Genomic DNA, 72,089 nt, shown 5'->3' with positions numbered 1-72,089 from the left:
CTCTAATCAGACCGACATGCCAGTGGTATGGTGGCTGCCCCAAACCTTAGAAAAGATCCAATCAGCAGGCAGGTGACGACTGCACTTAATTTCAAAACAGACGTACGTGCCAACAGGTTGGAAACCAGCCCATAAGCCGCAGCAGCCTCACACACTGGCAGGAGGGCTGGTGGTGCGGAATTTGACCCTCACAGTCGCTGACCTTTCGACTGATAACAAACGTTGGCACGGAGATCAGAAATGTCAAAACCATCACCTCCTCGTGCAGAGTAACTTATGACTCCTGACATGTGCAGACGGAAAGCAATGAACCCCCACTGCAGTCTGACACAGTCACCATGCCATTTAATTCATAAGGCTTGTCAGATTTTAGTTCCCCTTTTTATGAACCCCAATTTAATTTGCCAGCACAGTTGCAAAGGGTTTTGAAATCTGTAAGAAGTAAAGCTTACCCTTTGGTGATCTGCAATTCAAAGCATATTTTTGTATCTTTTGATCTGTATTTAACTCAAAGTGACACAGACATGACAAGCCACGCACATGCTTGAAGTACTGGTTTGAAAATGTCAATGAATGGAAGTTGACAGCAGAACAGTGACACCACAGGGATCTAGGTTGACATTCAGAGTCGGCTGGGCAATTGGGACCGTGGTTCTTATCTTCATACACTCGCTCGACATGGATTCCTCATCCAATGAATATGTGCCACAAATCAGATGAAACAAATGACCCTCCTCATCTGCACTAAAGTTAAAAAGAGTTCCCCCAGCGTTCTGACCAGACTTCAATGCCAAAGCTCTTCCCCAATACCCCTTAATTCCCTTGGTGCTCAAAAACCTATCAATATCGATTTTGATTATACTCAGTCACTGAGTGTCCATATCCCTCAGTGGTGGAGAGTTGCAAAGGTTCCCAACCCACTGAGTGAAGGTATTTCTCCTCAACTCTGACCTAAATTTTACCTCATTTTAGGAAGGATGTGGAAGCTTTGGAAAAGGTGCAAAGGAGATTTACCAGGATGTTGCCTGGAATGGAGAGTAGGTCATACGAGGAAAGGTTGAGGGTGCTAGGCCTTTTCTCATTAGAACGGAGAAGGATGAGGGGCGACTTGATAGAGGTTTATAAGATGATCAGGAGAATAGATAGAGTAGACAGTCAGAGACTTTTTCCCCGGGTGGAACACACCATTACAAGGGGACATAAATTTAAGATAAATGGTGGAAGATATAGAGGGGATGTCAGAGGTAGGTTCTTTACCCAGAGAGTAGTGGGGGCATGGAATGCACTGCCTGTGGTAGTAGTTGAGTCGGAAAAGTTAGGGACCTTCAAGCGGCTATTGGATAGGTACTTGGATTAGGGTAGAATAATGGAGTGTAGGTTAACTTCTTAAGGGCAGCACGGTAGCATTGTGGATAGCACAATTGCTTCACAGCTCCAGGGTCCCAAGTTCGATTTCGACTTGGGTCACTGTCTGTGTGGAGTCTGCACATCCTCCCCGTGACTGCGTGGGTTTCCTCCGGGTACTCTGGTTTCCTCCCACAGTCCAAAGATGTGCAGGTTGGGTGGATTGGCCATGAAAAATTGTCCAAAATTCTATGATTAACCTAGGACAAAAGTTCGGCGCAACATCGTGGGCCGAAGGGCCTGTTCTGTGCTGTATTTCTCTATCTCTATCTCTAAATCGCCGACTCCTGATCCTGTCAGCCAGGGAAAACAGTCTCTCAGCATCTATCCTATCCACCCACACAATACCTTCCAAGACTCAGATCTTCTAGTCTCCTGATCGGTGAAGACCACACGTATGGCCCAAGCTACGTGTTAGGAGACTTTCGACGCAAGGATCCCGAGTGCGTTTTCCAGGAAGCGTGAACTTCCAATTGTAGTGCAAAGAATTAATATGAATATGCAAATTAGACCATTCGTATCACCTTGGGAAGAGATGTAAAATCACATGACTATCCAGAGTAAGTTCTCTTTTGCGGCCTCGTGGCAAGGATGAGGTCTCATGCTCGATATTGAATAAAGTCGATGCTAAATCCTATGTCAGTAGACCGCAATAATAGTTATTAACAACGCCTCAAACACAAGAACAATGAACCGATGGGTATTTCCCCCTACTTCCCGGACCCTCCACTAACATCTCCAACTTTGAGTTCAAGTTGGAAATGTTGGATGGTTACATCTTAATTATCTGGACAGTTACCCAGGAAAAGGTAGACAGAAAAGTCCTAAGCTAACACCTTTGTAACTACACAACTGGCCTCCACTATTGTTCGCATTGACCTTGGAATCATTCACACTAAGCTGTCCAATCCTCTAATTTGCTCCCCCCACTGACTACACCCCTGTTCCCCTGACTCCTCTGAAAACAACTGTGACCCTCCCCCAACCTGACCCGACTACCTCTCCCGACCCAACTGCTCCCTGACCTGACCTGATTAGCCCCCAATTTCTGACAATCCCTCCCGACCCTAACTGACAAATCCCGATCCCACCTACTCACTCAGTCCACCAGCCACCTTTCCCACCTGGTCGCCCTGCTCACCTGCCACCCTGTCCACTTGCCACCCTACCCACTTACCAACCCATCCACTTACCACATCACTCACCTACCTTACTACCAACTAACCCACTTACTGACTTGTTTCACCAACTTAAACATGCTACCACCTTGCCCATTGACCTGGTCATAGAACATACAGTGCAGAAGGAGGCCATTCGGCCCATCGGGTCTGCACCGACCCACTTAAGCCCTCACCTCCACCCTATCCCCAAAACTCAATAACCCCTCCTAACCTTTTTGGACACTAAGTACAATTTAGCATGACAAATCCAGCTAACCTGCACGCCTTTGTATTCTGGGAGGAAACCGGAGCACCCGGAGGAAATCCACACACACTGGGGGGGGAACATGCAGACTCCACACAGACAGTGACCGAGCAGGGAATCGAACCTGGGACCCTGCTGCTGTGCAGCAACTGTGCTAACCACTGTGCATTCACTTACATTAATACTAGATGTTTAAATTAATCTAATGGCAGCTGGTGCCCTAATAAAAGGTTGTGATTTGTCTCCCCCCCCCCCCCCAACAACCCACCTAATCGCTACAAATCCAGTGAAAGCATGAAGTACGTCATGGGACCATCTGCTCCAAATTTCTGTAGAAGGCAAATTTGGAAGATCCGATCAGAAACATTGAGCAGAGTCAAGATCACAGAATGGTATGAATGGAATGGCAATCTGACGAAGATCAGGCCCACATTTCAATTGTCACACCTCTCATTCTACTAAACACGAAAGTGCATGTAAGTTTATTCTACTCAAATTCTCCTTTTGGAACAGTGTCCTCATCGCAGGAATTAATCTGGTGAACAATTATTGTATGCTTTCAAAGGTGGGTATATCCTTTCTTAGATAAAGGGACACACTATTTCAAGTGTGGTTTCACCTAAGCCCTCCCTAATTGTCTAATTGCTGCAAAACTTCCTTATGCTTATCCTTAAACCCCTTGCAATAAAGATTAACATGCTCTATGCCTTCTTAAATGCTTGCTTTACTTATATGTGAACTTTCTATGCTTGTGAACATGGATACCCAAATCATTTGGTGTGTGAACATTTACCAGGCTCTCAATTAAAAAAAAACACCAATTTTTTAAATTCCTCCTATCAAGGTGAATGATTCCAACATTCCCATATTATAATCCATCTACCATCTTCTTGCCCACTCACTTGAACGTGCCAATATCGTTTTGAAACATCTTTGTGTCCTCCTCACAGTTTACTTTCTCATCCAGCTTTGTATTGTAGCAATATTGGATATATTTACACCTGGTCCCATCACCTAAGTCATTAATATAGATTTTAAATAGCTGGGGCCCAAGCATTGATCCTTGTGGCTCTCCACTAGTTGCCACCTGCCAATTTGACAATGTCATGTTTATTCTTGCTCTTGGCTTTCTGTGTGTAAACAAATCCTCAATACGTGCCCTGATTTTAAGGCAGCACAGCGTGCAGTGGTTAGCACTGCTGCCTCAGGGCACTGAGGTCCCAGGTTCGATCCCTGCTCTGGGTCACTGTCCGTGTGGAGTTTGCTCATTCTCCCAGTGTTTGCTTGAGTCTCACCACTACAACCCGAAGATGTGTAGGGTAGGTGGATTGGCCACGCTAAATTGCCCATTAATTGGAAAAAATGAATTGGGGACTCTAAATTTATTTTAAAAAAATACATGCCCTCAAATTGTGTAACAACCTCTTGTCTGGCACGTTATCAAATGCATTTTGAAAGTCCAGACATATCGCATTCTGATCGCGCAAATCCACGTGCAACAGCCTCAGCAGCCGGCTTTTAATAATGCCGGCTGAGAGCGGCCTTCAAAATAAACAGATTTTAAAAATTCAGCCGCACTGCGCATGCGCACTGATGATCAGGCACGCATGCGCAGTGCGGCTGCATTTTTAAAAATATGGTCACAGCCTTTATTTTTCAAGTTCGGGATCCAAATGGACCAAAGGGACAAAGGGACCATTGGGGCCAAAGGGACCCAAAACCATTTCCTCCATTTTTGTCAGCAACAAGCAAGGTAAGGGAAAATGGTGGGTCGCGCAGGTTGGCCGGCGTGGGCCGCAAAGGTCGGCCAGCGTGGGTCGCAAAGGTCGGCCGGCGTGGGTGCCGAAGGTCGGCCGGCGTGGGTGGCGAAGTTAGGCCGGGTTGGGTCCTGAAGGTTGGCCGGTTGGTAAAAATGTGTCCCCGGAAAAAAAGTTTGAAAAACACTGGTATAGGGGGTAGACTGGAAAGCAGAGGCCACAAGCAGATCAGCCATGATCTTATCAAATAGTGGAGCAGGATCGAGGGGCTGAATGGCCTACTCCTGCCCCTAATTTATATGTTCATACATATGAATGTTCATCTGTTGCCTAACACTGATATTAGACTAGTTGGTCTATAATGCTGGATTCTCTCTCTCTCTCTCCTGTCTTGAATAGTGGGATTACATTTTCTGTCTTCTAATCCAATCAGAATTGTTTCAAATCTGGGGAATTGTGTCGATCAAAACCAAAGTATTTACTATCCCTGCAACCACCTCTTTTTTTAAACCTTAGGACTTAGGCTATCAGATCCAGAGGGTTTATTGGCTTTTAGTCCCATTCGTTTCTCCAGTATTTTTTGTTTACTAATATTAATTACTTTAAGTTAGTCTCTCACATATTAGACCCATGTTTTCTCATTATTTCTACTGTGCAGACGGATACAAAATATTTGTTTCACATCGTTGACATTTCCTTATTCTCCATTATAATTTCTCCTATCTCTGCCTCGAGGGATTTTCATTAATCTCTCCCTTTTTTACAGACCGGTAGAAGCTGGTTTGCTCTCATAATCTATTTTCTCCCTCTTTATCAATTGCTTGCACACATCCAGGTCAGAGTTTAATAAATTGAGTTTGATAAATTGACCCTAAGCACAGTTTTTGGAACTTATTTGCATAAAATCATAGAAAAAAACGTGCATCATTTTATTGTTTCGGTCCCAGTTGGTGTTGTAACTGGACGGGAAAATCCCAGAATGAAAACCTGGCTCAAAAGACTGTAACTTTTACTTTTTTAAATATAAAACATGGAGGAATAGAGGCACAGGACCACAATTAGTTTAACAACAAGAAAAAAAAATTAAACATTATGATCCAATACTTCTTTACTCCTCCTAAGTTTAACAATAGGCACAGATTTAAAGGTTTCATGGTTACAAAACATATCTTAAGCCATAATGTTCTCATTGACACAAATTCCCTTTTAAGCACTCAAGATGACTGTGGGCAAATACACTCGCCACTCTGAAGCCCAAGTGAATGTTTGTGGATGAGTTCTCAGAATCTCATCACATGATTGCCACGTGAAAGTTTCCGAGCTCCACTCCCAAAAATGCGCTTTCAAATCTTTTCTCATAAGTATGCTTTCCCTTAGCATACCAGACCATGGCCGGGATTCTCCAACCCCATGTCGGGTTGGAGAATCGCCAGTGTGGGAGGGGAGCGAGAATCGCACCACACCGCCCCGACGCCGACTCGCTGATTTTCGGGCGCTGATTTTCGGGCGCCCGTAGGATCGCTGCCTTGAGAGTTGAAAGCGCCCCCCCCTGCCGATTCTCTGGGCCTCAACGGGCCGAGTACCCAACGAGTTCAGCCAAGTCCCGCCGGCGTGGGTTACGTATGGTCCCACCCGGCGGGACCTGGAAGTTTTGCCTGCAGGGGCCGTGCTGGTGCAGGTGATCTGACCCCGGGGGTGGCCTTCACGGTGGCCTGGCCTGCGATCGGGGCCTACCCGGGGCCGGCGTGGAGACGGGAACCGATGCACATGCACGAACTCGCACTGGCCATGGCACGCATGCACGAACTCGCACCGGCCATGGCACGCATGCACGAACTCGCACCGGCCATGGCACGCATGCACGAACTCGCACCGGCCATGGCACGCATGCACGAACTCGCACCGGCCATGGCACGCATGCACGAACTCGCACCGGCCATGGCACGCATGCACGAACTCGCGCCGACCGTGGCACGCATGCACGAACTCGCACCGGCCATGGCACGCATGCACGAACTCGCACCGGCCATGGCACGCATGCACGAACTCGCGCCGACCGTGGCACGCATGCACGAACTCGCACCGGCCATGGCACGCATGCAAGAACTCGCACCGGCCATGGCACGCATGCACGAACCCGCGCCGACCGTGGCACACTGGCTTTTGGGTGCCGGAGCTGCAGAGACCACTCCGGCGCTGTACTAGCCCCCTGGGAAGGGGTGGATAGCTGCCAGGTAAGGCCCGTCGATGCCGGAATGGCTTGCGCTACTTTTCACCCCGGCGTCAGAACATGGCCGCAGGATTGGAGAATCCCGGCCCATGTTTTCCAAATAACACTTTTTTAAAAAAAAATTTAGAGTACCCAATTATTTTTTCCAATTAAGGGGCAATTTAGAGTGGCCAATCTACCTACCCTGCACATCTTTGGGTTGTGGGGGTGAAACCCACGCAGACACGGGGAGAATGTGCAAACTCCACACGGACAGTGACCCGGGGCCGGGATTCGAACCCGGGTCCTCAGCGCCGTAGACAGCAATGCTAACCACTGTGCCACTGTGCTGCCCCCACTCTTCACTTTTAACAGCAAATTCAGTCCGGGATTTTACACCAACCCCTTTAGAATTCATTACACTTGATTACCATACAAATTGCTCAAGTTGCTTTAACTTTCAATTCCCAGAACATATTAAAATTGCATCCGATGTTTATTTTACATTTGTTGGCTGCGGTTCCACTTTAAATCTGGCTACTGCAATTGTGACTTTAACTCAGAACACTTTGTTTACTCTTCCTTGAATTCTTCTGAACAATACCCTGGTCTCTGTTTACTTAACTCCACACTTTTTAGACACTCTCTTAATTTCTCTAGTTTTCTTAACTAGCTGGACTTTAAATTTGCAGCATTTGTTTTCTTAATCTGTATTCCATAGTATGGCTTTTCGTCTAGCAAGGCTGAGAGAGATGTTCCCTCTTTAGCTTTCAAAAACCAGCTGCTTCGAGCAGAGCTGTGAGAGATGCCTTCTCTCTCGCTGCCTCCCTCCAATTGCAATCAAATTAGCTGAACTAAAACGTAAAAGGTTCTCTAACTTACAAGGCCCCAGGTGCTAAACAGCACCCACCTGCTTAGGCCTTTTATTTATTCTACACATCACAGCCCTCTCACATGGCGCGTGGTCCCCAAAGGTAGGTACCGAAGGTTGGTCAACGCGGGTCCCGGAGCTTGGTCAGTTGGCAAAAATGGGTCCCAGGAAAAAAAGTTAGAAAAGCAGTGGCCTTGGTGAGTTCCTGCAGTACATCATGTAATTAGTACACACAGCTGTCACTGTTTGTCGGTTGTGGAGGGAATGAATGTTTGTAGATGGGGTGCCAATCAAGTGGGCTTTGTTCTGGATGGTGCCGAGCTTCTTGCCGGGCAAGAGGAATGTGTCCCATTGCACTTCCGACTTGTACCTTGTAGCAAGAGGACAGGATTTGGGGGAATCAGGAGATAATTTACTTGGTGCAGGGTCCTAGCCTCTGACTTGTTCTTATAGCCACGATAGTTATGTGGCCACTCCCATTCAGTTTCTAGTCAATGGTAGCCCCCCCAGGATGTTGTTATTGGGGGATTCAGTGATGGTAATGACATTGAATGTCAAGGGGTGATGGTTAGATTCTCTTTAGTTGCAGCAGGAGCGAACAGACCGGAGAGCTGATCAAGCATTTCCCTAAACACTAGTACCAAGCCTAGCAGGCCATCTACAAGGGAACAGGACCAGCTCTTCCTCTTCCTGACTGACATCTGGCACAAAAAAACAGCAGGCTGCAGCTGGATTTTCAATTTAAATAAAAATGGTTTTCCTAGATGGCGCCAGAGCGTTGCGACTCTCTGTGAGCTCTCCCCTACAGAGCCTCTTCTTACATCTTTATAACCGTTATTTATAGTATGTTCTATAATTATTCATCATTATATTATGCTTTATGTATTCATGTATGGAGCGATCTGCCAGGACTGTAAGCAGAACAATACATTTCACTGTACCTCGGTACACATGACAATAAATAAATCAAATTACAAAAAGCACAATAGAAACACAGTTAGAACTCAACCAATACCCACACAGATAAACAGTTTTGATCAGCATTAATCTAACTATAGGTTTTACCCTTCCATGCACAGAAACATTAAATTAAACACCATTAAAACTATACCTTATTTCTCATGTTTACCAGTACAAATCTAATTCCCGTGAAACTACCTTTGTTTTCCTAACGTTACTCTTGTCTGCATGGGTTTCATCCGGGTGGTCCGTTTCCTGCAAGATGTGCTTGTTAGGTGAATTGGACATTCTGAATTCTCCCTCTGTGTACCCAAACAGGCACCATAGTGTGGCGACTAGGGGATTTTCACAGTAACTCGATTGCAATGTTAATGTAAGCCTACTTGTGACACTAATAAAGATTATTATTATTTCCTTTTTAGCCTAGTTGTTCCCTTAGGGAAACACAAAATGCCACCTCAATCAATTAAATAGGTTATATTTTGAATTCATAGAATCCATACAGTGCAGAAGGAAGCCATTTGGTCCATCAAGTCTGCACTAACCCTCCAGAAGAGCACCCAATCTAGGCACATGCCCCCACCCTATCCCTGTAACCCAATAACCCCACCTAAATATTTGGACATCAAGGGGTAATTTAGTCATGGCCAACGCACCTAACCTGTACATCTCTGTCGGAGGACACCTGAGCACCCGGAGGAAACCCACGCAGACACAGGGAGAACGTACAAACTCCACACAGTCACCGAAGGCTGGAATTGATCACGGATCCCTGGCACTGTGAGGCAGCAGTGATAACCACTGTGTCGCCGTGATGCCCAATTAGTTAATAAGGTCAATTAAGGAAAAGGATGGGCTATCAATAATAAAAAAATAAAATTAATAAAATAATAATCTTTATTGTCACAAGTAGGCTTACATTAACACTGCAATGAAGTTACTGTCAGAAGCCCATAGTCGCCACATTCCGGCATCTGTTCGGGTACACAGAGGGGGAATTCAGAATGTCCAAATTACCTAACAGCACGTCTTTTGGCACTTGTGGGAGGAAACTGGAGTATCCAGAGGAAACCCATGCAGTCACAGGGAGAATGCCCTAAGCTGGGCAGCAGTGAGGTGAGGAGGATGCAAAGAGGCTGCAGGGTGACTTGGACAGGCTGGCTGAGTGCAATATAATGTGGATAAATGTGAGGTTATCCACTTTGGCGTCAATAACAGGAAGGCAGATTTTTATCTGAATGGTGACAGTTTAGGAAAAGGGGATGTGCAACGAGACCTGGGTATCATGGTGGAACCATCGCTGAAGGTTGGCATACAGGTACAGCAGGTGGTGAGGAAAGCTAATGGCATGCTAGCCTTCATAGCGAGAGAATTTGAGTATAGGAGTAGGGATGTCTTGCTGCAGTTACACAGGGCCTTTGTGAGGCCACACCTTGAGTATTGTGTGCAGCTTTGGTCTCCTAGTTTGAGGAAGAACATTCTTGTTATTGAAGGTGTCCAGCGAAGGTTCACCAGACTAACTCCCGAGTTGGCAAGACTGACATTGAAGAAATACTGGATCGGCGGGCTTGTATTCACTGGAGTTTAGAAGAATGAGAGGGGATCACATAGAAACATATCCTGGTGGTACTGGACAGGCTAGATAATTAGATTAAATTCTTGATGTTGGGGACATCCAGAACAAGGGGTCACAACCTAAGAATGAGGGGTAAGCCATTCAGGACTGAGATAAGGAAGAACGTCTTCTCTCAGAGAGTTGTGAACTTGTGGAATTCTCTACCACAGAAAGCTGTTGGGGCCAGTTTGTTCGATATATTCAGGAGGGAGCTGGATGTGGCCCTTGCGGCTAAAGGGATCGAGGGGCATGGAGAGAAAGTGGGAGTGGGATACTGAATCTGCATGATCAGCCATGATCATATTGAATGGTGCTGTAGGCCTGAAGGGCCAAATGGCCTACTCCTGCACCAGTTTCTATGTTTCTATGTTAAGAGGATTGGTTCATGATGAGAGACTGAGTAGACGGGGAATATACTCATTGGAATTTAGAAGAATGAGGGGGCATCTTATGGAAACATATAAAATTATGAAGGGAATAAATAAGAGAGAAGCAGGGAGGTTGTTTCCATGGCAGGTGAAACTAGGGGGCATAGGCTAAAAATAAGGGGGAGCAGATTTAGGACTGAGTTGAGGAGAAACTTCTTCACCCAAAGGGTTTTGAATCTATGGAATTTCAGTGAAGCAGCTGAGGCTACCTCATGAAATGTTTTCAAGGCAAAGATAGGTAGGTTTGTGAACAGTAAAGGAATTAAGGGTTACAGTGAGCGGGCGGGTAAGTGGAGCTGAGTCCACGAAAAGATCAGTCATGATCTTATTGAATGGCGGAGCATTCTCGAGGGGCCAGATGGCCTACTCCTGCTCCTAGTAATCTTATGTTTATATGCTCACTGCATCCTTTGGTATTCCACACTTTAAAATGGCTTTTTTCTTACATGGGCATCACTAGCAAAGTCAGCATTTATTGCCTATTACAAATTGCTAGAAGGGGTCAACTCCATGTTCTGGGAGTCTGGAGTCACTTGTAGACCAGACCAGGGAAGGGCAGCAGATTTTATTCCCTAAAGGAAATTAATGAATGAGATGGATCTTTATGAAAGCTATCGATCAAACAATACTAAGGCTAGCTTTCAATCCCAGGTGGAATTTAAATTCCACCAACAGGTTGGGATTTGAACCCTGGATTACTAATTGAATGATATTATCTCAAGCCCACTATTCCCCCCCCCCCCCCCGCCCCCGGGGACTTTATGCAGCCATGTGTTGGGATAGTTTTGAAATAAGATCTGTCTGGTGGGCAGCACTGTTGCTTCACAGCTCCAGGGTCCCGGGTTTGATTCCCACCTTGGGTCACTGTCTGTGTGGAGTCTGCACCCCCCCTCCGTGTCTGTGTGGGATTCCTCCGGGTTTTCCAATTTCCTCCCACAAGTCCCGAAAGACGTGCTGTTAGGTAATTTGGACATTCTGAATTCTCCCTCAGTGTACCCAAACAGGTGACGGAGTGTGGCGACTCGGGGCTTTTCACAGTAACTTCATTGCAGTGTTAATGTAAGCCTACTTGTGACAATAAAGATTATTATTATATTATTACATAGTGACACAAGGAAGGCTCAGTCCAGTGAATTTACTGGTAGTGAGGTTACTCGGTAGTCAGTGGGATCTGTACATCATTTCCCATTCCTTCAAGTGGAATACACGTTCAAAATTTCACCAATGAGAAATATTCGCGATTTATTTTTTCAAAGTTCTTTCCAGGCTGTGGGCATCTCTCATCAGCTGTTTATGAACTAAAATCAAGCAACAAAACCACTCGCAACTGTGCAAATATCCACCATGATACATAGGGAATCCAGGTGATTTCGTTTATTTTCAAATGATCAGTCTTTTCAGACTGGACGCTGACTAGAATTAGCAGCTGCCACTACTGATGGAAACAGTTTTGACTCTGTAATGGGTTGAGCTTTATATAAAATGCTTATATTTTTGAAGGCCTTTTGTCTATTAAAATGATCTCTTAAATACTGAGGAAACATGCTGGTAGTTGCAGCACAAATAATACATTTCTCTGTGAGATATTTCTCCCGCTAAGCCTAAAATACAGGCACACTGAGTTGAAGAAAATGCCATTCGCTAAAATGCAACAAAATAATTGTGTCCTGATGTGAAAATGGAGGTGCTGAGGAGAGAGGCTGCTTGTACTGAATCAAAAAGCAGTGATTGACAGCAACTTGTTTGTCAAGAGTCGGTTAATCCACGCTGAGGATCATGAATTATTGTTCAGAGGGTGGGTTGATAGTAAAGTGAGCACTCGTAATCCATACTCCTTGTACAAACCAGCCGGTTTAGCTCCAGGGGCTAGTTTAGCTCCAGAAGTCAGTTTAGCTCACTTGGCTAGACAGCTGGGCTGGGATTCTCCGACCCTCCGAGCCGCAATCTCGCTCGGCGCGGGGATGGAGAATGGGCATCAGACCCGCGATCTTCGGCGGGATTCTCCGACCCCCCCGCCGGGTCGGAGAATCACCGGGGGGGGCGGCATGAATCCTGCCCCCACCGACTGCTGAATTCTCCGGCACCGGGGTTTTGGCGGGGGCGGGAATCACGGCGCGGTCGGCGGCTGCTGGCAGTGGCCCCCCGCCGAGTCTCTGTCCGCAATGGGACGAGCGGCTGCCTGTTTTCGGCCGGTCCCGACGGCGTAAATCACAACAGGTCCTTACCGGCAGGACCTGGCTCCACGGGCGGCCTGCAGAGTCCTCGGGGGGGGGGGGGGGGGGGGGGGGGGTCGCGGGTGGTGCTCCCATGGTGGCCTGGCCCGTGATGGGGGCACACCGATCCGCGGGCGGGCCTGTGCCGTGGGGACACTCTTTCCCTCCACACCGGCCGCTGTCAACCTCCACCATGGCCGATAGGGAGAGGAACACAAAGTGCACATGCACTGAGATAACGTCAGCACACGCTATCGCCCCTGCGCATGCGCAAACTCATGTCGGCCGGCGAAGGCCCTTCGGCGCCGGTTGTCGTGGCGCCAAGCCCTTCCGCGCCAGCTGGAGCGCAGCCAAACTCTCCAGCGCTGGCCGAGCCCCTGAAGGTGTGGAGGATTCCGCACCTTCGGGGCAGCCTGACGCCGGAGTTGTTCACACGCACTATCTGGGGGTGGGGCCTATATTTTTGGGGCCGGTCCGTGGTATGGGTCTGCCGTGTTGCGCGGGGCCGCCGCTGCAGGCCGCTGCCATGAGCATGCGCGGTCCCCTGGCTGGAAGTGCAAGGCCCCGTATCGGCAGCCGGAGCTGCAAGGAGCACTCTGAGGCCCTGCTACCCCCTGCAAAACGGAGAATCACTCTGGACTTTCTCCAGGCAAGCCCAGTGATTTGCACCCTTTTTACCGCGGGCGTGAGGACACAGCCCCATTATCAGAGAATTCCGTCCCTGGTTTGGGATGCAGAGCAAGGCCAACAGCACAGGTTCAATTCCTGTATGAGCTGAGATTATTCATGAAGGCTTACCTTCTCAACCTTCCCCTTGCCTGAGGTGTGGTGATCCTCAGGTTAAATCACCACCAGTCATTTCTCCCTCCCTAAAAAGAGAAAGGAGCCTATGGTCATCTGGGACTATGACAACTTTACAAACCAACCCATCTTCAGAAACTCAGCCTATGCATATTACAGTTATTGAGAAACTACAAGCTGAAAGGGAGTTCTCAACCAGGATGTTGTGGTGAGATCCAGGACTGCCAAAAGGACCCTGAGAACAGTCCGGTGCGTCTTATTTATCAATTCCTCTTCGACCACCGCTGGCAAGGTATTATTTTGAAAGCATCTGGCAGAAAAAGACAGAGATATTGTGCTTAACAGAAGAATAAACCTCCTTTGCCTCAATACAACCTCCCGTGATAGCTGAGGAATGTCAAAGTTACAAATAAAACATTTTAAAAAGAGGAACGCACCGCATCTCCTGTTGCTGTGTGTGCACAAGTTGCCATTTTAATAGCGTTGCTAATGTGTTGTGCATTATCTAACCTGCTGTGGTGTGCTGGGATACTTCACTCCTTCAATTGGGAATCGGATTTGAACATAACAAAAGGTCTGAAATGGTGGGAGCCATGATCCTCGGCTCCTATGAGCCCAGATCTCCAGCTCCCTATCCCCTGTGATGGTTAACTGCCCTCCCACCCTCCCCCACCCAATCCCTGAGCTATGAATGGCTCCATCCTGTGGCTACAAGGAAAACCAGGCTTCATATGCCGTCCTCAATGACATCAGGATGTCAATGAACATTTATGGCAAATGAAGTACATCAAATGATGTACTTGTCACATATTCCACACAGCAGGGCTGACATTTCTGTCTCAGTCAACGTATCGCTTTGAGCAACTTTTGATTCATTGTCGGGTTCATCACCATGCAGTTCAGCTTCTTCTAATAACGATGAAGCGAACAAAATGCAGGAAAGCATTTTATTTCACCCGGCAGATCGGCTATTGTTCCCATGTCCCAAGGTTATCCTGCCAGGTGTATCAAGTTCAAATTTACAGAGGTCATGTTGTGGCTGGACAGTGCCTGGTCAGGCTACATCTGGAGTACTGGGCAAAGTTCTGGTTATCATAATTTAAGGCATTGTCTGGGGTTTGAAGCCGCTACAAATAACTATGAAGCTGGTCCTTCATGTCAAAGTAAAATACACCCAAGAAGGTGGGGAGACAGTGGAGTGGTGGTAATGTTGCAGAGTTGCTGAAGTAGAAAGCCTGCCTAGTGTGTTGGATGTGCAAGTTCATATCATCGGAAGGAATTGAGTTCATTAATAATCCTGCAATTGAAAACCAACTTCAACATAAATTGCATTGCAAAAACCCAGCTTTTCCACAAATGCCTTTCAGGGAAGGAAACCTGACCTGGTGTGGTCGACAGGTGTCTCCAAATCCACAGCAATGTGGTTGACTCTTAACTGTCCTCTGAAATAGCCTAGCAAGTCACTCAGTTCAAGGGAAATTAGGAACGGGCAACAAATGTTGACCTTGCCAGCAAGACCCACATCCAATGAATGAATAAAAAACACCTTTGTAGGATAAGGGTTTCCTACATTAGGAGATGCCTTAGAAATGAGCTACAAATAAGATTATAAGAACCAGGAGCAGGAGTCAGCAATTCAGCCCCTTGAGCCTGCTCTGCCATTCATTACGATCATGACTGATCTCCTCTGGGCAGCATGGTGGCGGAGGGAGTAGCACTGCTGCCTCACGGCGCTGAGGTCCCAGGTTCGATCCCGGCTCTGGGGCACTGTCCGTGTGGAGTTTGCACATTCTCCCCGTGTCTGCGTGGGTTTTTCCCCCACAACCTAAAGATGTGCAGGGTAGGTGGATTGGCCATGCTAAATTGCCCCTTAATTGGAAAAAATGAATTGGGTACTCTAAATTTATTTTAAAAAATGACTGATCTCCTCTCAGCCTCAAATCCACTTTCCTGCCCGTTCTCCACAACTGTTCAACCCATTACTAATTAAAAATCTATCTATCTCCTCCTTAAGTTTACTCAGTGTCCTGGATCCACCACACCCTGGGACTGCAAATTCCACCGATTCATGACCCTTTGAGAAAAGTAATTTCTGTTCATCTCTATTTTAAATTTTCTACTCCTTATCCTAAAACTATGACCTCTTGTTCGAGATTGCTCTGCAAGAGGAAACATCCGCTCTATGTCTACTTTGTCGATACCTATTATTATCATATATACTTCAATTAGATCTCCTTTCATTCTTCTAAACTCAAGAGACTCTAGGCCTAAACTACTCAATCTCTCTTCATACGGCAAACCCCTGGCATCTGGAATCAATCTGGTGAACCTCCTCTGAACTGTCTCTAATGCAACCACATCCCTTAAGTACGGGGACCAAAACTGTACACAGGACTACAGGTGCGGTCTCACCTAATAAAGTTGCAGCAACACTTCCTTACTTATATACTATAGACTTGGGCCTAGATAGGGTGCACTTTCGGAGGGTCGGTGCAAACTCGATGGGCCAAATGCCCTCCTTCTACACTAGGGATTCTATGATTCTATTCCTTTAGCCAAAAAGGTCAAAATTCCATTTGCCTTCCTTATTACTTGCTGTACCTGCACACTAGTTTTCTGTGATGCATGCATGAGGAAACCCAGATCCCTTTGCACTGAAGTACTTTGACATTTTTCTCCATTTGGGTAATAAATGGTGAACAATATTTTCTAATGCATTTGGGCCTCAGGATAAGAGTGAAATATTTTGGGGCTGGGTAAGTTAAGGACAGAAACAAAAATAATTTCTCCAGACAAAGGGAGATCAATTAGAATCCCCATAGTCTGCACCAACCCTTTGATTTAGCACTCGACCCATGTCCACCCCACCCTATCCCCATAACTCTGTAATCTGGCCTGCACATTCCTGGTTAATTTAAGGTGCTGTCTGTCATAATATACACATATGTATATGATGGTGCATAGACAGACACTGACTGACACACTGAAAGACCAATCAACACCACAGAACGCAGCAGCCAATCACCAGACAAGGCATGGTCACTATAAAGCCAGAGGGCACTAGTTTTTCCGCTCTCTCGGGATGCAGCCTCTGAGACAGCCCGAGCCCATGATCAGCAACACGAACATCTACCATGTGCTAGCAGTATAGTCTGGTCAGGTTAGCATCAGGTCTCCAGTCAACCGAACATAGTGTCAACCCACAGCGCAAGTATGTTTAACAGCTCATAGTTAAATAAAATAGAGTTGCATTTCTACAAGTGTCGGTAGCTTGTCTCTCTCACTGCTCTGGTAAACGCAGTCCTCACAGACTCAGCAAACCCAACACATCACTAACTGGAGTCTGTGACTGCACACTCTGGAAAATTATCCAGGATATGATCAGCATGAGCAAACAGAAGCCGCATTTTGGAAGGGCTATTTCAGGAAAAGGTAGAAGAAATAGACTCTTCTCCAGTGTCATCACCAATAGTTGCATCTTCCTGGGCCTGGAAACCTGGGGCGGGATTCTGCCAGCCCTGCGCCAGGTCGGAGAATCCCCGCAAATGGGCTACGCCTCCCCGATGCTGGCACGTGATTCTCCGCAGTGCGGAGAATCAGCACCATTGGAGCCGGCATGGTTGGCATGGGGCCAGTCATGGGCTGCTTGAGGCGGCCGGCCCTCCGATTCTCTGGCCTGGATGGGCCGAGCGGCCATAGGCAAAGAGCTGGGTCCCGCTGGCGCCGTTCTAACCTGCTCTGGACTGGTGTGACCTCGGTGTGTAAGGGTCGCGTGGCGGCCTGTGGGTGGGGGAGGGGGGGCACCGATGTGGCCTGGCCCACGATCGGGACCCACCAATCTGCAGGCCAGCCTCTGTGGTTGGGGGCCTCATTTCCTATGCGCCGGCCCCTGTAGCCCTGTGCCATGTTGCGTCGGGGCCAGCGTGAGGAAGGAGGCCATTGCGCATGCGTGCGTTAGCGCCGGTGCAACTGCGCATGCACGGATCCCGCGGCGCACAGTTCGCGCTGGGATCTGCAGCTGGAGCGGCGTGAACTACTCCAGTGCCGTGTTGGCCCCCTGCAGGGGCCAGAATTAGACGTGGGAGCAGCCCGTTTATGAAGGCGTTCTCCACGGGATTGGAGAATCATGTTTATCAGAACATTCCATTCCCAATCAATGTTAAAAATCTCAGCGTAATTCCAGACAAAGCCAGGACGAATCTGTGTGTGGGGAAAGTGTTCTGTCATCAAGACGAATAGGACTTCAATAGCATTTCAAATGTATCCATTCTATTCGGTCACTTTTCAGCCTGGGTCACATGGTTGTGAAAAGAAAGCTGGTCAGAGTCTAACAATCAGTTGAGGTCAAAATAATAAAGCAGCATTCACTCTGATTCATCCAATCTCTTCCAAAATAGCCAATTTAAAGGGGGAGATGATAAACTGCAAGAGAAAGAAGAAATTGAGATTTCAGTGATTGAATTGTCTTCGTAACTCTTGGCCGCTTGTGAGTTCACATTCGATCATGCCATTGTGCTCAGGACTTTGAATGTGGTAACTTGATGATTCCAGGCAATTATGAAGGAAACAAGAATGCGTATTGTCCCAATTTACAGCTTATCCGGGGGTTTTGTTCAAATGTCAGAGCACAATTCTCCAGCCTCATTGTGCTCTCGCTCAATGTGCTGCACTGGGAGCTCTGTGGGGCCGACCCTCACCAGTTCTGTGCCTCCGCGTGTGGTTCCCTGCTCCGAGGCTGAGGTATCCCTTCCCCCACGTCTCTACTGACTTTCCGGCTGGTTCTTTCCCATCCTGCTTGGCAGTGCAGTCGATGGGGGATTCGTTTGGGGGAATATAGATATATTTGGTGCCCGTTTGTTGGGGTTAAAAGGCCGTAATCAAAGTTCTTAGATGAGAGCCACATTTCATGCATCCGCTCAGCTCATGGCTGCCACCGGAAGTCATTCCACCTGAATTAGCATTATTTCCCTTACTCACCTTCCCACAGACAGACTTTACATAATACTTCCTAACATACTGTTCACGCCACCTTGCTTTCATTTGAGTGTACCCATCACTGACCAGGCTGCTCTCTGCCCTTTGGTGGGATATAGGATTCGTAGGCCCTGATATTTATTGGAGTGAGGTTTCCAAGCTGAGGGCAAGGCGACTGGAGCTTGAGGCCTTTCATTAATATAATATTTTCAAGGCAACAAAAAATATTTTCCCAAAAGCATATGATGGATAAGCATTAGGAAACAATGACAATACTTAAGATATCCTTGTTCCCACTTTGCCTCCCTCCCACATCCTCAAAAAGACATTTGTGGCTTGTTAAAAGTTATGATGGGTCACATGAGAACATGATGCGGGATATTAATATAAGGAGGATACCCACCGTGTCACCTTGACTTTCAAATGTCACTTCAAATATAACTATCTAAGGGTTCTTTGAGGGGAATGTGACATGGTTACGATTTTTCAATATCATTGCACACACACATGGCAAAAAAAATCCTAATTTTAAAAAACTCTCCGTCATACCTCTTATTACTGCACTGCACAGACTGACACAGTGCTTTTGAAATTTGATATCAAATACAGCAAAACATTACCTAAGGGCTCTTTGGTGATAATCTCACAACAACAGACCCATTCCTTATTATATTCTATAATCCTCCTCGATGTCTCATGAGGTTCTTGCATCTAATAACTGTTCTCCTTCATCTTGTACTTGGGAGGAGGCTGGCCACCTTACATTCATTCAGGGAGGAAGTGTGATCACAGCAAATGTTTTCAGAAGTCCCATCTGAGTGACCTGTGTGCAACGTGCAAAAAGGAAATGACCCAATCCCCGTGGAATTGATAAGGCAACTCTTTCTTTGCTGCTGTAAAGTTTTTACATAGGAGTACACAGGGTATAAAGCACAGAAAATGGCCATTCAGCCCAACCAGTCTTATGCTCCAATTGAGTCTCCTCTCATCTTTCCTCATCTAAATCTGTCATCGTAGCCCTTCTCATGGGAGTGCCCCTTCAAGAAAGGTTTTTGTCTGATCACGTGGCTTCGGTGATGTCATTGTGTGGGTGGAGCTGGGCTGTGGCTCTGAGAGCTGTTTTTGGTTTCTCTTTCAGGTTTGACTGCTGTGGACTCAGACAGGAGAAAGATATGTTTTGGACTTACTGTCTCTAGTTTCATTTTAAATATCTGTTCCAATAAAAATCACCTTGGTGGTTGCTTTTAAGATATAGTTTGCTTTCCAGAAGGGTTTAAACCTGCTGGGTTTAGACCGGGTCAGAATCTCAGGGAAAGCCAGTCTTATTCAAGTGAGAATGCAGAGTGCTGTGCCACACCCTTGAAAAGGAGTTTTGGTTCATGAGATTTTGTTTTTGAATTGGAACAGTTAAGGGGGAATTCATGTCATACATAGATTATTGCAGCTGTGTGGGGTTTTTATGTTTGTAAGTGATAAAAATTCTTGCTGTTTGTTTATATAAATGTTAACTAATTTCTTAGAATGAGGCTTAATTTTATTAACGTGTCCAGGAGGACTGTTGAATCGCACTTCACGTGAAGGCTCTTGTGTTCATCCTAGCCAAATTCAACAAATAATTATAGGTCAGGTGAACTCCGTAATATACTTTGGAGTTTTTAAACCCTGGCCCATAACACCCTCTATTCCCATCTCCCTCATGGGTTTGTCCAGCTTCCCCTTAAATGCATCCAAACTATTCCCATCAACCACTCTCTGTGGTAGTGAGTTCTACGTTATCACCACTCTCTGAGAAAAGGTGTTTCTTCTAAGTTCTCTATTGAATTTCTTGGTGACTATCTTATATTGATAGGGTCGTCCCCCCCCCCCCCCTCCCTTCTCCCCCCCCCCCCCCCCCCCCCCCCCGCCCCTGTAGCCTTTCTATCAAAAACTTTCAGACGCTTAAAGAGCTCTATTAGGCCGCTTCTCCATCCTTTTTCAAGAGGAAAGTACGCAGCCTGTCAATTCTGATGTGTACTGCCTAACATTTCAGGTATCATCCTTGTAATCTTTCCCACACCCTCACCAGAGTCTCTGTATTATTTTAAAAATAAGTTTAGAGTACCCAATTAATGTTTTCCAATTAAGGGGCAGTTTAGCATGGCCAATCCACCAAGCCTGCACATCTTTGGGTTGTGGAGGCAAAACCCATGCATACAAGGGGAGAATGTGCAAACTTCACACGGATAGTGACCCAGAGCCGGGATCGAACCTGGGACCTCGGCGCCGTGAGAGAGCAGGGCTAACCCACTGCGTCACCGTGCTGCCGAGTCTCTGTATTCTTTGTACAACGTGGTGACTAGTCAATTCTATCGCTCTGGCAATGAAACATCATTGCCAATTATCCCTGAACGTTTGTAACTGCCCTCCTATAATCTGTTGCAGTCCTGCTCAGCATTGACGATCGGCAATACTCCGGTTGAGGCTGAACTGTTTTTTATGCTGCTTCATCATAACTCCCTTGCTTTTGTACTAGAAACATAGAGATTAAGAACAGGAGTAGGCCACTCAGCCTTTTGAGCTTGATCTGCCATTCAATGTGATCACAGCTGATCCTCTATCTCAATGCCATTTTCCTGATTTCTCCCCATACCACCTGATGATATTAAAATCTAAAAAGTTATCAATCTCTTTCTTGAATACGTTCAGTGATTTGGTCCATACAGCCTTCAGTGGTAGAGAATTCCACAGATTCACTACCCTTTGAGTGAAGGAACGTTTCCTACTATCAATCCTAAATGATCTATCCTGAGACTGTGTCCCCTTGGTCGAGATTCCCCAACCTGAGCAAACATCCTCCCTGCATCTCGTCTGTCCAGCCTGTGATATCGCGCACGGAACCTATGGGATGGAAGTGCTTGTCTTCCCCCTTCTCCTTGGGGAGTATGAGCTCTGGGGTGGGGGGAATCTAAATTAACCGATGTATAAAAGGTTGGCCAGTAAGGCACCGACTAGAATAGGAACTCGATAGGGATCTCCCAGGTAGTGTACATGTCGTTTGTGCAAATCAAACTTTGTTTGTTATTTTACTTTGTGTGGACTCCCCGTGTCCTTATTAAACAGCCTTGTTAGAATTTATGGGCGGAATTCTCCACGTGGCGTGGGAGAATCGTGGGCGGGCCTCCCGACATTTTTTACGCTCCCCCCGGCACCCCCACGATTCCCCCCCCTCGGAAAAATCGCCGCTCGCCGTTTTTCACGGTGAACGGCGATTCTCCGAGCCCAATGGGCCGAGCGGCCGGCCCTTCACGCCCGTTTCACCATGGCAGCAACCACACCTGGTCGCTGCATTCGTGAAACGGGCGCCGGATGCCCATTTGGGGCATTCAGGGGCCCGATTGGGACGGGAGCACCGCGACTGTGCTCCGGAGGGGACAGGGCGATCGTCGGGCCTGCGTCCAAAATGGATGCACTCTTTCCCCTCCGCCGCCCGGCAAGATCAAGACGCCACGTCTTGCTAGGCGGTGGTGGAGAAAGACGGCACCGTGCATGCGCTGGTTCGCATCGTCTGCGCGCTGATGTCATCCGCACATGCGCGGGTTCCTGCGCATGCACAGATGACATCCGCGAAGCGCCGTACGGGCGTCATTTCCGGCGGCCGAGGTTGCGGCCGGGAACGACGGGGGCCCTCTCCTAGCCCCCCGGGTGGGGGTGAATTAGGTGTGGGGAACGGGCCCCAAGGCCGTCGTGAACCTCGGCCGAGTTGACGACGGCCTCCGCGATTTTTGGAGCCGGCGGAGAATTCCGCCCTATATTTTTCAATTAGATCTCCTCTCATCCTTCTCAATTCCAGTGAATACAGGCCCAGCTGAAGCAATCTCTCCTCATAGGACAGTCCTGCCAACCAGTGCATTAGCCTAGTGAACCTCCGCTGCGCTACCTCTATGGAAATATATCCTTTCTTAGGTAGGGCGACCAAAACTGGACAGAATACTCCAGGTGTGGTCTCACCAAGACCTTGTATAACTACAGTAAGACAATCCTACTTTTGAACTCAAATCCTCTTGCCAATTGGCCAGAGTAGGCCAATCCACCTACTCTGCACATTTTTGGGTTGTGGGGGCCACACGGGGAGAATGTGCAAACTCCACACAGACAGTGACCCAGAGCCGGGATCGAACCTGGGACCTCAGCGCCGTGAGGCGGTTGTGCTAACCACTAGGCCACTGTGCTGCCCCACCATCTGCCTTCCTAATTGCTTGCTGCACCGGCTTCGCCACTTTCATTGACAGGTATACAAGGACATTCAGATCCCTCTGCACATCCACACTTCCCAACATATCATCATTTAAATAATTATCTTCCTCTCTGCTTTTCACACGGAAGTGTATAACTCCACATTCAGCCACGTTGTACTGCATCTGCTATGTGCTTGTCTATTCACTCAACTTGTCAAAATCACCTTGAAGCCTCCTTGCATCCTCTTCACAACCCACAATTACACCCAGTTTTGTGTGGTCATCAAACTTGGAAATGTTACATTTGGATCCCTCATCCAGGTCATTAATATATATCGTGAACAGCTGGGCCCCAATCCCCAATGGTTCCCCACTGGTCACTGCCTGCCCCTCAGAAAAAGATCCTTTATTCCCACTCTCTGGAAAAATTGCTAAGTTCATTTGTGGTGTGTTTTTCAGGGAGTTTCCCGTTGGCTCTGTCGGCGAGTTCCCCACCGTTATTCAATGACACAGTACTGTTTTTGGGACATGAGGGGCGGGATTCTCCGCAACTGGCTGGATGGCCCGGCGCCAGGAGCAGCGCGAACCACTCCAGCGTTGGGCTGACCGGAAGGTGTGGAATCCTCCGCACTTCTGGAGCTAGGCAGGCACCGGAGGGGTTGGCATTGCGTCAACCAGCGGCGAAGGGCCGGCGCTAGTTGGCGCATGCGCAGAACTGCCGCTGTGGATCCACGCATGCGCAGACCGGCCGGCGTGTTTCCTGTGCATGCGCAGGGGGGTTCTTCTCCGCGCCGGCATGGCGGAGCCCTACAGAGGCCAGCGTGGAAGGAAAGAGTGCCTCCATGGCACAGGCCCGCCCGCAGATCGGTGGGCCCCGATTGCGGGCCAGGCCACCGTGCCCCCCCCCCTCCCGGGGCTGGATACCCGCCGCCAACCCCTCCGTTCGAGGACTCACCAAGCCGGCCTACAAGCCAGGTCCTGCCGTGATGGACCATGTCCATTTCACGCCGGCTGGACTGGGCAGGAAACGACGGCCATTCGGCCCATCGGTGCTGGAGAATACGGCAGCCGGCGGCAGAGCCGCGGGGCAGGACTCGCGCCGCTCCCCGAGGATTCTCCGAACCGACGGGGGGCCGGAGAATATCGCCCGGGGAGTTTCTCACTGGTTTAGCCCACACTTTGAATTTTTTTTAACACTGGGGAGCTGAACTCAGAGGTCGCCATTGTGAAGGGTGCCCAATGTCTAAGTGAGCTTGTGGGTCCCCTCCACCCATGGGCAATGTCACCCCCACATACATGAGCACTACCCCACACCCTCCAAATGAGGAACCCTGCTATGGGGTTCTTGGGAGGGTCTCTCTTCAGACCCCCCCCCAAGCCCCCTGACAGCACCCCCTCCCTCTAGGACCCCCACCTGCCACCCACCTCGACCTCCCAGAGGTCCCTACTTACCTGCCCTGCACTCCTCCACTCTTCCAACACCCCTCAACCCTCATTTCATGGGCAGGGCCCCCTTCAGCCCTTGACCCTTGGCAGTGCCACCCTGGCACTCAGGCACTCTTGTACTGCCACCCTGGCACCCAGGCAGTGCTTCTGCCAGCTTGGCAGTGACACCTGGATGCCTTGGCAGTGGCTGTTGGGTGGTCCACTGGAGGACTCTCCTGGGATTCTCCAGTCGCATTGCGCTCTCACTCGAGCGCAACACACAAAAATTCCCCCCTATGTTTCTTGTCTGTCAACCAATTCTTGGTCCATGCCAATACATTACTCCCATCCCATGTGCTTTAATTTTGCCCACTAACCTCTTAGGAGGGAAGTTATTGAAAGCCTTCTGAGAGTCCAAGTATACCACATCCACTGCTCCATTATCTATTCTACTAGTTAAATACTCAAAAAATCAGGTAGATTTGTTAAACACGATTTGCCATTCATAAACCCATGCTGAGTTTGTCCAACCTGTGAATGCTTTCCAAATGTTCTGTTGTCACGTGTTTATAATAGATACGCCCATATTCCCCGCTACTGACGTCAGGCTAAGCGGTCTGTAATTCTCCCTTTTATCTCTACCTGTCTTTTTAAATAGTGGGGTTACATTTGCCGCCCTCAAATTTGTAGGTACACGCTCAAGACTATAGAATTTTGGAAGATGATCACCAATTAATCCAATATTTCCAGGGCAACTTCCTTTAATACTCAGGGCCTGGTGATTTGTCAGCCTTAAACCCCATTCATTTCCCCAGTACCATTTTCTGACTAATGCTGACTTCCTTAAAATCTGCCCTCTCACACATTTCTAAATGTTCCTCAACATTTCTGGGGGGTTATTTGTGCTCTCTTTTGTGAAGACAAAACTAAAGTATGTGTTCAATTCTTCTGCCATTTCTTTGTTCCCCATTATAATTTCCCTGGCTTCTGACTGTAAGAGACCTACATTTGTCTTTACTAATCTTCTTCTCTTCACATACTTATATAATTTTTTATGGTTAGTTTTTATTATGAGAAATTTTATTCTCATACTCTATTTTCACCCTTTTGATCAATATTTTTGTCCTCAAAGTTGTTCCCAATCTTCAGTCTTGCTGATTTTTCTGGTAATTCCGTATGCCTCCTCTTTGGATTTAATATTATCGCTAATTTCTTTTGTAAGCCATGGTTGAGCCACCTTTGATTGAACCATTGTCTAGCCACCGTCAAGCCCTTTAGTAAGGTTCCTCAATTTACTATTGCCAATTCACTCCTCATACCTTCATAGTTCCCTTTATTATGATTCAAGATCCTAGTTTTGGATTTGACTACTTCACTTTCCATCTTAATGAAGAATCCTACCATATTATGGTCGCTCTTCCCCAAGGGACCCCACGCAAGATTGTTAATCAATTCTTTCTCATTGCACAGACTAGAGTCGCCTGTTCTCTGGTTGGTTCCTCAATGTATTGATCTAAAAATCCACCACATGCACACTCCATGAACTCTTCCTCCATTATACAATTGCTAGTTTGATTTGTCCAATCTATGTGTGAATTAAAGTCTCCTAGGATTACTGTCGAACCCTTATTGCATTCATCTCTGATTTATCATTTAATACCTTCCTTAATATCCCCAAAACTGTCCCTTAGCGTTTATTATCTCCACCCATACAGATTCCACAATTTGATTTTCTGAGCAAACATAATAATAATAATAATCTTCATTTTAATAATTATTTTCATAATAATTTTCATTTTCATTTCATTTTCATCACTGTCACAAGTAAGCTTACATGAACACTGCTATGAAGTTACTGTGAACATCCCCTAGTCGCCACACGCTCTGGCACCTGTTTGGGTACTCGGATGGAGAATTCAGGAGACCCCCAGAATGACCACCAGCACTGAATTCAGGAGAATTCAGAATGTCCAATTCACCTAACAAGCACATCTTTCGGGACTTGTGGGAGGAAACCAGAGCACCCGGAGGAAACCCCTGCAGACACGGGAAAAACATGCAGACTCCGCACTGACAATGACCCAAGCCGGGAATCAAACCTGGGACCCTGGTGCTGTGAATCAACAGTGCGAACCACTATCCTTCTTCACTATTGTATTGATTTCCTCCTTTACTAACAATGCTACTCCACCTCCTTCCCTTTTTTGTCCTGCCTAAATAACAAATATCCGTGGTTACATCCTTGGTAACCCTGCAGCCATATCTCTGTAATTGTAACAACATCATGACCATTCACATCTATTTGCGCTGTTAGCTCATCTACCTAATTGTAAATGCTCTGCCCATTAAGACATAAAAGACTTGTCTTTTCCACCTTGTTAGTCATCTTAGCTTTATTTTGCATTCTGGCCCCATTTGTTTTTCGCTCTTGTTTTTTCAGCTTTTGCTTCTTACATTTTGGTCTTTTGTTCCTATCCTTGTTTCTCCCTCCTCTATCTCCCTGCTCAGGTTTCCATCCCCCTGTCACTCTAGTTCAAACACTCCCTGACAACATGAGTAAAAACCCACATTGATCCCGGTGCTGCCAGATCCTGTCCAACTATACCAGTTCCACCTTCCCAGAACCAGTCCTATTCTCGAAGGAATCTGGATCTCTCCCTGCTACACCATTTACCCAGCCATATATTCATCGTATATCCTGTTATTATTGCCCTCACTACAACATGGCACTGGCAGTAATCCTGAGATTACTATCTTTGAGGTCCTACTTTTTAATTTCCGTCCTAACTACCTATAGTATGCCTGTAGGAACTCATCCCTTTTTGTACTTATGTCATTGGTACCGATATTATAGAATTTACAGTGCAGAAGGAGGCCATTCGGCCCATCGAGTCTGCACCGGCTCCTGGAAAGAGCACCCTACCCAAGGTTAACACCGCCACCCTATCCCCATAACCCAGTAACCCCACTCAACACTAAGGGCAATTTTGGACACTAAGGGCAATTTATCATGGCCAATCCACCTAACCTGCACATCTTTCGACTGTAGGAGGAAACCGGAGCACCCGGAGGAAACCCACGCACACACAGGGAGGATGTGCAGACTCCGCACAGACAGTGACCCAAGCCGGAATCGAACCTGGGACCCTGGAGCTGTGAAGCGATTGTGCTATCCACAATGCTACCGTGCTGCCCTTGATATGCACCTTGACCAATGGCTATACGCCCTTCCCCTTCACAATACCCTACAGCTAAAGGGGTTGATGGCAGCTCTGAGACATCCTTGTTCCTGACACCAGGGAGGTAACATACTGTTTTTGGAGTATGTTCTATGGCCACAGGGGCGCCTGCCTGCTCTCCTTACTATTGAATCTCCTATCACTATATCCCTTCTATTATTCTATCCGTGGTGCCATGGACTTGGCTTCTGTTGCAATTCCCTGAGAAGTCATAACCCTCCCCCACCCCCACAAACAGTAACTAAAACAGTATATTGGTTAGAGAGAGGAATGGTCCCAGGCGGTCTCCTGCACTACCAATTTTGCCTCTACTCTGCCTGGTCGACACTCATCCCCTTTTTGTCAGTTCCATCTTTACTTGCGGTGTGACCACCTCACCAAACATGCTGTCCACAACAATCTCACTGTTGTGGATGTTCCCCAGTGAGTCCACCCATCCAGCTCTGAAATGGGTCAGTCAGTTGGACACACTTCCCGCACACATGGTCGCCAGGGACAGAGGAAGTGTACATGACTTCCCACATTGCACCTTTAGATCTATGCCTCTATAAAGTCCAGTCTCCTGTATATCATTTAGACTGCCAACTCAACCTGCCCTGTGTACATATACCTGCAGGTCGTTCTGCCTCGACATCGAAAGTTGCTATATAAATGGAACTTCTTTCCTTACTCCTATCTCACACAGTGAATAACAGTTCTCTTTCACTTTCTCCTTGGTAAATTCTGTCCCACACAATAATGTACCTTTTCGACTTTGCATTTCCCCCCACCTAATATCTGCAGAAATAATCCAACGCTTACTATTTATGTTCCTTTATTCTTTCATGAGCTGTTGACAATCTTATGATTCTTAGCAAAGTCCACCATTCCCTAATTGCCCTTCAAATGAGTGGCTTTCAGAAGAGCAGTTAAGAGTCAACCACATTGTTGTGTGTCTGGAGTCACATACAGGCCAGACCAGGTAAGGATGGCAAGTTCATTGAATCATAGAATTCCTACAAGGCCAAAGGAGGCCATTAAGCCCATCGAATCTGCACCGAGCCTCTGAAAGAGCACCCTACTTAGGCCTAATCCCTCACCCTAGCCCTGTAACCCCACCTAATGATGTATATCTTTGGACACTAAGGAGCAATTTAGCATGGCAATCCACCTAACCTGCACATCTTTGGACTGTGGGAGGAAACCGGAGCACCCAGAGGAAACCCACGCAGACATGGGGAGAACGTGCAAACTCCACACTTTAGACAGTCACCCGAGGCTGGAATTGAACCCGAGTCTCTGGCGCTGTGAGGCAGCAGTGCTAACAACTGTGCCACCATGCCGCCCATTCCTGTCCTAAAGGAGATTCGTGAAGCAGATGAGTTTTTTAATGTCAACCGATAATAGTTGTCAAGGTCACCATTACTGAGATTAGCTTTTAATTCCAAATGTAAATTTCACCAGCTGCTGTCCTGGGATATAAACACATAGCTTGGGCCTCTGAAGTACTAGATCAGTGACATTACAATTGCACCACCATCGATAATATCCTTATTATTGATATCATATACTGATGGATAAAACCCTGACTGTACCAGAAAGGCGAGTTTGTTTTTCATTCACCATTCCGTAAAAGTGGGGTTTTGATCCATGGGCTGCAAAACTCAATGCTGAGATTATTTTGAGCTTGAAGTGAAACTGGCACAAATAAGCCCAGTGGTGTGAAGACACAAGATAGAGGGAAAAGCTGGAAACACACAGCAGCTTCAGTACCTGTGGAGGGAACACGTTTAAGAAAGACTTGCTTCCAAATCTTGGAACTCCATCCCCGACAGCACTGTGGGTGTACCCGCATTGTACATGGGCTACAGCGGCGCAAGAAAGTGACTCACCACCCCACTTCTCAAGGGGTAATTAGGGATGGGCAATAAATGCTGGCCTATCCAGCGAAGCCCACATCCTGTGAGCAAATTTAAAAAAAAGAATATTTCTTTGTGGCTTTTCGCAGCCTCAGAACACCTCAAAGTGTTTTACATCCATTGAAGTGATTTTGAAACATGTAGTCACAGTTGTCGCATAGGAAGTTAACATTTTGGATGTAAGCCTTCGAACAGAGCAGGATTACATCCCAAACGTTAACACGTCAACTCTCTCCAGAAATGCTGACCGACTGACCTGCACTCCAACGTTTTCATTGGACAGAGTTTTACCTCCTCCCGCAGTGGGAATTTCCGTCCCCACCGGCAGGATTTCCCATTCCCACCGAAGTTGCTTTTTCCGACCCCAACCGTAGCCCCGCCCCCCCCTCCCCTGGTCATGACGGGTGCCTGAAAATTCTGCCCATTTGTTTCAGAGTCCCAATCCTTTTACTGGCCATGTTAAGAGTTTGCTGACTGATTATACACCCAACCACACATAGCACGTGCCAGGGGCTGAATGCATTTCCCACTGTTGCTTCACAGACCATACGGTGAATATTCCCATGTGTTGGACTTTTAATAAATCTGTTGACATTTATTCAAGCAGTGACCCCATGATGTCACATAAGCTCAGCTCCCCTGTTTATTAATATTGACCTCTATCACCTCTAGGGTATACGGTGTACTTGATGAAGCATCTGCTGTGTAAAGTATAAGATATGAGAAGTGGTGATCCTGACAGTAATTGAATCCAGGGAGTTCTGCTGATGTTGAGAATGTGCCTGGTCTTCGGTGCTGTCCTTCATGCCATTATCAGTGCTGCTCAGTTGAGTTATTGTGTTGTAACTCACTGCCTGCCGTCTGTTATTTCTAATAATTTCCTCCACCATTTGGATGTGATCGAGATAATAAAGGACGTTCGGCTCTCTAATGCATTCAATTCTTTCCCATCAACAATACTCTACACGTTTGTCGTGCGACACAAGGAAAACGACAAAGCTTCATTTGTTTCTCCTTTATCGAGCTAACTGTTCATGAAAGATGTTCTTGCTGTGGTCCCGGGGATGTGACCAGTCATTCAAAATATTCTTTCTGCGAATCAAGAGTGATGTGTCCAATGCTGGAAAATCTTCCTCAGCTCCTTTATTGGCAAAACAAAAGGTGCTGAATTATTCATGTTCCCCGCTTGACCTCTATTTCTCCTTTTTACACTAGCAATCCATTTTTTGATTACATCTGGAGCAGTTGTGTGATTTCAGTAATTTTAATTTAGAGCTTCTTGGATCATCACCAGCCACGTTTAACCCATTCAAGGCTCCGTACTAGACATGGGCTCAGTGATGTTCCTTGTATAGTTCTCCAAGATGGCTAAAAGTCGTAGTGTTGACAAAGAACATCAAGTTATGTATTTAAAACAAAGCTGGTTTATTTTACACTACTTTAAATGGTTTGCACCCTCTACTAAGTAATAGCTAATAAAACAAAAGTATTAAATGTATGCTACTGTAATCAATAATGTCTTTCTATTACAACTAACACTCTATCTCAAACACTCACTATCCTTCTCCTTAACCTTCTCCCAGAATGCTTAGAGACACAGCCTATTATAAGACTACTCTGTGGTGCCATCTAGTGTTGAGACACATGAACATCATCTTGTTAACCCTTTGTACTCATTACATTATACATATTACTACAGGCTCTTATGGTGGTACCATCGATAAACTTGCTGACTGGCCTCGTGGTGAGATTGGCGAATTCCACCTTCACTCTACGCAACTGCAATTGCAGCAGCAGTTCATTCTCTTACACTGGGACAAGAGTAAGGTTTTTCTTTATTCATTATACATTAGTACTGACTCCATTTTCTCCCGCTCACCTGTTGATTGGAGTGTTTTAACTTGGGATTTACAGATTCTGGTTTAAGCAATACCTGGAATCTCGCCAATTCTTCATGGTCAGACCTAGATAGTGATGGCAGGTGGGCTGTTCACTGAAGCAGCAGTAAACAAACCTGTCGTGGAAAGGTCACAGACATGGAATGTTAGCCGTAGTTTTACTAGCCCTCCGGAGACAGACTGGGAGGGCAGAAGGGCTTGTGAAATAACAGCAGAAGACATTCGGAGGTAAACCTTGGGATATTCACAGAAGCAGTAATGGCAGCGGCTCCGCCGATGGTCATTTTATGCCCGCTGGCATTTTACCCTGCCATGTGGGGGAGGTCGTCACAATTGAGGCAGCCACCCAGCGATTTCCCGGTGGGTGGGGGCGCCTTCCTTTCTAGCTGCTTCATGGCCCGTGGAGTGGGTCACAGACAGGCAAAGCTCACAGTAGCAATGACCTCGTCCTCACCCGCTGCACCCCTGCCTGTCTGGTTCCCCATCCCCAACACACAAAGAGAGATTCCAACATACCCATAAGGACACCTCATTCTGGAGGCACCCTCTCATTCTCCTTGCAGCCTGCTTGTGTGGGACTAGGGGCATGTATTTCATCCTGACGCTGAGACTTTGTTCTTGTCGGTAAGAAGAATTAACTCTGCTTCTCTCTCCACAGGTGCTGCCAGACCTGCTGAGTATTTCCACCACTTTCTGTTTTCAGTTCAGTTTTCCAGCATCTGCAGCATTTTGCTTCTATTCACATCAGTGATACACCAATGCCTTTTCCTCAAGGCTCATGGAATTGGAATGTAATATGGATACAGTGGCTAACCGTTTCTGTTTCTCATCTAGTGATACAAGGGGGAGGCGTAAATCCCGCCCCCGCCCGCCGACGGATTCTCCGGCACCAGAGATTCGGCGGGGGTGGTGCCCCCCCCCCCCCCTGTCAGTGCTGTCAGTGTAAATTGGACTAGATCCCTTACAGGCGGGACCTGGCGGCGCGGGCAGGCTCCAGAGTCCTGGGGGGAGCGTGGGGAGATCTGACCCCAGGGGGTGCCCCCACGGTGGCCTGGCCCACAATCGTGGCCCACCGATCCGCGGGCAGGCCTGTGCCGTCGAGGCACTCTTCCTACGCGCCGGCCATGTCAGCCTCCGCCATGGCCGATGCGTAGGTGAACCTCCCCCCACCCCTGCGCATGCGCTGGGATGACGTCAGCAGCCGCTAACGCTCCGGCGCATGTGCGGACCCGCGCTGGCCGGCGGAGTCCCTTCAGCCCTGGCTGGCGCAGCACCAAAGGCCTTCCACGCCAGCCGGCGGGGCGCCAACCACTCCGGGGTGGGCCTAGCCGCTAAAGGGGGACCCCCCGTTCCACCGGGTATGGGAGAGTCCCACCCACAAAGCCCAAATGTGAGATTAGCTAACTCAACATAAGTGAAGTGTGAATGTCGAATCTTGCTGGTCAGTGCCATATCACTTAGCGCATTTCTCATTGAACTGGGGGTGAGCTTGCAGTATAAGTGAGTCATAGGCTCTATGTTTGATGGTCTTTCATTTCACCCAGTAAAAATGTTGTTTCTCTGCTGTGGTGCAAGGTTTGTTCATTGGTTTGTGTAGCTTTTCCTGATCCAGGTGAATGCAGCAAACATTAATCCGAGGGGCAACAATCCTGAAGGATTGTTTGTAACCAACGGGCAAGCAAAAGAACCATTGACCTTGGGCTTGAATTTCCCGTCTTGGGGTTAGTGGGATCGGAAAAACCCATCCATAGGGCGCGATTCTCTGGCCATGTTACGCTCTTGCCGGTGAATAGCGGGAGAGGCGCAAAACGAGAAACGCGCCCGTTCCCTACGTGGAAAGAAACCAATTAACACCACTTAAGCCCCATTGTCATACAGTTAACCAGAGCCACAACATCCCATCATTCAACGGCCTCCCCAGCAAGTGCTCACACTGGCACCGATTAGTACTCTTTTTGAAAAACGTGAACTTGGCGGAAGGGCTTCTATGGGGAGCCGAGGAGGGGAGTAGCCACATTTGCTCACAGGCAAAAAGGCTGGGAGCGCTGGACTTGCCGTCCAAGTGCTCGGTGGTGATGGGAGACCTTGACTGGGGGTGGGGAGACCCTCCATAGGGGTGGGCCACCATGGGAAGGTTGAGGGGTCCGCGGGGGGGGGGGGGGGGGCAACCGGGGGGCAACTTCACACCATGCCAACCCCTGGATCATGTGTTCCTGTACCTGGGGCAACCCTTCTCCTTGCCTGTTTGCCCCATTGACCACCCATAACCCTCACCGGCTGCCGAGGTCTCTGGTCATGTGGCTGAAGCTATTGCTGCTAGGGAATTGGCAATCATGATTAAGTGAGCACTTCACACAACCCAAGTGGATTCCCATGGGTGGGCGGGCCATGTAACATGTTGGAGTCATTGTCTAGCATCCCAATCACACCTTGATGCCTGGACACTGTGCGTGAACACTGCGGGAGGCAACACCACACATGCAGCAGCCAACATCCGAACACCCAGGGGATGGGACACAGCTCCGGGGACATGTCCACCATGGAGGGTAGGTGAGTTTCATGAGAAGGGAGTGATTCCTGGAGAGATGGGCGAAGGGTACGAAGGTCAGCCCGCATTGCAGAAGAATGTGACAGAGGCATCATAATGGTTGTGCACAAAGGTGTTTATTATGTTTGACAATTCCCCACCCTCCTGATGGTGCTGCCCCTCCCCCTCCCCACCCCACCCCCACCCTCTCCCCCTGCACCCTCAGTGTGTTTGGCCCTCATAGCTCTACCCTATGTCTAGGTGTCTTTCCAGGATGCACATCTGAGGTGGAGGCAGCCAGCTACGTACCTCATTCCATGGCCTTCGATGGCCCTGGCGAGCATCCTCTGGGGTCTGGGGTTGAGGGTACTTGTTGGTGGCACATGCACAGCCGTGCCGCCTTATCGCATGCGCTGGCTGGGAAATGTGGCCTCCTCAAAGGGGTGGAATTCGGGTGCGCTGGTGGCCACCATCCCCACTCCATGGGACTGGTCTCGGTTGGCACTCCATTCCCCCTCCTCCTGGTCGGTGCCCATAGGGCCCTGGAATTCATCTTGGGACAGAGGGGCAGCTGGTTCGAGCCCCAGCTGCCCCTGCATCATCTGGCTCTGCCGTCCCCGATGTCTGCACCATCATGTCGATGCCCTAGGCGATTCTCCTCAGTGACTGGGACAAGCTCTGCAGCATCTCGGCCAGGCCCATCTGAAAGCGGGACATGTCCCGCAGAACCTCATCAAGGTCAGCCTGGTACTGGGTCATGTCCCCCAGCGAGGCAGACATTCTGTCGAGACCCTCAGCCATGAATGTCCCTGATGCTTCCTATCATCTCCATCAGCTCCGGATACCTCTGTTCCAGAGGCTCAGCATCAGGCTGGGACCCAGCTAGGTCCTGGGATCCAGCAGCCCTCCGACTGCTGTCTCGTGTGGGGGTTCCTGCGTCCTCCTGATGTACACAGCAGCAGTGTGGTGCTCACCAGATTGTGTCCCAGAAGCCTAACCACTAATATTTCTTACCGAGGTGCGTGTAACTGTGATGGTGGAGGGTGGGGATGACAGCTGTACCATGACTATTATGGTGGCATTCACGGAGCTCTACTCCGAGGCTGTCTCCTGGGAGGCTGGAGAGGGGGCCGCCCGGGATGGGCCGGTGCTGTCGGCTGGAGGACGTGCAGGAGAATGGACATGTGGTCAGTGGGAGGGATGGGTCAGTCAGTCAGGCAAAAACAACTTGCGTTTGACAGGTCCTCCGAGTGGAGCCCGGTGGTTCCTCACCTCTATGGAATCCGCCAGACTCCGTTTTGGTGACCGATTTGCCCTTGGCCAAACTGGTCATCTGCAGGGCCCGCTCCTCGAAGGTGGTGAGGGTTCTTGTGTCCAGCATGCCACCGCCAGTCTCGGCCCTGTCCAGGCGATTGTGGGAAAGCTTTTCCTCAGGAGACACAGAGAGGGCATCATTAGCCGCACACGTGGTTCACAGTGGTGGGAGGGTGGGGTGTGAAGGAGGGGTTGGGGGTGTTGATGGGGGAGGGATGAAGGAAAAGCTGGGGAAGTTGAAGGGGGAGGGGAGTGGAAGACAGGTGGAGGGGTTGAAGTGGGGTGTTGAGGAAGGGTTTTGGGTCTGAAGGGGAGGGGTGTGGAGGAAGTGTTGTGGGGTTGAAGGGGAGGGAGGGGGCTTGATGCTCCCGTGGGGACGGAAAGGTCTCGATGGGTGGGGGAGGGCCGTTGATGTTTACTCACTCATGCTGCCTGGTTTAGGTCATTGACTGGAGACCAGTCCTCCTGGTCACACTCCTGGCACTCACAGCCATTACCACTTTGTCCCAGGCAGCACCGACTGCGTGATAGGTTATTGATTTATTGATTCATTGATTTATTGATGTCTTTAGGTACTGAATGAGTGCATAGCTTGGGAATGGAATTATTCAAAAGGCCATGACTGTGAAAAGATAGTCATTGTTTCGGATAATGAATAAACTATTGAACTTTAGGGCCATGTCTGCAGAAATTAAACATTGTTTCAACGAATGTTTCATATAATGAACAGACCATTGCATTCCCATGCATTTAGTAATAAGAATGTATCAAATAATTAATTACAACAAGGTTGATGGTTAGCCGTAGCATGAGAATCCCATTCTCCTAAGGTGGCGCATGTAGACACTGAATTATTCCTGAAGGATAACAGTCAATCTTAAGTAATGGCCAATGTTTAATTAATAAATTGTCCTCTAAGTAACAGACATCTATTTGAATGAAACAGGAGGTTTCAGCTGAGAATTAGAAACCAATAAGAGTAAATGAGGGACTAGACCATAGATAAGGATTCCCTTAAAAGTAAGACCACGTGGTCAAGGACTCATTCCTCAGTTCCTGCCTCCCTGAATTCTTGTATCATTCCATTTGTTTATTTTAAAGTGATTTCTTTATGCTTGTATGATTAATGAATTCTTTGCCATGTAGTTGACCAACTCATGTATTGTTTGACATTTCATTTTAAGTTTTGATTTAGTTCCTGTGCAAGTGTGCCCTTAGATATGGGGTTCTTGTGGATTCTCTTTTTTTCTGCAGAGTTGAGCATGCCACATCTGCTCTTGGCTTCTGCATGGGTGCATCTTGGTCTGATCTCCGATGAAGATGGTTACGTTGGGCCTGTACCACTGCTGGGGCCGAGGGATTTCTATGTTGGTGTGCACCCGATCTGCCTGCAGGAAATTTATCCCATTTTTAATAATGGTTGCAGTCCTGGGCGGTGTGGGAGGGTGTGCTTCATCTCGACATGTTTTCTATTAAGTATTCTATTTTTCCTTGCGGTTCTTGGTGGGGTGATGGGGGCATTCTGCTTCACCTAATGATTGTATCAAGCCAGTCATGTTGTTCTCCTGTGCCCATGTATGCTAAGCTGTTTTTTTCACTTCTTTTTATGTGTGGTATTATTTGGTAACTTTGCCGCTTCAATTCTAAAATGTAACATCCTAATAAATATACTGATTAAAATAACATGGGTTGCCTCTAAATGTCAGCAGGGCAACTGCGAATGGTCAATCCCGAGAACATATTGAAATATGCGTCACCGCAATATAACGAGGCATACTTTATTACCCGGCTCACCCACATCTCAGGATTGAGTCTGTGTCAAACCACTAAATGCAATAAAGGATATATTTCTGATCCTACTGTTGAAGCACCAAGAGCACTCTGACCTCAAACTGACCCCACAAAACAAGCTAATAGCAAATTCTAACTTTTTGGAACATAGTCACCTCCTCATACACGAGCTGGAATACATTCTGATCACTCGGGGTTATCAACTGTCCCACAATTTGACCTTTCGCCGCAGGCCCCGTGTTGGGCCTTCCTGAATTTGTCATTTTGTCCCAAATTTCTTCTTTTGTCAGGAAGCCTGGTTTCTGTGCATGTGTTGAGCCCAACGCGTTCTTTACTTTCTGCTCATGGCTCGATGCACATGTGTTTTCTGGTCTGCCTTGCATCTGAACAGATGGGCTGGTAGCGAGTAGGTGCACCATCACCCTATATTTACAGATCTGGCAGCAACCCCTCCCTCGACCCTCTGACCAGTTCACCTCCAGGCAAAGTGTCCCATAAATGTTTTTACCGATGTCTCCCAGGTGTTACTGAGCGTGCTCTTTAAACATCCAACAGAATGAGATGGTGCAAAAATGGACATTCAGCCCCATACTGCAACCCCCATCATGTTGCAATCTAACACTATGAGCTGCATGCTGCAGTCGATTGTGAGAGCAGCTGTTGTTAATTGGGGAAAGGGGAGGGGATTATTCTTAAGTATGTTTAAGAACCTGTTTCCACGCGTGTGAGAGGAAGGAAAGGGGGGTCTGTGCCTGTGTCTTCTAGGTTATCTCAATAAACCTATGGCCATGATTCTCCAGGGCCATAACCCCAGATGGCATTCCTGATGGCCCGCTGAATGGGGCGTGAGTGCCAAAACGTGATCTTCACCGGGTGTCAAACCCACTGCGAGCTTCGTGGCCCGCTGTGCCTTACCCGATGGGGTTCTTGGGCAGAGTAGGTGAGAACCTGATTATAGCTCATCAAAATGAATTTAAATATAATTACCAAGTTTGAGGCCAGATTCTCCCGTCCCTGGTGAGCTCCCACCTGCCCCAACTGGAAGTCTCGGGGGTGCCAATCCCTCCTGGTCCTCACCAGCACGGACTAGGCGCCATGAGGGGGGAGCAAGGAGGTAAGTACCCTCTTTACACTTGCCTCCAAGATGCTGAGGGGTTACTTGAGGGGAGATGGGAGTGGGGGAGGGAGCTCAGGTTGGGCCAGAGGGGCTCATGACGGGAGTCATTCCGAGGAGGGGGGGTCAAGTGGCAGGTTTTCCATCTGTAGTTTTGAAAATCATTAAACTGTCTGCCAACATGTCAAGTTGTAGTTAAAAGCATTCCCTCTGATCTGTTGAAACCCTTTGATGTCTCTCCCAGCATGTCAAGGAAGTTTTCAGCCTCCTCCAGCTTTGATGGCCAGCTGCCCCAGCTCCTCAGGCTGAAATCTGGTCCTCCAGATTATTAACTCCTTCCAACCCGATCTGCTGAGGTCCCTCCCCGTTCCTGATTGTAAATCCCTTCTACCCCAATCCCGATCCCTCCCCCAACTCCTGATTGCTGCACAGTTTTCCCCACCGTGCCTGGCTTCCCTACTGCTGCTGTTCCTTCCCATTTCCCTAGCTACCTGACAGGAAGTTGAACTAAAAATGTTAAATGCATTCCTGCGTTACGTCCTGGACATCTGCATCCCTGGCCTGACAAATTCTGTGGCTATTTCCAACATTACTGGAAATCGGGCTCCAAATTGCTGACATTATTTCTGATCTTTCTCCATAGGCCGAAAGTTATCAGTTCCGAAGAGGGCCATGCTAAATTGCCCTTCGTGTCCAAAAAGGTTGGGTGAGGTTACTAGGTTACCGGGATAGGGTGGAGGTGTGGGCTTAGGTAGGGTATCCTTTCCAAGGGCCTTTGCAGCCTCGATAGGCCGACTGGCCTTCTTCTGCACTGCAAATTCTATGATTCTATGTCCCCCACCCTCATGCCCATGCCACTCTCACCCCATCCACCCCCACCACCCCCACCACCCCCACTCTCCCCGGCCCACGGTCTAATCATGCGTCTTGTCTTGTGTCTTGCAGGACCTGTTGGAGATGGGGCAGGTCCATTTGGTGTTCCCCCGCCCCAGCCAGTGCTACAGCCGAAGCCCCCTGCCGTGTGCCAACCAGCGATGAGAAGAGCAGCTCGGATGGCAGCCCTCGACAAGAGACCCAAAACACCCCAGAGCTTGAGTCCGTGGATGACAGTGATTTCCCGTCACAGCTGTCTCCAATACCCTGCACCATCCCAGAGACACACCTCGATTGGGTACTTTGGTGAAGAGATTCCTGAGACACTATCGGGTGCGCACCACACAGCTGCTCTGATAAAGAGGTGGAGGTAGGAGCTCCCATGGGGGCAGACGGTCAGAGGGCAGGCCGATCTCAGGATCTACCTGCCGTTCAGAACGGGTTTTGAGCTGCTGGAACGGACAGTTTCATTGATTGTGGAGATGTAGTCACAGAGCCAGGGACTACATGAGGGGTTATCGGCGAGCATCCAGTACCTGAAGGTGCAGTCCAACCGCATGCAGGAGCAAGAATGGTGCCAAGCATGCATGCCACACCACGCCAACACAGCATGGATGGCGTCTGCGGTGGAGGCATTTGTGGCGAGGATTTTTGCAATGGATCAGCATGTCCAAGGCCTGTGGCATCCTGTGCAGGCGCAGAGGCCCAAGACAGATTTACTGACTCACAGGCAGCCATGTGCCAGAGCCACCTGGAAATTGCAAATTCCCTGTGCTCCAAGGCCGTGAGTATACCGATCCTGGCCGAGACCAGAGTGGGCCTCCAGGACTGGTAGCGCCAGGTGACGGGGGAGCCTCACGGGATAGCTTCACTCGCACTCCCGTCCCATGCAGTAGCCGGGGGGCCATCGGGCACGCCGAAGAGGGGGGGGTGATGGGGTCCGTGCCGGTGACTCATGCAGGGGAGATGCCAGAACACTGCAGCACCTCAGACTCCTCCCCTCCTGTCCCTGGCGCATCTGGTGGACAGCAGGCAGAACAGGGCGGCACCATGCCACCTGGGACACCGAGCAGCAGCCGGACCCTCCCCAGGCCCTGACCCCCCTGAAGTCGGCCACCAACGAGGACCCAGGTCACAGTGCAGAAATCACAGCAGGCCACCTCCACTCCTGATGGGGACCTACCTAGATGTAGCATTAGGGCCCATAAGGCCTGAAAGGTAGACACCAGTTATGTCGGCACGGGTGCAGGTCACAGTTTAGTTATAGGGGCTAGGGCATGTGTCTGTAAATATTTATGTAATTAAACGCCTGTTCACACTGTTTCGTGCCACTTGCCAGTCCGCCCCAATGTGCGTTGGCTCTGGCGTCCATGTTGTGCATTTCCCGTGCCTGATTGGCCCCATGTCCTGCCTACCCTTGCCCTCCCATGAATCCACCTAATCGCACGAGACCTGGCTTTCATCTTCCTCCTCGAGCAAATCTGTTGCGCGATGTTGTGGAGGACGCAGCAGGCCACCACGATGTCCAGAGTAGTCCAGGCACCTGAAGTGCATCTTCAGGTTCCACCACTCGATCATGCCACTGGTCGTTGTATGGACGTCATTGTAGCGAGTCTCCGCGCCGGACTGTGGCCTCAGGATAGGCGGCATCAGCCATGACTGCAGTGGATAACCCCTGTCACCCAGGTGCCAACCCTTCAGCCAGGGGGGCATTTCGAACATGTCAGGAATCGTCGGTTGTGCCAGGCTGAAGGCTTCATGCATACTGCCAGGGTGTCAGGCGCAGAGGTGAATGATGCACAGCTAATGGTCACATATCAGCTGCACGTTCATTGAGGGAACCCCTTCCAATTTGTGTAGAGCGGCCGGTCATCTGCAGGTGCTCGTTGGATGACATTCATCCCGTCGATCACCTCCTGGAACTGGGGCATCACGCCGATGGCGGCGAACCCTGCTGCCCAGGCATCCTGGTGGGCTTGGTCCACATTGAGGTGGATGTATTGTGCCAACTGGGCATATAGGGCCTCCGTGATGGCGCAGATGCACCTGTGCGCCGAGGTCTGTGAGATTCTGAACAGGTCCCCAGGCGACACTTGGAAGGAGCCTGTGACGTAAAAGTTCAGGGCGACCGTCACCTTGACGGTCACCGGAAGAGGGTGACCTCCCCCATTCCTCCGCGGTGTCAGCTGCATCATCATCTGGCAGATACATCGCACTGTCTCTCTGCTGAGCTGGAGTCTTCGATGGCATACCCGGTCCGGCAGGTCCACAGCCAGCCTGGCCAGTGTCCACAGAATGACAGGCGCTACTGGTACCCGTGAGGTCTCATGCGGCGCCTCCTTTGTACGTCCTCCTCTTCCTCATGGACATGTTGGGAGACTGGCTCTCTACTCCGGGCAGATGCCTCCTGTTCCTCTGGGGCAGGTTCCGCTGCTGCATGCTCTGCTACTGCAGCTTCCTCCTCCTCCTCGAGCAGCACCAGCACATACAGCCATAGGGCCCCCAGGGCTGTGGCGTCTAGGAGGAAGGCCACCATTGCTGGTTCAATTCCAATATCCATTGTCTGCAGGGGGTGAAAGGCAGACATGTTAGCATGGTGCATACCCCTGTGCCCAACCAGGTCCAATGGGCTACACAGTGGTTCCTGGTGGCATTGTGGACCCTGCCCCATTGGTGCCCATCACCGTGGGCACTCTGGCCCAGGCACTTGTCCCTGCTGCCAGGGATCTGCTGGCACTGCCCTTGTCAGGGGCTACAGTGGGTGTTGTCCTGGGTTGGCCGCCTGATGCCCTGCTGGCGCGTGTCGGCTGGTTGGGTGGTGGGTGGTATGGCGGAGGGTGGGGACACCCATATGGCCGGTATCACTCTGCAGAACCAAGAGCCAAGGTGGGTGGTCAGTGGATGCGCAGCGAGATGGCTGCATAGCATGCCGTGGCAATGGCGGCCTGCGCTGGACACTGTCCCAGTCCCATAGTGGGTGGTTGTCCCGACCTCATGGCCCGTCCTCTGCTCATCCCCCCCTTCCCGGCCCTGGTAGGGCCTCCCTCCCACCCGACCCCAGCCAGCCTGGCCAGTGTCCAGCCTGGCAGCCCACAGTCGTGCATCTCCGGGTCCTACCTCCTCTCTCTCCCTCATTTATGATTTTTAAAAGCAATGAATTCGGCCCATCGGAGGCAGAGAATCGCGGAGGCCCCGGAGAGTACCGGAACGGGCCTGCTAATGATATGTCAATGGTGTTTAATTTATGTGCATTCCGGAACACATTGACGCCACTGTCAAAGCGATGGAGAATTGCAATTTGGTGTGAAACTGGAGCCGCCATGATTTTGACGTCAGAACCAATTCTCCGTCCAATCGCGTTTCCCAATTTTGGCGTCCGCCAACGGAGAATCCAGCCAATGGAATTTACTTGTTTTTCCCCGACATTTCCAGAATTTCTGTTTTTACAATCCAGTCTATGGGTTTTTAAACAATGATTATTCAGTTAAAAATACGCCATTTATTCAGTTGCCAAAAAAAGGAACCCTGCTATTAGAAAATACAAAGGAGTAAGTATACGTACTTTAATATAAAAAGCCAATTAGGTTAGAATTATGACATACAGTGCATCTACACCACTTAATGAACTGTTTAAACACTTCACCAGTTAAATGCAAATGAACAGCCTCGGGCAGGACTTGTATCAATTCTTTGTCAAGTTTAAGGATATTTGTCAGAGCATGAGTAAAGTGTCAGAATTCCAGCAAATCATCCATTACATGCTTCAGGATTTTAAAAAAAGTATTAACTGAGGCCTGAGCAATTGCATACTGGGAATGAAAGTCTCTATTGCCGTTGAATGTTGAATTCTTTCAAGAAATGCAATTGTGCAATGAGGCTGTGCCTTATAACAGAAAGGATGTACATTCGTATAGCGCCTTTCACACACTTGGGAGATTTCCAAGCACTTTACAACTACTGATTCATTCTGATTGAAGATTCATCGTTGTTGGTACAGAGGCCAATGCGGCAACTGTTTTTCACAAAGCGAAAGAGTGACCAGATCATTTGTTTCTTATGGTGTCAGTTGAGGGAGCAATGTTGGTCACGGAGAACTCTGCATTTTGAAAGTGCTTTGTGATCTTTCTATGCATTCGTTCTCGTAGATAGAGCCTTGGTTAAAACTTAATCGATGGGAATGGGCTCCTGTAATGATTATGATTCTAAAGCAACAATGCCTTCAACAATGCAACATTTGATAAATTCACATTGGAACATAGAAACAGGAGTTGGCCACACAGCCTCTCATCTATCTTGTCTGGCATTGAATGAAGGCAAATGGAATGTTTTAATTTATTGCAAGTGGAGTGAAATATAAAAGTAATAAAAGTTCTGCTGCAGTTGTACAAGGTATTGGTGAGACCATAACTGGAATAAAGTGCACAGTTTTGGCCTCCTTAGTTAAGAAAGGATATAATTGTATTGGAAACAGTGCAGAGAATGGTCACTCGGTTGATTCCTAGGATGAAGGGGTTGTCTTTAGAGCAAAGGTTCGACATGTTGGGCCTGTATCTATTGCAGTCTTAAAGAGTGTGAGATGACCTTATTTAAATATATAGGATCTTGTGGGGTCTTTACAGGGTGGATGCTGAAAGTATGTTTACCCTTGTTGCAGGGACTAGAATCACTGTTTAAATATAATGGTCCTCCCATTTAAGATGGATAGCAGGAGAATTTATTTGTCTCTGAGGGTCATTAGTCTATGGAATTCTCTTCTCTAGACAGATATGGAGGCCGTTGAATTGCATATTTTTAAGGCTGAGTTGGATAAATTCTTGACTGAGTGGGGAGTCAATAGGTATAGTGAGTAGATAGGAAAGTAAAGTTGAGGCTATAGTCAGATCAACCATGATCTTTTTGAATGGCGGAGCAGGCTTGAAGGGCTGAATGGCCTACTCCTGTTCCACATTTGTCTGTTGGTATGAATGGCCTCACACCTACAGCGTAGATTTATACCAGTGAGTGGTTTAATATTCCGGGCCCTGTAGGATTATTTTCCCTCAACTACAGTAGACGGATGAGATCAATTACATTAAAAGTATCCTTCAGAGTTGCCTTAAGGCTCTGAGAATGGCTGGTAATTTATTACACTGTTTTGCATTTGTGAATATGTGAACACCGGAACTGAAAGAATTTCGCCAGAGGATATTCCACAGCTTCCAATTTTAGGCATGAACGGCTTGGATTCTGCATAATCACAGCAGATAATTAAACTCCACATATCAGTGAAGCACAACTTCAGAGCACCGGACACGAGGAGACCCGCAAAGGCATGCCTCTCTAATCAAAATATGTTGCTAAGAGCTGGAGGGGAATGTATCGAATGGTGGACAGATCAAATATATCCTACACACTGAAGGTCATTTTCTGAATAATAGTGAGGGATTTTTTTTCTCTCCTCTTGCTTTCAAGATTAATGATAAAGTAGATTCAAGCCAGCAGGAGAACAAAAAGTGGTAGAAAATGGTTACGGACATTTGGCTGACTCCTATCGTTTCTCAGAGTCTTGTGTCCATTGAAAATGTTTGAAGGGAAACGAAAGAAAAATAAAATGCTTGCTTAGGTCTTGTTAAAACTCAAGAAAGAAATCTGTTCCGAATTACAGGGGGGTGTTCGGAAGGCACAGAAGGTGAACTAAAAGGGAATAATGAACTATGTATATGAAGGAAGAGTTAAGATTTTCTAAGTAAATGCACAATCAATATTGATTTGGCCGTGGGCTTTTATCTCGTGAAAACAGAAAGTGGAAAGATGACGGAAGTGTTTTTTTTTAATTCTGAAGGGGTTTGATGAGGTAGGGGGTCAAGAAAATGTTTCCATGTATATTGGAGCCCCAAACCAGGCAAATAGAACTGATGCTTTTAAGAGAAAACAAATTGCTCCCTCAGACACTAGATTGAGGGAAAAAGCAATAGAGGGACATAGATAGGGTGAGATTAATTAGGGTGGGAGGAGGTGTACAGTATAATTGCTTGGAATTTTGACTTCTTTCTGTGCTGTTAATTCTATGTTCAAACATAATCCCGGGCTATGAAAGCGAAATAATAATATGATAGGCTAGCACGCAAGAGGAAATTGCCCTTAAACAATCACAATAATTTAGTGCAAATATTTTATTGACTGTGAAATGCGACTTTTATATTTATTTTAATAAGGCTTGCACTTATTGCATAGTCTAACATGGTGAAACACCTAAGTGCTTCACTCAATTTGAACAAATTCTCATCTCCGCATTTCAGGAGATGAAGATGTGTATTGGGAATTCGAGGTCTGAAGGTATGAATATAGAATCCTAGAATTATTTCAACATGCTCGTCATGTCCGTGCTGGCCCTCTGTAAGAGCGATTCCCACACCACCCAACCTTTTCCCGTAAACTTGGAGATGAATATTCCCTATGAAGCACTTCGCCAATTCCCTTTTGAAATCCAATGAACCTCCCCCTCCCTCTACCACAGTCTCGGAACGTGAATTCCAGATCCTGACCACCCACTACAAAAAAAGGTTACTCTTCGGTTTTGGGCAGCACAGTGGCACAGTGGTTAGCACTGCTGCCTCACCGTGCTAGGGACACAGGTTCGTTTCCGGCATTAGGTGTCAGTCTGTGTGGAGCTTACACATTCTCCCCGTGTATGCATGGGTTTTCTCCGGGTGCTCCAGTTTCCTCCTACTGTCCAAAGATGTGCAGGTTAGGTGGATTGACCATGGTAAATTGTCTCTTAGTGTCCAAAGGTTAGGTGGGATAAAGGGGATAGGGCGGGGAAGTGGGCTGAAGTTCGGGTGCTCTTTCAGAGGGTTGGTGCAGACTCAATGAGCCAAATGGCCTCCTTCTGCACTGCAGGAATTCTATGATTCTCATGTCGTCTTTGATTCTTTTGTCAATCACATTAAAACGATGTATGCTGGTTCCAGACCCTTCCACTAATGGGAATTATTTAAGTATACTGTCCAGAACCTTCACAATTGTGAAGACCGCTATCAAATCTCTTCTCAATGTTCTGCACAAAAGGAGAACAACCTCCAATTTATCCAAGAACCTGAAACCATTCTAATATTATCCAGTCATTATCACATTGCCGTTTGTGAGATTGTGCTGTGTTTTGATTGGCTGCTGCCTTTCCAACCTTGCAACAGAGACTCACTTCAAAAGTACTTCACTGGCTAGAAAGAGATTGCAGGTTTACATGAAGATCCTGTGGCTTGTAAATCTGAGGGAGTTGGGAGAGAACAGTGCTTCCATGTAGAAACCCAAATATGATCCTTTAGCATGGTCAATATCCCTGCTTGCCCATTATTGGAAAAACAAATTTTCTTCTGTGAGCTAATCTGAAAAAAAGTCAAGAAATGTAACTAAAAATCTTCCTTCTTGTAGGAACATAGGACATAGGAACAAAACAGCAAGAATAGGTCATTTGGCACATTGGATCTCTTCTGCCTTTCAAACATGTCATGTATGATCATCTACCTCTTACGCCATTTTTCCCTCTAACCCCGTATCCCTTGACATCATGAGTATCTGGAAATCTGTCTGGGACATGCTCAATCATTGAGTTTCCACAGTCCTTTGGGGTAGAGAATTCCAAAGGTTCATCTCCCCCGAGTGAAGAAATGTCTCCTGATCTCAGTCTTTTTTTTCTTTAAAAAAAAAATAAATTTAGAGTACCCAATTCATTTTTTCCAATTAAGGGGCAATTTAGCATGGCCAATCCACCTACCCTGCACATCTTTGGGTTGTGGGGGCGAAACCCACGCAAACACGGCGAGAATGTGCAAACTCCACCCGGACAGTGACCCAGAGCCGGGATCAAACCTGGGACCTCGGCACCGTGCTTCCACTGCGCCACCGTGCTGCCCTCTGATCTCAGTCTTAACTGACCGACCCTTTATTCTGAGACTGTGTCCACTGTTTCTGGACTCATCGGCCAGGGGGAATATCCTATCCACATCTACCCTGCCACACTCAGTAAGACGTTTGTAAGTTTCAATGAGATCACCTCTCATTCTTTTAAACTCTAGAGAATAGAGGCCCAGTCTCCTCAACCTCTCAACCGGTAACAATCTGGCTTTTTTTTCCACAAGGCCTTGAAGCAACCATTTTCCTGGGGTTTGTTCCATTATACTCTGAAGGGACAAAAAAATTGAATATTCACTATCTATGCTGGGCTGGCTGATTTTGTGGAGAACCATTCCCTTCAACTGTGCATTGAAGTTAATCCATGCAGGTTTTGATCGAACACTGCACAATTACTGACTTCCATGGCAGCTTGTCAGCACGTCACATCAGAGATAACACTCTTGTTGTGTTTGATTGACAACACCTCTAACTTTTAATTTTAACTTGCGTGACTTAACCGCTTTAGTGACTGGTGTGTACATGCTATTTTTATTTAAGTGCCAATTTTCTGTTGTTTTCTCAGAGGAAAAGGTTTAACCTCAAGAATTGCAGGAAATAGAAGTGGACAGGTCTCTGAGGCAGAAGCCTAGAGCAGGGGAGCTGCTGTGGGCCGTGATCGTTAGGCTCCACACGTTTGTGGAGAGAGAGAAAATTCTGTGTTGGGCCAGGGTGAAGCGCAACTGTGAATAGGAGAAGAACAAAGGATATTGGAGCTGAGCTGGCAAAATGGGGTGCAGGATTCAACAAAGCCAAGGCGATGCTATATCGACCACAGATCGGGTTTGGGGCGCTCTACCCGGCGAAGCTTTGGGTGACGTATGAAGGACGGGAATACTATTTTGAGACCCTAGAAGTGGCCGATGACTTTATCAAGGAGCATAAACTGGAGTAGAACCGAACTCAATTCTGGGAGAACCGTGGCATGAGCGTCGTATGCTGATTTCAGTTGGTCCCGAGACTGCTGCATCTTTTATAAGACCGTGAGGTGGTCAAGGTCGGGAACATGGATGGCTGGAACCGTGGTTCGCAGAGTGCGATTCATGAGCATCTGCGCTGGAGACAACCCAGTGGACAGCGGGGTTGCCCTGTATGCCAGCAGGGCCAGGTTGAAGTCGGAGCCTGAGTCTGCAGCCTTGCATAGTATTCTCTTAACAATATGGACCCCTTTTTCGGCCTTCCCATTTGACTGCGAGTAGTGGGGGCTGGAGGTTACGTGACGGAAGTTGTAAGACTGCAAAATCAGACCATTCCTGGCTGTAAAAACAGGGACCCTTGTCACTCATTACCATGAGCGGTATCCCATGCCTGGCGAATGTTTCTTTGCATGCTTTAATCACCGCCTTCGACGTGATGTCGGACAGTTTCACCACTTCTGGGTAACTGGAGAAGTAGTCGACCAGGAGGACATAGTCACGCCCCTTGGCGTGGAAACGGTCGACACCGACTTTGGACCATGGGGAGGTCACTATCTCATGTTGCTGCAAAGTTTCTTTGGGTTGAGATGGCTGAAGTTTCTGACATGTAGGGCAGTTGAGGACCGTGTTGGCAACGTCCTGGCTGACGCCCGGCCAATAGACTGCCTCCCGAGCTCTGCGTTGGCATTTCTCGACCCCCAGGTGACCCTCATGGAGCTGGCCGAGCACCATAGCACCGCCCCAATACCGTCCTGGCTCGCGTCAGTGGAAGTCTTGGTCTCCTTGGTTGGGTCAAAAAACGCCAGAACCGGGGCTGTGGTGAGCTTTGCCCTCAGCTGACGCCATTCTTTTTCATGAGTGGGCAGCCACTGGAATTCCATCGACTTTTTGACGAGATGGCGGAGGGCTGTGGTGTGGGACGCCATGTTGGGAATGAACTTCCCGAGGAAGTTGACCATCCTTAGAAAGCGGAGGACCGCCTTCTTGTCCTCTGGGGTCTTTATGGCGTTGATCGCCGAAACCTTGTCAGCATCTGGCCGCACGCCTTGCTGTGAGATGTTGTCACCAAGGAATTTGATGTCTGATTGACCGAACGAGCACTTGGCCCTGCTGAGCTGGAGACCATGCTCATGGATTCTGTGGAATACCTGCTTGAGGCGAGCGATGTGTTCTTGGGGAGTTGTGGACCAGATTATGACATCATCAACATACACTCGCACCCCCTCGATACCCTCCATTATCTGTTCCATGATGCGGTGAAATACCTCTGAGGCAGGGATGATACTGTAGCAGTAGCGACCGAACGGGGTATTGAATGTGCACAGCTTGCAACTGGATGCGTCCAGCTGTATTTGCCAGAACCCCTTGGAGGCGTCCAGCATCGTAAAGAATTTGGCATGAGCCATCTCACTGGTCAACTCTTCACGTTTTGGTGTTGGGTAATGTTCCCGCATGATGTTGTGGTTTAGATCCTTGGGGTCGATGCAGATCCGAAGCTCCCCTGACGGCTTCTTGATGCAGACCATGGAGCTGACCCAGTCAGCGGGTTCTGTGACCTTTGATATGATGCCCTGGTCCTGGAGATCCTGTAATTGCTGCTTCCAGCGATCCTTGAGGGGTGCCGGCACCTGACGTGGTGCGTGAATTACAGGGCTGGCGTTCGGTTTGAGCAGGATTTTGTATCAGTATGGGAGCGTGCCCGTTCCGTCGAACACGCCGTGGTATTGCGTGATGATGTCATCAATTTCAGCCTGGACGTTTTCATCAGGTCAGGCCGTCGCCTGTGAGGATGACATGGTGTGGACTCGCTGAACCAGGTTCAGGAGTTTGCAGGCCCGAGCACCGAGCAGGGATGCTCTGTCAGGTCCTACAATCTCAAATCGCAGCGTCACTTTAAGTGACCTATTGGACACTCTGAGTTGGCACGAGCCACTGGCAGCTATGGCATTGCCATTGTAGTCAAGGAGCTGGCAGGCCGGTGGAAGAATACTTGGTCTGACGCGGGTGGTGTCGAGATCGGATTTCGAGATGAGGTTCGCAATGTGCCGGTGTCCAGTTTGAACCGGATGCGAGCCTTGTTGACTGTGAGGACAGCACACCACTCGTCGTCGGGATCCACGCTGAGGATCGGGAGGTCCTTCACTATCTTGGAGAAAGGCAGCGTATGCTTCGTAATGATGCCCACCCGGTATGGGGATTTGAGGCACTCAGCTACAGGATCTGTTGGGTTGTCGGGGTTGGAATCTGGCATGCTCTGCTGTATTGAACGGACGCTTCTGCGCCGTGGCTGGGATCGCTGGCTGCTGGGCAGTGGAGCAGATCTGCAAAGGGCTGCGTAGTGGCCAAGCTTGCCACACTGTAGACATCGTCGTGAATTTGCCGGACATTGCCGCTTTAAATGGGCGGAGCCAGAATTCGGACACGTCATGACGTCAATGTCAGCGCGTTCCGTGCGCCATCGTGCATGCACAGTGCGGTCGGTCGAACGACGTACGCATCTGCGCAGTCTGGTCGTCTGTCTCGCCGTCCCCTCGGCCGTGGCGCATGCGCAGGGGCCCGGAAAAAGCGCGCAAAATAGCCACTTTCGTCGATACTTAGGCCCTGTATTTGTGCGATAGCCTGCACCCGTTCCGCCTCGTGGGAGGCTAGCTTTGCAGTTTCTGCCGCCCTGATGTGGGAGTACCGATTGGTAGCATGTTCGTGGAGAACGCACATTTCGATGCCGATGGTGAGGATGAGCTGCTTGACTTTCAGGAGCTGCTGGCAAAGGGAATTGGAGTGGACCCCGAAAACGATCTAATCGTGGATCATGGAATCAGCTGTCGAGTCATAGTTACATGACTGCGCGAGGATGTGGAGATGGGTCAAAAAGGACTGAAAAGGTTCATCCTTACCCTGAAACCTCTGTTGAAAAACGTATCGTTCAAAGCTCTCGTTCACCTCAATGTCGCAGTGGCTGTCGAACTTCAGGACTGTTTTAAATTTCATCTTATCTTCGCCTTCAGCAAATGTAAGGGAGTTGTAGATGTGGATGGCGTGGTCCCCAGCTGTAGAAAGGAAGAGAGCGATCTTCCTGGCATCCGATGCGGCCTTGAGGTCGGTGGCTTCGAGATAAAGTTGGAACTTCTGTTTGAAGATATTTTCACCGAGGTTGCCGGCGATGCGGAGCTGCGGAGGAGGATGGACGTTTTCCATGTCACCGGATGGCTGCTTGCTGGTCAACGCTGATTCACTCGAGGTAGGTCCGTCAATTTTCAGTATCACTCACTGGTACCATGATGGGTTGGGCAGGCTGGGTAGATGTGGACTGCACTTGATGCAGTGTAGCGAGAGACAGACCTCCAACACTGGATAAGATGCAACACAATTTTATTTAACGTCTTAACTACTATACATGTTCAACTGTGGGTTGACACTATGCTGACTTGACTGGAGACCAAGTACTAGCCTGACCAGACTTGCTAGCTACCGCATGGTGTTTGCACTGGCTAGATCACAAACTCTGACTGTCTCTGTGGCTGGGTCCAGAGAGAGTGGGAAACCTAGTGCCCTCTGGCTTTATAGTGGCCGTGTCCTGTCTGGTGATTGGCTGCTGTGTTCTGTGTGCTTACTGGTCATCCTGTGTGTCAATCACTGCCTGTCTGCACTCCATCATATACATAGATGTATATTATGACACACACCTCCTCTAGAAATAGCTTATGTTTCTTCTCTTGTTCCAGTACCATTCCCTTGCGCCACCTACTCCTTTGTTATTTATTCCCTGCTATCTTTCACGCTATCATAGATCTTCCTTTTTCCACCCTACCGCTTTCTCTTGTGTAAAACATGTTATGCATCAGAGTAGCACCATTGGCCGGTGTAAGGTCACGTGTTACACAATGACAACAGTGTGCTATGTTTGAGCAGCATCTTGTCAATAAAACCCTCGCACGACGATATATGAACTCGATGTGTGCCATCCCTCATTCTTTCATTTTGTGGCTACAACAAAGAAGATAGCAAAAGAGAAACTGGAAAAAGAGATCTGGGCCAGAAAAAGAAACGGGAGAAAAACGACTTTCAATGACGATTTTGTGAGCCTGAAGAAGGACTCATTGATGGATTCCTGGCCCATACACCATATGGAGTGTGTTTGGTGGAAATATCATCGACTCCCAAGGCAAAATCATTGTTATGGTAAATGAAAACAACTCTCAAGTAAATACTTGGACACTGTACAGTTTGTAGTGGGCCGTCGGCGAATCATTTGGTTGATTGAGGCAGCTGCTGGTGTAAGTAAAAGGGGCGGAATTCTCAGAGCCTCCGCGTCAAAATAATGCTCAGTGCGGGGACGGAGAATGGGGTGCCACACACGCAATCGGGTCTGACCCCACCCGGCGATTCTCCGCAGACCGGAGAATCGTCGCAAGCCACGCGCGCATGGTCGATGCGGCGCCGGTCGGGAGCCACTGAAAGAGGCCCTCGTGGTGATTTTCCGCCGACAGCTGGCTGAGTTCGCGCCGGCATGGTTCTAACATGGTTCCACCCAGCGGGAACTTGGAGTGGCTCCGCAGCCGCCTTGGTGGGGGCGGGGGGATCCATCACGGTTTGGGGGGGGGGGGGGCCTCCAGGACGGCCAGGCTCGCGACCGGTCTGATCGGCAGATGGATGCGCGCGATCTGGGGGTTGGGTCTATATTGTGGGGGCCGGCATGCTGTGTAGGTCCACCATGTTGTGCGGACCCGCGGCCTGAAGTGCAGGGCCCCATATCGGCAGACGGAGCTTCGCGGAGCACTGTGGCCCCCTGTGGACCACGGATCGCTGGGCCACGGGGCCCATTGACGCTGGCGTGAAACGCTCCGGTGTTTACGCCGGCGCCAACACTTAGCTGCCGTTCCTTAAAGCCAATCAGACACCAGCAGAGCTGCATACAGTGACCTTTCTCAGCTCCGTTGGGAGGAAAACATGGAAACGCGTCATATGATGAGTTAATGACTGTCTTACAATAACATTTCTCACCCCATTCACTGTTAATAGCTGAACGATTCCACTTTCACCATCGTCCACAGGAGGAAGGGGAAAACATTTCACAATTTGTTGCATTACTGCAAAAGCTAGCAAAATATTGCAAATTTGGCCAGACTTTAGATAATACACTCCATGATCAATTCGTTTGTGATGATGTGGAGATGCCGATGTTGGACTGGGGTGAGCACAGTAAGAAGTCTTACATCACCAAGTTAAAGTCCAACAGGTTTATTTGGAATCACTAGCTTTCAGAGTGCAGCTCCTTCCTCAGGTGAGTGAAGAGGTGGGTTTCCCAAACTCATATATAGACAAACTCAATGATGCAAGATGATACTTTGAATGTGGGTCTTTGCAGGTAATTAAGTCTTTACAGGTGCAGACGATGCAATTGGAGAGAGGGATAATAACAGGGTAAAGAGGTGTGAATTGTCTCAAGCCAGGACAGTTGGTAGGTTTTCGCAAGCCCAGGCCAGATGGTGGGGGTGAATGTAATGCAACATGAATCCAAGGTCCCGGTTGAGGCCGTAATCATGTGTGCGGAACTTAGCTATAAGTTTCTGCTTGGCGATTCTACGTTGTCGCGCGCCCTGAAGGCCACCTTGGAGAACGCTTACCCGGAGATCAGAGGCTGAATGCCCTTGACTGCTGAAGTGTTCCCCAGCTGGAAGGGAACATTAGTTTGGGGAATTAGTTTGTGGCCTCAGGAATTAAGCCATCCAAAGGAAATTGAAGTGCATGGAGCCTGTTACCACTAGTATTGGATAATCCCAATCACATCAATCTTAAAGAAGAATGGTTCAGTACAAATATGCAGGGCTTTAAAGTGACACTGGGAGAACGTACAAACTCCACACAGACAGTCACCCAAGGCTGGAGTTTAACCTGGGTCCTTGGTGCTGTGAGGCAGCAGTGTTGATCACTGCATCACCATGCTGGCCCCTTCTCCTCAGGCAGTCCCTCAGGATAGATGGGTTCTGGCTTGGTCCAATGCGTGACCTGCAAACCTCGACACGTGTGGGGCAGGTGGTGCTTGGAAGTTTGCATAGAGGGGTCATTTGGAAGTTTATGTACTCCCTCCAATGTCTTGAGTTCACCCTGCACATTCCCACAACAAACCCGCCCCAACGGGAGGGCATTAATTTCCTGCCCAAAAGTTCTACTGTCCTAAAATTGTTTTGATAAATTTTGAGTACCCAATTAATTTTTTTCCAATTAAGGGTCAATTTAGCATGGCCAATCCACCTACCCTACACATCTTTGGGTTGTGGGGGTGCAAACACGTTGACAATGTGAAAACTCCACACAAACAGTGACCCAGAGCCGGGATAGAACCTGGGATCTCAGCGTCGTCTGCTATTCTAAATTAAAGTCATTTAGGTTCATAGTCAGAGGTTTTTGACTTTAAAATATTGTGGAACTGAAATTGGTTTTACTTACAGAGCAGTTCCTTCACAGGAGCTTGTAGCTCAAATGGGAATAATCAAATCTTATTTTTCCCCCTGCCTATTGATGAGCTCTATGATGATCAGTCGTGTGATAAGAACATAGCTTTATCGTTTGTTCGATTACAAGTGGCTCGTTTTGTTTGGTGCCCTGGTTATGCATCTTTTGCAGGAATACATTCCAGTGTAAAGCTAACACCGGTGGTCTAATTAATCCACCTAGACAACCTCGAATTGTGAAAATGAACACAAAGGATTACTGGGAAAATACTTAAATATTCATGAGCTCAGTAAAATGCGGGATAGGCAGCCCCTTGGCATTCCAGAGATAACCTCAAACTGACGGCTTGAAGCTCTGTTTTAGCTTCAAGGCTATGCAGTGAGAGAAGCTGTTTGCACAGACAACAAACCAGGTTGGCCTTTTGTATGCTAAACAGCACTTTTGAGACTTGAATAGAGCCTTAACTGGTCAATCTCACGTTGCACATGATTTCTACTGTTTACAGGCTTGTGCCCAATTATTTGTTAATCTGTATCAAGGCAGAGGCTTTGTTAGAGGATAACATTGTTTTAATGCCTGTGCCTGACATCCACCTTGATCAGTGCCACCATTTATTGATGCGAATCTGCAATGTAACAAGTCCTTCAACATTCTCCATTGATCAGTCCCAACAATGGTCCATGTTAGATGTACACCAACAACTTATATTTATACGGCGCCTTCACAGGAGCATTATAAAACAAAGTACGTCACCAAGCCACGCAAGGAGATATTAGGTCAAAGGACCAAAATCTCAGTCAAAGAGGGAGGTTTTAAGGAGTATCTTAAAGGAGGCAAGTGAGACAGAGAGACAGAGAGGTGCCGGCGTAATCCCAGAACTTGGCGCTATGCAACTGAAGCACGGCCAACAATGGTGGAGTGATGAAAATCAGGAATGTACAAGAGGCCGGAATTAGAGGAGTGTAGATATCGCGGACGGTTGTGAGATTGGAGGAGATTACAGAGACGGTGAGGGGAAAGGCCATCGAGGGATTTGTAAACAAGGATGAGAATTTTGAAATGAACATGTTACTTGATCAGGAGCCAATAGGTCAGCCAGGACTGGGGTGACAGGGGAGCAGGACTTTCTGTGAGCTATGAGACAGTATTTTGGATGACCTCAAGTTTATAGAGAGTCGAACATGGTGGGGCTTCTAGTCAGGAATGCATTAGACTAGGCATGTTGAGAGGTAGCAAAGGGACATATGAGGGGTGCAGCAGCAGATGGATTGAGACAGAAACAAAGTTGAGAGATCATAAAAATGATAGGATCATAGAACCCCTACAGTGCAGAAGAAGATCATTCAGCCCATTGAGTCAGCAGCGACCCACTGAAAGAGCACTCCACCCGAGCACACTCCCCCGCCCTATCCCAATATTCCCTTAACCCAACCTACACATCATTTGACACTAAGGGGGGTAATTTAGCATGGCCAATCCACCTAATCTGCACATCTTTGGACTGTGGGAGGAAATAGGAGCACCCGGAGGAAACCCATACAGACACGGGTGTATGTGCAAATTCCACACAGACAGTCACCCGAGGCCGGAATTGAACCTGGATCCCTGGTGCTGCAAGCCAGCAGTGCTAACCACTGTAAAGGAGATGGAAGTAGGCGGCCTTAGAGATGACATGAAAACGAGGTCAGAATCTCATTTCAGAATCAAATGTGGCACCAAGATTGTGAACAGTCAGGTTTAAACTAAGGCCAGGGAGAGGGATGGAACCAGTAGACAGGGAATGGAATAAAAGCAGAGGATGCTGGATAAACACAGCAGGTCTGGCAGAATTTTCCACTCGTCACAGATGTTGCCCGACCTGCTGAGTATCTCCTGTGTTTTCAGTTTTTATTCAAATTATTTTGCATCTGGGTTATGATGTCAAATAGATTCTGTGTGGTAGGTGCACATTTCCAAATGTAAGACACAGTGTCCAGTGATGGGAATGCATTACAGTGCTGTATCTGAGAACACATTGATGGCAATATCCTAAACTTGCATGTTGAAAGAAACAAATATGTTGTGTAATATATTTTAAGGAGAAAATGTGTGCTTAATATAATTTAACTGAATGTAAAGTATCTTACATAGAATTAGAATTCCTACCCTGCGGAAAGAGGCCATTTGGCCCATTGAGTCTACGCTGACCCTCTGAAAGAGCACACTACCGTGACCCACTCCTCCATCCTATCCCCTGCATATCCCTGAACACTAAGGGCAATTTATCATGGCCAATCCAACTGACCTGCACATCTTTGGACTGTGGGGGGGGAAACTGGAGCACCCAAAGGAAACCCACACAGACACGGGGAGAATAAATGAACTCCACACAAACAGTCACCCAAGGCCAGTATTGATCCTGGGTATCTGGTGCTGTGAGGCAGCAGTGCTAACCACTGTGCCACCCCCATTTTGCCGACAGAAAGTCGGTGAAATGTTTGCAAGCTGGTTGAACATGCTATAATTGTTGTATGTGTGAATAATTAGAATCAGTTCATCAACTTTCCAGATGCGTTATTTTTGGTTTGGTTGAACTAATTCTTAACCATGTCTAGTACTTTTATACAAGTGGCACTTGTTGCAAAATTATGGATCAATTTGTTTAAGTGCATTAAGCTCACTAGACTCTCAGCTGCACTTTGACAGATAGCAGTGGTTGTGTTGCTTATCCCAAGTGACAAGTTACATTTATTTATTCTGATGGTGATTTCAAAGCTTAGTACTTTTACTCAAATCTGACATTTTCATTCAGGCCCTTAAATGTCTTCCTGTTACCTGACCCAGTACTCAGTCTTGTTTAATCAGTCTTCTTAGAGAGCTCTTCACTGTCCCCTTAAACCACAGTAAGAAGTCTCACAATATCAGGTTAAAGTCCAACAGGTTTATTTGAAATCACAAGCTTTCGCTGTGCTGCTCCTTAATCAGGTGAAGTGTTGCGAGACTTCTTACTGTACCTATCCTAGTTCGGGATGAAATGGTATGGAAGCAGTACTGTCGGACCATAATTGGGGGCTGTGGATTTAGGTGCCGGCCCACCCGGTTGATCAACGTGGCAAACCCCAGTCTATGTGGCATGACTGGGTATGTCAAGTTCCTAATTGGTGCATAAGTTGGTCCGCCAACAGTGGTCAGTAAGGTGATGGTCTACCACTCATCACTGGTTCGTGCGGAAATTTTTTAAATGTCTTTCGACATACTGGGCCCAATTGTCCTAGAAGACATCAAAAGGCACGAGTTTGCCTATGAGTGCCATGCCTCCTGGCTGGAGAGCGGCCACCTAAGGTTGTTGAAAAATGATCCAAATTTGCAGCACTTGCTGCTTACGGCAGCTCCATTTGATCCTTGTCGCCAGTGTTGCAGACGGAGGCAAAGACTCCATGAGAGGCCAAGCTGACAGGGTAAAACTCTCTTTATTCCACACTAGTCACAATTATTACTCCCCTCCACTCCTTGCAGCGTCTCCTTCCAGGTCGCGCTTTATATCCTGTGGGGAACTCCTCCAATTGGGAGGAAGCTCCCCCACTAGTCACCCGAGTAGCTCATACTCGGAGGTGTTGGAGGGGAATCTTTCTCTGAGCTCCTGCTACTTATGGGTGAAATCCTGCTTCCAGACCTGGTGTATTATTCTGTATGCTGGCTGCCTTTTTAGGACTTTGAAGCCTGGAGTATAGCAAGTGTGAACAGTGTTATGACCGGGTGGCTAGAGGGGAGGTTACTTGTAGGGGAAAGAGAGGATAGAGTTTGCCTGCAGTTTCCATACCTGGGACTCTTACTTGTTACTGGCTGTCTTTCTGCATACATAGAACATACAGCGCAGAAGGGGGCCATTCGGGCCATCGATTCTGCACCGACCCACTTAAGCCCCACTTCCACCCAATCCCCGTAACCTACCCTATCCCCTCCTAACCTTTTTTGGACACTAAGGGCAATTTATCATGGCCAATCCACCTAACCTGCACATCTTTGGACTGTGGGAGGAAACCGGAGCACCCGGAGGAAACCCACGCACACACGGGGAGAACGTGCAGACTCCGCACAGACAGTGATCCAGCGGGGAATCGAACCTGGGACCCTGGGGCTGTGAAGCCACAGTGTTATCCACTTGTGCTACCGTGCTGCTATAATAATCTTTATTGGTGTTAAAAGAAGGCTTACATTAAAACCGCAATGAAGTTACAGTGAAAAGCCCCTAGTTGCCACATTATGGCGCCTGTTCGGGTACACAGAGGGAGAATTCAGAATGTCCAATTCACCTAACAGCATGTGTTTCGGGATTTGTGGGAGGAACCCGGAGCACCCGGAGGAAATCCACGCAGACACAGGGAGAACATGCAGACTCTGCACAGTTAGTGACCCAAGGCGGGAATCAATCCGGGTTTCTGACTCTGTGAAGCAACAGTGCTAACCAGTGTGAACCAAACGTATCGGTTGGGTGTGGAACACGGGACGGATTTTGGTTAGCCTGCTACAAGGCTACAAGTAGAGGAGGTCGGACTTGCTTTTGCAGCTTTGGACTGGTTGGTGCCCGGAGACTGGATGCTGGAACTGTGAGAGGAGCAGGGTGGTGGCCTAATTGACTGTGTGTACTGCTTGTACTGATGCTGGTTTGTTTTATTATTGGGGGATTGTAAGGTTATTATTCTATTTTCTTTTGTGCCTAGCAGCTGGGTGCTCGCCAGTTGCAGCCCTCCTTCTGTGCACGGGGGTTGAAGGGTCCTTCCCAGTGCTAGTGAGGGGGAGCGGTGTTCTCTCTCTCTCCTCAATGCGCTGTCTGTCCTTTTCCGGTGGACTGTGCAGCTTGTGGGCGCTGCTTCACTGACGTGGGGCTGTTGCTGGAGCCAGAAGGGTGGGTGAGGGGCTGCGTGTGCTGGATTGAGTGCTGGCGGCTTTGCCTTGTACTGAATTGTTTGTTGAGTTTCTTGTGGTTGCTCTGTATTTTGTCTCTTTCTCTCTATTCCGCCATGCCCTGTATCAGTGTGTCCTTTCTCGGTGGTCTGCGCTGTTTGTTGGGCGCCTTTCCATCGCGATGTGGGGCTATCGTTGGGAAGGGTGGCGGCAGAATTGGCCGCATGTTGGCTCTGCAGCTGGTGGTTTGTTTAAAGGAACTGTTTTGGGTTGAACTGTGCCCCTCTTAGGAGGGGAGGGGTGTTCTCTCTGTCCCACACCATGCCCTGCACCAGTGTATCCTTTTCCGGTAGTCTGTGTTGCTCTGCCTTGTAAATGCTTTCAGCATATTACTGATTTTCATGACTGTTTTTCGTATGTTGCTGATTCTTTTGTATTCTGTTTGTTGTTAATAAACGTCTAATATGTATAGGAGGAGAATCGGATGCTGTATACGTTTTGTCCCTGTAGGGGCTTGTAACAGGAATAGTGAAATTAAACAGTCACACGGATTCTGCTTTGCTTTATCCTATAGATACATTGATATCAAAAGGACAAAGCACAGTTCCCTTAGCAAAGAAAAGCAAAACACGGCGCATGCTGGAAATCGGAAATAAAACCTGAAAATGTTGAACACTCTCAGACCTGCTGAGTTTATATGTGGAGAGAGGAAAATTCTGTTTTTGCTATGCCTGAACTTGATTAGTTCAATGTACTCTAGGTTGGCCCCTGCATCCTATACCTCATAAAGGTGAAGTCATCCAAAACTCTGCTGTGCATGTCCTAACTTTCATTGAGTCATGTTCATCCATTATCCATGTGCTTGTTGACCTGCAACAATTCATGGTCACACAGCATCTTGATTTTAAAATTTGCATATTTGCTTTCAAATTCTTCATGCTGCCCTAGCTCTGTAATCTCTCCAATCCCCACAGCCCTCCAAGATATCTGCATTCTCCCAATTCCAGCCCCTTGAGCATTCTAATTTTAAATACTCCACTATTAATGGTTATGCTTTCAGTTGCTTAAATCTTAAGCTCTGCACTTCCCTCTCTTCCCCCAGTTGCAAAAAAGTCATAGCCTACAGGTTTTCTGGTGTCTGATTTGTTACAAGATACAATCAAAACATGTCCTCATAAGAATTCCATGTCTCATAATCTCATCAAGCGCATCCATGGCGCCACGTTATCCTGCCATTTATCGGATCCTGGTTCCCTGATCTGGGCTTCTTCATCCTTTCTCCCTTCCACTTATTTCCCGAAAGCAAGCAATCTCCAAACGCACAAGCAAGCTAGTTCCTCCCTTGCCTGGACTATCACTTCTCAAGCAGTAGGTTGCAGTAGGTCGTTTCTAGGCTCCCACTCCCCACAACCCGTTTACAGTAACATGTGTGCGGTCTCCGCAGCTTCTATCCATGACAAGCAGTAAGCAAGCCTGAAACTTTGATTGCTTTGTTTAAAAGATATGCTCCGGTAACCTACAGTTGCTTCCCGATTAATTTTTGAAACCTTTATCTCGCACCAACGGTTATTGCGATCGATTGAGTCGCTGATGCCTCTCTATGGTCTGAATGGTCTTCCTTTCTTTTACTTGTCATAAACTCATTGATGATTTTCACCCTGAGTGTCGATGATGGCTTTCTTCAGACCACCAAATCTTCGTCAATGCTTGTTTTTGGCCTGTATCCTTATCACCAGTTTTCTCTCCCATTACATATTTGTTGTTGCTCCAAAGAGAAAAATAGTACAGCTGCCATGCTTTGAGTTCTTAAAAACATAGTGCAGGGTTTATTAAGAGATGTTGCTTCTCCAGCGTAAGATAGTGAACTCCCCAAAAGCTCACAAAATACTCCGCTGACGTCACTGCGGATCACGTGACATCTCACCATCCAATAATGTTACTTGAATATATAACAGATAGGTCTGGATGGAAGAACTACATATTTTGAAAGCTGAAAAGGTGAAGGTCCAATGATTAAAAGCTTTCGATTGTAACACAATTAGAGATACACAATGCAACCCTTGTAACCAAAGGCCAGTGGCTCAAAGTGTTTTTTTTTCATCTTTTCCTTCCTTTCTATCAATCAGTAGTCTGAATTCAGATCAATCTTTTTTGTCAAATTAATCAATTTTGCTTCTCATCAGAAAGAGAATATTGACTTAAAGCTTGAAGGCGTTAATGGTTTTAGTGCCAAGTGAGCTTTTTCCTGATCTTGTAAATGTTTGATTTGATTAGAAACTTTTGGCCTAGATATTGATCCTTGGCAGCCTAGGCACAGGGCATGAACTTTGTGGCACAATGGATAAGGCCACAGGCCTCATATAAATTAGACTGATGAGCTGAGGATGTTAGCTGAGAATCACCAAGCAGCTCGCTGGCAAATTGCCATTGGGTTCCTGGCTGCTGCAATGCCAACAATTGCCTTTGGGTCCTGGGAGGCATCGAGGTGTTCAAGAGAGAAGATCGAAAGAGGGAGAAGCATCTGAGACAGGGGGAGATGATCAGGATGGTGCCCAATGAATGCTATCAAAGATCTACTGCACTGCTGTGGAGCAAGGGGTCCACATCTGCTTTTCCTGGCTCCACATTCAGTGGGGTGTCATAATATAAACATTAGTGTATAATAGTGCAGACACACACTGACTGACACACTGCAAGACCAATCAACACACACAAGACAGCAACCAATCACCAGATAGGGCACGGTCACTATAAAGCCAGAGGGCACTAGTTTTCCCGCTCATTCGGGATGCAGCCTCTGAGACAGACAGAGCCCGCAGTCAGTAGCACAAACATCTACCATGTGCTAGCAGTATAGGCTGGTCAGGTTAGCCATAGGTCTTCAGTCAACCTAACATAGTGTCGAGTATGTTTAACAGCTCATAGTTAAATAAAATAGAGTTGTACTTTTACAAGTGTTGGTAGCCTGTCTATGTTACTGCTCTGGTAAACAAAGTCCTCACAGACCCAGAATACCCAACACATCATGGGGTATATTTTAACAGGAGGCACCCTGTACAATGTTGTCTTTCCACTATCTGTCTATGCAGCAAGCTGGAAGCACCTGCATCGGTTGTGCACAAAGCGGCCTTCATAAATTATTCCATGCATCTGGTAACACTAGAATATTTAAATGTTCCATGTGCTTAAATTAATGGGCTGTGTATAACAAAAAGATATGGTAAAGATGCTGACCTGTACCTGCTGTGTTCAGGACAAACCAAGTTTGTGAAGCGGGCTTCAAACAGGCTCTAGACCCTTGATGTGTATATGCAAAGGGACTAAGGCCTCCTTCAGGTGTGGACCCTGACTGTCTGTTTTTCTGCCTTTAAGGGAAGGGCAAGTAATGCAATTATGACGTGGAATGAGCAAGCTCCCCCCCCAAACTGGATGCTTTGGCTTGTAAAGTAGGTGTGGTATCAACCAATTTGTCAGCCTTGGAAATATTTTATAGAACTGGTGTATACTATCCGATAAATTGACACGCAGCTATCTGTATCCAGATGTTCACTGGAGAGGTGTGCCAGCCTATACTGACAAACTATAGTTCTGAAAGAGGCTTTCTTGTACCTTTAAATGTTGCAAGGAACTTTGTCCCAGTGAGGGACATGATTAAAATTATGTGAAGAGTAGAGAAGGAGAAACTAAGATATATTTATTTATTTGATGTATTTGAAGAAGCCATGCTTAATCTCTGATCTCCACTTAATAAGTCAAAAGAACTTTGACTGTATTTTGATATTTAGAATTTTTAAAACTGTTCAAGGAATTAGGATGATATGACCATGCTACAGGAAGTGTTCATCAGGTGAAGTTAATCTACATTTCAAGGATCAGGTTGCATATATGAAAAAACCCCATCAATTACTAACTAAAAGGTACAGGATATGGACTTAACTGCTGCAATTTCCTGCTCTCATTAGTTACCTGCAACCAAATTTCAGCATCAAACTTCAAGGAATAACACAAATATAACTAACAAGATGTCTGTTGTCGCACATTGAACTATAATAGTGCATTTGTCTTACCGCGTTATCTGTAATTCTATCAGTCAAAGATCAATGTTTTTGGTGACTATTTCTCACATTATTCCTCACCTTACATAATTTTGCATCTTCTCCAAATGTGATCAGAGCCAAACTGCCTGGTTTGAATTTAAACAAAAGCATGGCAGTTAACTGTTCCCGGTGCATTCTCCGTAACGTCTTTCCCAATGAGAGTACACTTACGAACCAAGCAGCACACTCTTCTCATGCAGTATGAATTGATGTTTCTTTTACAGCTGTCATTCTTGCAAATATGTCCTGTTGAGTGTAAGTTGACAAACTTTGTCAACATGTCTTTTTTTGGCAATTTTCGAGTTCTGTAGCATCGAGCGACTCATATATATGTGTGCTTGTGTGTGTGTGCAAAATGTAGGTCCGCCCATCTATATAAACCTTTTTAATGACTGTTTTGTAGAGGTATGAACTTCTTGAATAAGCACCTGCTGAGGCAGTTTTCACTTGTTTGTGGACACAGCTTACAATGTAATCTTATCAAAAGCCGTCATCTGTGTGTGCCGTTACAGATGTCTTACATGAAAAGGATACAGGGCTTGTTGAACATCTTTTCAGAAGATCAATATCCTTAGAAGATTGCATCCATGCTCAAAACTGGAAAGGCTTTCTCGCACGCAAAACGGCAAGATTCTGATCGTGTTTCCTCATGGAGTCTGCTCGCCCTTGGAAAATAAATATCGGTCAACTTGTAAATTTCAGGGCCATACACGTCATTAGTCAATTCTCTTCACAGGAACTCATTACAATTGATGCTGCCAAGGAATGGATAGCAAAGTTGAAAGTGTTGGAATAGAAATCTTGTCAGTTATATTTGAGGTGTTCCTTAAAGTTTGGTACTGGAACTGGGTTGCAGGTAACTAATAAGAGCAGACAAAATAGCAGCTAAACCCACATCCTGCACCTTTCAGTTAGTAGGGTGATGGGCTTTCTGTTTAAGGATATTTGCAACATGATCCCTGAAATGTAGATTAACTTCACAGAATGCAGGGCAGTTTAAATGCATTGTCATTAATGAGGTGTCCACAGCACACGTCACGGGAAGCACTTTGCTGTTGCACTTAGATGCCTACAAACAAAATATCATTCAAAGAATATCACGTTCATTAATTTGATAGCTGTGGTAGTCGGTATTAGGGGTATTACAGTACCCAGGTTGAGGCTGTAAGACCATTGGTGTGGGAAGTACCTGAGACAGCAAGATCATTGGTGAAGCCTGCCTGCTGGTTCCGCCCAGTAAGGCGGAGTATAAGAGTCTGTGTCTCCCCAGCTGCTGCATTCTGTACCTGTGCTGCTGGGGGAAACATCTAGTCCAACAAAGCCTTCAATTGTACTCCAATCTCGCTTCGAGAGTTATTGATCGTGCATCAATTTATTGGACTAGATTTTGAAGAATGGAGCTCCGCATCAAGCCGGACTGTCTGCAACTTAGCCTCCACGCGGAAAACTCAGCAGCAACCTTCAAACACTAGCTGGCGTGCTTCAACGGGTACCTCAGGACGGCCAGGACTACACCCATGGAGGACCAGTACTGCAAGTTCTCCACTCGAGGGCGAGCCCAGAGATCTACACGCTCATCAAGGATGCGGATGATTTCAAGGCCGCGATGGCCCTGTTGAAAGGACACTACATTCGCCCAGTAAACCAGGTCTACGTCCGACATCTGCTAGTGACCAGGCGACAAATCCCGGGGGAATCGCGAGACGAATTCTACCGCGCACTTCTGGTACTAGGTAGGAATTGTGACTGTCCGCAAGTTTCACCCAGCGACCACACAGAACATTTAATCCGGGACGCATTCTTTGCAGGTATGCTGTCCTCCCAAATCCGTCAGTGGCTACTAGAGAAAGAGACACTAGGCCACAAGGCGGCACAGGGCCTTGCTAGCTACCTGGATGTGGCCTCCTGAAATGCCCGCGGGTATGTCTCCGCCCGCGACCGCCCCCGATGCATCCCCCATCCCCCCACAAGCTTGTGCCGCGCGGCTACAAGGCAACCCCGCTGTTATTTTTGCGGGTAAGCCAAGCACCCCCGGCAGCGCTGCCCAGCCCGCTCCTCCACCTGCAAAGGGTGCGCCAAAAAGGGCCATTTTGTAGTGATATGCCAGGTATGGGCCACGTGCGGACAGCAGGCGCCGCCATCTTCGTTTTCCCGAGCCACGTGCGGGCCCCGGGTGCCGCCATCTTGATCCCCAGGGACCACGTGTCGCACGTGGGCGTGGGCGCCGCCATCTTGTACACCCCCAGCCATGTGCGACCCGTGGGCGCCGCCATCTTGGCTGGAGGCTCAGGACCCCGATTCAGATAACCACACACCGTCCGAGGAAAATCTTCAACTTTTACCACGACTAGCCTCAGTGACCCTGGACCAGTCTCGGCCCCGAACGCTCTCGACCGTGTCGACAACCGTGCTCATCAACGGATACAAAACATCCTGCCTGATCGACTCAATGAGCACAGAAAGCTTCATACACCCTAACACGGTAAGGCACTGTTTTCTTCCCATACACCCAGTTAACCAAAGAATCTCCCTGGCCTCCGGGTCTCACTCTGTAGAGATCAAGGGGTTCTGCGTAGCTAATCTCACAGTCCAGGGGAGGGAATTAAAAAATTTCCGACTCTATGTCCTTCCTCACCTCTGCGCTGCCATGCTCCTGGGGTTAGACTTCCAATGCAACCCCCAGAGCTTAACCTTTAAATTTGGCGGCCCTATACCCCCCCTCACTGTCTGCAGCCTCGTGACCCTCAAGGTCGACCTGCCTTCGCTTTTTGCGAACCTCACCCCGGGTTGCAAACCCGTCGCCAACAGGAGCAGACGGTACAGTGCCCAGGACCAGACCTTCATTAGGTCGGAAGTCTAGTGGCTACTGAAGGAAGGTATTATCGAGGCTAGCAACAGCCCCTGGAGAGCTCAAGTAGTGGTTGTAAAGACCGGGGAGAAGCACAGGATGGTCATCGATTATAGTCAGACCATCAACAGGTATACGCAGCTCGACGCGTACCCCCTCCCCTGCATATCTGATTTGGTCAATCAGATTGCACTATACAAGGTGTTTTCCACGATGGACTTCAAATCCGCCTACCACCAGCTCCCCATCCACCCGGACGACTGCAAGTACACTGCATTTGAAGCAGATGGGCGGCTCTACCACTTCCTGAGGGTTCCCTTCGGTGTTACAAATAGAGTCTCGGTCTTCCAACGGGAGATGGACCGAACGGTTGACCGGTACGGTTTACTGGCCACGTTTCCGTACCTCGACAATGTAACCATCTGCGGCCACAACCTGCAGGACCACGACGCCAATGTCCGAAAATTCCTCCATACAGCAAAAATCCTTAATCTCACCTACAACAAGGACAAATGCGTGTTCAGCACCGGCCGTCTAGCCATCCTCGGCTACGTAGTGCATGATGGAGTTATAGGCCCAGATCCCGAACGCATGCGCCCCCTCATGGAGTTTCCCCTCCCCCACTGCTCCAAGGCCCTGAAATGCTGCCAAAGATTTTTTTCATATTACGCCCAGTGGGTTCCTAATTATGCGGACAAGGCCCGCCCACTAATCGAATCCATGGTTTTTCCTGTCGGCAGAGGCCCGCCAGGCCTTCAGCCGCATAAAAGCAGACATCGCCAGGGCGACGATGCACGCAATTGACGAATACCTTCCATTCCAAGTCGAGAGTGACGCATCCGACGTAGCTCTGGCGGCCACCCTCAACCAAGCGGGCAGGCCGTGGCCTTCTTTTCACGCACCCTCCATGCTTCAGAAATCCGTCATTCCTGTGTTGAAAAAGAGGCTCAGGCCATAGTAGAAGCTGTGTGGCACTGGAGGCATTAACTGGCCGGCAGGAGATTCACGCTCCTCACTGACCAAGGATCGGTTGCTTTCATGTTCGATAATGCACAGCGGGGCAAGATAAAGAATGATAAGATATTACGGTGGAGGATCGAGCTCTCCACCTACAACTATGAGATCTTGTATTGTCCTGGGAAGCTAAACGAGCCTCCTGATGCCCTATCCCGCGGCACATGTGCCAACGCACAAGTGGACCGACTCCCTGCCCTCCATGAGGACCTCTGCCACCCGGGGGTCACCTGATTCTTCCATTTCATTAAGACCCACAACCTGCCCTACTCCATCGAGGAGGTCAGGACCGCCACCAGGAACTGCCAAATCTGCGCGGAGTACAAGCCGCACTTCTACAGGCCATAGAAAGCGTACCTGGTAAAGGCTTCTCGTCCCTTTGAACGCCTCAGTATTGACTTCAAAGGGCCCCTCCCATCCACCGACCGCAACACCTACTTCCTGAACGTGATTGACGAGTACTCCCGGTTCCCATTGGCCATCCAGTACCCTGAAATGACCGCAGCCACCGTCATAAAAACCCTCCACAGTATCTTTACACTGTTCAGTTTCCCCGCCTACATACACAGCGATAGGGGTTCCTCCTTCATGAGCGACGGACTGCGTCAATTCCTGCTCAGCAAGGACATTGCCTTGAGCAGGACGACCAGTTATAACCCCTGGGGAAACGGGCAGGTAGAGAGGGAGAACGGAACGGTCTGGAAGACTGTCCTACTGGCCCTGCGGTCCAGAAATCTCTCAGTCTCCCGCTGGCAGGAGGTCCTGCCCGGTGCACTCCACTCCGTCCGATCACTGCTGTGTACCACAACAAATGATACACCTCATGAACGTCTCCTTGTCTTCCCTAGGAAGTTCTCCTCCGGGATCTCGCTCCCAACCTGGCTGGCAGCTCCTGGACCCATCCTGCTCCGCAAACATGTGTGGGCGCACAAGTCGGACCCATTGGTCGAGAGGGTCCACCTCCCTCACGCTAACCCTCAGTACGCCTGGCGTACCCCGATGGCTGACAGGATACGGTCTCCCTACGGGACCTGGTGCCCGCTGGATACCCACCTACCCCACCCTCCGTCCCACCGGCGCACCCCACGGCTGCCTCTTCCCAGGTGGATCAGTTCTTCCACTGGCCCCACCCAGGGGTGATGAAGCTACCGAAGAAACCAAAGTCACGCTCCCAGAGTCACAGATGCCCGAGCCGGCGCCTGCATCACCGCTGAAACTGCGATGTTCACAGAGGACGACCAGGGCTCCCGATCGACTAGTTGCTTCATTTTGATACGTACATGTGAATAAATACTGTAAATAGTTGTGACATGTAACAAGGCAAAACACTGTACCACCGACGGATACCACCATAATCTCAACCTCTACTACTGTATAACATAAGACCACCACCCCCGCCAGACTCTTTTTTTTTTAACAGGGGGTGAATGCGGTAGTCGGTATTAGGGGTATTACGGTACCCAGGTTGAGGCTGTAAGACCATTGGTGTGGGAGGTACCTGAGACAGCAATATCATTGGTGAAGCCTGCCTGCTGGTTCCGCCCAGTAAGGCGGAGTATAAGAGTCTGTGTCTCCCCAGCTGCTGCATTCTGTACCTGCGCTGCTGAGGGAAACATCTAGTCCAATAAAGCCTTCAATAGTACTCCAATCTCGCTTCGAGAGTTATTGATTGTGCATCAATAGCACTTGGTACAATGTTTTTAATAGGCTTGAACAAAAGTTTTTGCATAGGCCTGTCGGTTTGTTTCTTTCATCGAGGAGCTGGTAAACTTGTAACTTGTGCTAGTTCATTCGTAACCAAAGATAATCCTCATAAAGCTGTCTCTGTGACAATTTATCAGTCGCTGTCTTTTCAGCCTCAGCATATTATTCAGCCTGTCCATATTAAAAATCTTACACCCATGCACACGCCGTCACTTTTGTCACTAGAAATTTTGATGTCCAGATTTATAATAGGATTTACTTACGTAAACTTGTCACGTTGTAATTAGTCTCTCCAGCAAGTGGAGGAGCTGAGAAGTGAGTTCAGTCACATCGTCAGCAACGTGTGCTCCCGGCAGTGGTAAGTGCAACTAAAATAAACTGCATTGATGCTCGATTTTGATGGTTTAAACTTGATGGCATAATTGATAAGCCGATATATGAATAGCCCATTCTTGAAGTCTCATTGACGCTGGTGTTCCTTGTTTCTCAGAGAATATGAAAGTTAAAGACTCATGATCAGTATATAAAGCACATTAAATTAAGTATGAATTGTCTTCACTGCAAGGACTTAAAGATTGAATAATTAGCCACAGAGGAGATTGGGGTAAGGCAGGTAAATAGTATTGGCATTTGGTCAGCGTTCACAGCTGTTAGAGCTGCCTAGTTTGTAAAATTAAAGGCAATTAGAGTCATAATGTCCCAATAATGCTGCACTTGTTATAAAAATCTCCAAAAACTACTCTGACAGTTTTTTTGGAAGACTGTCATTTTTCTGTCATTTTACAAAGGCCGCTACTAAACTTGTCTGTGACTGCCAGTATATTAGGTACACCTGTTTTAAGAAGCAAGCTAGGTAGACCGGAGAAGAGGTTTAGGGAGGGAAATCGAGAACTCAGGCTCTTGGTAGCTGAAGGCATGGCCAACAATGATGAAGTGTTTAAAATGGTGGGGGGTGCTTCAGAAGTCAGAATTAGATGAGTGCAAATATCCCAGAAGTCTGAGGGCTGGAAGAGATTACTGAGATAGGGAGGGTGTGATTTGAAATCAAGCATCAACATTTTAATATTGAGGCATTGTTTAAGAGAGAGTCAGTGTGGGTCAGTAAATACAGGGGAGATGGATGAAGAGGATTTTGGACAATTAACAATATGGACAGCAGCTATTTGGGTGACCTCAAGTTTATCTAAGACAGATGTTGAGAGACCAGCTAGGAGAGCATTAGAATAGTCAAGTCTAGAGGTAGAATGGTATGGCTGAGGGTTTCAGATGCAGAGCCGGCCCTAGGGTTGCTGGCGCCCCGGGCAAGCTGAACTTCGGCGCCGTTCAAGGGGGGGGGGGGGGGGGGGGGGGGGGGGGGGGGGCGGAGCCGGGGCCAGAGTGGGCCCGAGGGGGGGGGCCGGAGTGAGCCCGAGGGGGGGGGCCGGAGTGACCACCGGCGAGCCTGGATCCATCCGCCATGTTTGTGCGGGGCGGCCTGAGGGAGGGCGGCCACCGCGCATGCGCTGGTTGGCACCGGCCCAACTGCGCATGCGCGGGACCCGAGTCTTTTACGTGGCGCCCCTAGCACATGGCGCCCCGGGCGACTGCCCGAGTTGCCGGTACCTTGAGCCGGCCCTGTTCAGATGAGCTGAGACAGGGGCAGAGTCGAATGATGTTGTGGGGGTGGTAATATGTGGTCTTAGTGATGGTGTAACCATGTGGCTGGGATCACTGCCTCTGCAAACGGCTTGATTGAGTCTGAAGCTGCTGCCAGTGTCAGGGCTGGAGTCAGCAGCTAGAAAATGGAGTTTACGCTGAGGTCTGAAGACAATAAGCTGGCTTTTACAGACCCCCCCCCCCCCCCCCCCCCCCCCCCCCCCCCCCCGCCCCCCCGGACCGTGGCATGCTCTCTGGTGGTGCAGGCAGGTCGCCATTGATCCTCTGGCCCAGCCAAGGTCAATAGCCATTTGTGTTGCTCACCAGCCACACTGCCATGGAACTTGCTGTGAGAGGTCGCTTTCGGCGGGACCAGAAAACCTGCCAGTGGGAAGGGCGGGAAACTCCGTCCAATGTCTTCCGACTTCTTAACATTTTGTTGGAGGAAATTTCTGTTTTTCTTATACTGAGAAGTCTAGAAACAGCAAAGGGAATTGAGAAATGGGGTGGTGATATGGAATTTGGTGTTGCCAGCATATGTGTGTGTTATAACCTGCCTGAATCCTATTGGCTGGGGACAATTGGCTATCCCATAATATATTTTAGCAACACCCCCGGCCCCCCCACACCTTAGCCCCACATTGTGGAAAGGTGGCCAAATGAGCAACACAGGCCACCGGGAAAGGACACACCGATACGGTGCATGGCAGAAGAGAGGGAGAGCGAGAGAGGGTCTCCATTCACAAAAACAAATACAGAGCAACCACAAGAAGGCTGTATAAGGCTCTGATCAGACCCCATTTGGAGTATTGTGAGCAGTTTTGGGCCCCGTATCTAAGGAAGGATGTGCTAGCCTTGGAAAGGATCCCGAGGAAGTTCACAAGAATGATCCCTGGAATGAAGAACTTGTCGTATGAGGAACGGTTGAGGACTCTGGGTCTGTACTCGTTGGAGTTTAGAAGGATGAGCGGGGGATCTTATTGAAACTTACAGGATACAGCGAGGCCTGGATAGAGTGGACATGGAGAGGATGTTTCTACTTGTAGGAAAAACTAGAACCAGAGGACTCAATCTCAGACTAAAGGGACGATCCTTTAAAACAGAGATGAGGAGGAATTTCTTCAGCCAGAGGGTGGTGAATCTGTGAAACTCTTTGCCGCAGAAGGTTGTGGAGGCCAATTCACTGAGTGTCTTTCAGACAGAGATAGATAGGTTCTTGATCAATAAGGGGATCAGGGGTTATGGGGAGAAGGCAGGAGAATAGGGACAAGAAAATATCAGCCATGATTGAAAGGCGGAGCAGACTTGATGGGCCAAGTGGCCTAATTCAGCTCCTATGTCTTATGGTCTAAGAAACTCAACAGACAATTAAATACAACTCAAAGCTGCCAGCACTCAAGCCAGCACATGCTCCCTTTCCCCCGGCTCCAGTGACAGCCACCCCGTCGGTGAAGAGGCGCCCCCAAGCAACTCACCGAAAAGGGACAGGCTGCACAAGGTTGAGGAGGGAGAGAACACCGCTCCCCTCACTAGCACCAGGAAGGACCCCTCAATCCCCAGGGCATAGAAGCAAGGGGGCTGCAACTGGTGAGCACCCAGCGCTCAGCCCAAAATAATAGTACACAACAAAAATCCAATAATAACTATACAATCCTTAA

This window comes from Scyliorhinus canicula, chromosome 2 (genome assembly GCF_902713615.1).
Source record: "Scyliorhinus canicula chromosome 2, sScyCan1.1, whole genome shotgun sequence".
Taxonomy (NCBI): domain Eukaryota; kingdom Metazoa; phylum Chordata; class Chondrichthyes; order Carcharhiniformes; family Scyliorhinidae; genus Scyliorhinus; species Scyliorhinus canicula.
The sequence above is the reverse complement of the archived record's forward strand: the minus strand, read 5'-3'. Positions refer to the sequence as shown.